Here is a 72,089-nt window from a genome sequence, read left to right on the forward strand (position 1 = left end):
GAGTTCGTGAATTTACGCTGAAAAATGAAGAACTCTCTATTTATAGGCAGGGCTTCCTCGACGAGACACGTGGATTCGTCGACGAGACGCTATAGAAACTTCGTCGACGAAATTCAGAGTTCCAAAAATACTGTCTCAAGATTCCCTGTCGACGAGGAACTGGTGTTTGTTGACGATCTTAGAAGGACACTCGTCGACGAAGACAGGACATTCGTCGACGAGGCCTGCTTTTCCTTCTTAAATCCTTCATTTCTTCCCCTTATTATCCATTAATCCATTTCATTTATTATATTTTCTATTTACTTTAATTTTCGGGTCATTACAGAGAAACTCACGGCCAGCCATCTCTTCTTTCTCTCTCTCTCTCTCTCTCTCTCTCTCTCTCTCTCTCTCTCTCTCTCACTTGATGGATAGTTTATTGTTATTTATTTAATTTTTTCATTTCAATACTTGTTTTAATATTTCAATTACTTGTTACATTGAATACTTTCAATTAGAGTTAATGTTAAGTTTAAATGCTTGTTTAAATTAGTTAGTTCATTAATTTATTTCATGGTTAAAGAATTTTTTTTAGTTGTCTCTCTCTTATCTTGAGTTAATTTAATCTTTGTTATAAGTGCTTTATTGTTAAGTTTACTTTTACTTTATTTGGAATTAATGTTGAATTAAATTTATGTTTGTTCAAGATATTAATGTTTAAGTTTATTTTAATTGTTGAATGCTCATAGTAGATTAATGAAATTTTCACTTGGGTTCGTTATTTGAATATTTGAAGCTTGGGTTATTTGTTGTCGTTTATTTGATGCATAATATGCTAGTTTAAAGCTCAATTTAATGCATTGTCTTGAATACTTCATTGTTGGGTTGATTTTCATGTGAGCTCATTTTTAATGGGGATTTGATTTGTTTGAGTTTTTGGTTAAGTTTAAGAATTTGGGTAGGTTAATTTATTTTAGTTTTGGATTTTGTTTAAGTTTAATTCATTCACTTGTTTTAATTTTGTCAAAAAATTTCACAAACCCCAGAAATTGAATCTGAATCATGGTTAGTAAAATTGTTTTCTTATTTTCTTTCCTTGTTTTGTGCTAATTTAAAACTAATCTATGTTCCCCAATGAGACGATCTAACCTATTTGGGCTAATTATGATACGACGTAACTCCTATACTTGGGATAGTCATAGTACTACTCATTTTAAGAAGTAAATCAAGTTTTTGGCGTCGTTACCAGGGAATGCCAAAATTAGTTTCAAACTAGTGTTTTTCCCATTATTTTAATTTTTCTCATGAAAAAAAAAAGAAAAAAAAAAGAAAAAAGAAAAAAAAAGAGTTTTCAAGAAAATATGGCTGCACCTGCACCACACATCCTTATGGATTTTTTGCAACCTACATGCACCATTGCACCATCTTACCCTATATTATCTAATAACGCACTTAATTTCATGACTCAGCGTGGGAGGATGTCATTGATACCTCAGTTCTATGGGATGGAATCCAAGTGTCCTTATCGACACCCGATGGAGTTTGAGTTAACTTGCAATATTTTTTTTCCTAGTGCTAAAACTGATGAATTTACTAAACTTCGTTTATTTACTTCCTCTTTGAAGGATAGAGCGAAGATGTGGTTTAGTTTTTTGATGCCTCATTCTGTCTCTAATTGGGCTGATATGAAATTTGAATTTCTATATAAATTTTCTCCCTCACAAAGAACTCATTTTTTACAGATACAAATCAATCAATTCAAGTTTGCACCCCCTTATCAATCGTCATATATGCACCCCCTTATAAATCGTCATATCATCAGGTTGTCTTTCAACATCAGTATCACCCACAACAGATCTCTCAGGGCTATGCATCTCAAGGATTTCAATCTAATGTAGCACCTGCTCCACTGGAGAAGTCTTTTGAGGATACACTTCAGCAATATATGCAGACCGTAAATAAATTGCGAGGCACTATTACTGAGATGAGCACGGAGTTGAATATCTTGAAAAAAAAAAAGGGAATTTTCAGTAAAACCTTAGCCTAATCCTTAAGAATACCAGCAGCAGCAATAACAAATACATAATGTTTCTCTTGAGACAGCAGAGGCCGTTACTACTTCGAGAAGTGGAAAAGAAGTTTCCCAACCTAAGATATTCATCGACAAACAAACAGTTGTCTTGACACCTGAAGTTACAACTGAGACTGATGAAGTTAAAGAAAAATCAAAGGAAGTGAGCCCAGAATTAAAGAAGTCAGTTAATGTGGAGGCCAAGACTAATAAGGAGTACCAACCTGCGATACCTTATTCTCAGAGATTGGCAGTCATGGAACCGTTTCTCCTTACCAGAGTAAATGTCAAGGAGTGCAACGCTGAAGCAAATCCCTGCAGTGGTAAGGTGATGGGTACACCCGATAATGAGGGTCAACATAATGGTGAATGTTTAGAGGAACCAGGTAAAAATTCTAATGTTGATGTTTCTGAAGAACTGAAGGTAACTGTTCTGACACTTTTTCCACAGAGACTGGTTCTTAAAGAATTGAATTTCTTGGAAAATATACTGAATAAAGATCATTTTTTGTTAAAACAAGGAAGACAATTTGCATATGTTTTGTCTGTGTTGGCCTTATAAGGTTTAACATCCTGTTTTAAGGCTAACAAACAAGTAGAACTTAACATGCTTTGTTTAAGTGATGTATTTTCAAGACTCAATGATGAATGTAAGGTTAAAGAATTCATGAAAGCTTATACTTCAAATAAGGATGATTATATTAAGCTTGAGGCATGGATTAGAACTTGAAGATTATAAGAGCATTGGCATTAAAGAAAAAGCTTCAAGAATAAAAACTCAAGTGATTAACATGGAAAGCTCAAAGTTTAATGAAGCTCAAAAGTTTGAATCAATAATGAAAGATCAAGAGAGATAAAGAATTGAAAGCTCACATCAAATTCAGGATCATTGAAGCTCGGCAATAAAGAGAACTTAAAGCAAAGAAGAATCAAATGAGTCTTTAGGACAAGCTTTGTAAGTACTTCAAGAATGGTTCAAATATGATTTTTCATTTTGAAGATCATTAGGAAAAGAGACTTAGAGACCTTAGTTTAAGTCTTGGAACATACTTTTTCAAAGCTAAACAAGTTAATATTCCAAGATAAATTAAGCAATGAAGAGAGAAATTAAAAATGTCTTAAAATGAGAAATAACAGGTTGACAGACGACTGTCAGTCTATGGACAGACGACTGACATATTAAAGGACTTAAACAAGTACGTAGAAATAGGACAGACGATTGTCAGGTACTTGACAGACGACTGCCAGTGACAACTAAGACGACTGGGTGTGTTTTGCCAACCGACTGCCACTCTTCTAAATGTTTAAAAAAAAAAATTGAGTTGTTCAGTAACAGACGATTGCTACCCTGAAGACAGGTGACTGCCACCTTTCTATTTGAAAATTGTATTTGAAATACATGGACAGACGACTGCCACAGAGCACACAATTGTCTGGCTCGCAGCAAAATTCAAAACACTCAACGAGCATATTTTTAAAATTTCAATTACTTGAAGCCCAAATTAATCTAAAACTTGGACCCTACTCCAAGTAAACTTGGGGAACAAGTTAGAAATCTTTTTACATCTATAAATACCCTCAAGTTACATTGATTTAGACACCAAGAATTAAATTCAGCAATTAAATTTCTCTCAAGCATTCTGAAATTCTAAAGGATCTCTATTGCTCACATTTTGCACAAAATATACTGAACTCTTACTGGTTTTCTCACTGAAATTGTACTTCAAATACTAAATTCTTTCATCTATTGAAAGAATCCTACGGTGAAAAATTTCTAGAGCTTCAATCTGAATTTCATATTGTGAATTTACTTTAAAGTATATTAGTTTCTAAATTGTTGTACTAATCAGCTCTTTGTGTGAGCAATTCTTTGTACACAAATATTTGATTTGTATTTTTTAGATTGATGATTCCAAAGATTATTTGGATTGTTGGCTAAGTAAGGGGATATTGCTTAGAGAGGTGGGCTCTAGCCTAATTCAAGGAGTGACCGAACGAGGGTACATTGTTTGGAAATGCGGGCTCTAGCCTACTGAAGGAGTGTGTAAAGGTCTGTTTTGCTATGTAAAGGAATAGGTTTAGTGAATCCTTTGGTGGTTTGCCAAAGGTGATGACGTAGGCTGGGTATAAGCCGAACCTCATAAAAATCTCAGTCTCACTTTTTCTTCCTTACTCTTTATTTTTCAGCAAAGTTTATAAATTGTGTGGATGCTTTATTAAATTCTGAATTCTAAGTGTTTGGTTGTTAAATAGATTAGAAGATAATTTGTTTTGGTTTGATCAACACTGATTGTGGAAATCGAAAGGGGCTATGTTGGTTGATCATCCTTAACTTATTAAATTGAAAGTTTATTTAAAAGCTGAACATTGGGAAGAAGTGTGTTTGTGAATGGTATGTTGAAAATCATATTGAAGAATCAAATCCTAGCAAGCATAAATTATCATTCACTACAGGGCTTGGTTCAAATTTATATTCACAGGACTTATATAAACAAATAACCATCTTAAGTTTTTACATTACATAAGTGCTGGATATTTTCATCTTGGTTTGGTTGTTTGCTTTCAAATTGTGGATGATTGGTTTGGTTACTTGGATGTTTACTTAGTTGTGTTGTTGATTGTATAAAAGAAACTAAGTTCTTGTGTGATTGACAAAGCTAAACAAATAAGTCAAGAATTGGTTAAAAGAAATAAAAGAAGTTTAAGAATTCTCAAAAGGAATTAAAAGAAAATTTTATAATCCAATTCACCCCCTTCTTAGGACTACACCTTAATTCTCAGTCTGGTACCTTAGAACGCATCGATTTATTTGAGGCTAACTTTTGTGTAGGTGACAAGACTGATTCATTGTGGCGACTCAAATTTGGGGACTCGTCAGTTCAATTTATAGACCTGCACCCACTAGATGAAATTCCTCTTGAGCCTCCTCCAAACATACTATAATATTTTTCATTCCTTTGTTTTTCATTTTGTTTTTTCTTACCTTGTTTTAGTTTATTAGCAGGTACATTTTCCTTTAGTTTCAGTTTTTCTTTTCCCTTACTGCTCTACCCAGGGACTCTTCTACTTCATTCATTATCATTCTTTTGCTTCTCTTTTCAAACATTAAGAACGATGCTATATTTTAGTTGAGGGGAGAGCATTTGTATGTGATATTGTGTGCTTCCATATGATAGAATTTCAATGTGAAAATTGCATGTGATGTTTGCATGTTGGTTAGGTCCACCTTTGGAGAAATACTGGTATTGAGCTCAGAGCATGCCGAATTTCTTATTTGTTAACGTTACATGCCATTTTTTTTTTCTTTCTCTTTTTAAGGATATGTAACATATAGGGTGTAGTGTAATCAAAATTTGAATCAAAAGAGAGCTTTATCCATTTCATTTAGTTGTAACCAAGAGAAGGATGTTTAAAGTCTTGATACACACACTACACAGGTTAGAAAACTTAGAACGACTACCTTAGATCATTTCTGATTGATATACACTTCAATTGTTTGAGACTCTAATGAACCATATCCTAATGACTTAAAAAAAAGAAAAGAAAAAAAAAAAGCTTGAAGCAAAGGAAAATAAGAAACAAGTCAGGGATCAGTTACAAAAAGAAGAAAAATAGAGAAAAAAAAAAAAGGAATAAAAAGAGGGAAACAATTTTGCATTGAAAATGACTACCTATTACCGAGGTCTTAACTAAACAAAAAATAGGCACCTTAGTATAGTAGCGTGACCTACTACCAGGGTCCTAACTAATCATGAAAGTGGGCGTCTTTTAAAGTGTAATAGTATGAAAGTCGCTAGTACAATTATTTTGAATTAGAGTAAGACCATGCGGTTGTCTCAGATTAATTGGTGTGTTTGAAATCGTTAATGCTTGCTGGTGGTCAATCTTGGAATTCTAATCCTCTCCTGTACACGTGAGCTTTGTTACACTTCATTATCTTGGTTATTTTACTAAATGGTATATAAATCTCTCAGTTGATACTTAACTTGGGTTAATCTGTGTTCTGTGTTCCTAAACTCATTAAGCATATTTCATGTCATGTAATTTTTATAAGTATTGGAGTTTTGGTTGCTTTTCCCCTGGTTTGATTGCATTCATGTTATTTGTTAGGAACTGACAAAACGTTAATTGAGGGGTGTGATTACGCGTCAAAGATGTGTAATTAGGCGTTTTAATTTATGCATTAAGAATTATATTTTTAACCCCATCAAACGATCAATAATATTATCACCCGTTGTCATTCTTGACTCCTTTACATTTTAGAAAATATTAGAAATGGTAAAGGAAATATGTTTTAAATGATGGAAAAATTTATACAATGTAATTTTATATGTCTATTATGCAAGGTAAGACTGCGTACTATAAACCCATCGTGGTCTGCCCCTTCCTCGAACCCGCATATACGGGAGTTTTGTGCATCAGACTATTTTTTTTTTAAATTTTATATATTCATTCTTATTTTGATGTGTTATAATTTGCAATTTTTCTTTTTTTTTTTCTTTTAAATGTAAAACTTTAGCTGCAAGCATTTTATATTTCATAAATTCCAAAAACGCCTAACACTCAAGATGTAAAATACAAATTAGAATTTTTGAAAATTTGTGAAATTGATAAAATTAAAAAACACATGAAATTCAACACAAATAATGAAAATATAGAATAATTCATGAATTTAACATTCAAATAAACATGAAATTAAATAAAACTCCAACATAAAAAATTTAAGGGTCAACGAATTTGATTTCAAATCAACAAATATGCTTCAAAATCACCAAGTTCAAAACACAACAAAACAAATTGCGGTTCCAACTAAAGCAATTTTAACAAAGATTTGTAAATATAATAAGAAAGTAGGGATGAAATTATGGTTTTGAATAAATGCAAAGTGGGGAAAAATATGCCTAACTTGCAATAATCACTTCTTCTATTGTTACTCAAATTACCCATTTTGTGCTGCATCTAAAGAGGAGAAAGAAGGAGGACGAGTTTAAGTCGGTCAAAGCTCACTAGTTTATTAAACGAGATTCTATTAAAACTTGTTACACCAAATGATAAGTTTTAGTCGCCACATCATCAAACACCATATATGCCTTCTACTGAGATTTTATTAAAAATTATTAAATCACACAAATGTTGGGCTTTTGTGGAGCCTAGTTGTGTTTTAATTTGAATGCTGACTCGACCCCTATTTAATTAGAGATTTCTATCCTAAGACTTAGTCCATGGAGCGAAGGCTTGGGCCGTAAGGTACAAGCCGTACTTGTGGGGGTCTGGGGGCAACGCCCTCGGGAAAATTTTGGAGCCTATTCGGAACGGAACTCTAGGCGCAACATATAAAAGGATTGCTTTCGGGTGATTAGGGTTGGTGTGGTTGTACTTGTAACAGAGCGAGAGGGAGAGCACTATATCGCCGTATTCTCTGTGTTTTCTTTCTGATAATATTGAAATCCCTGCAACTCCGTAAACGTAGGCAAAATTATCGAACCACGTAAATATTGTCTTGTACGTGTGATTGATTTTTCTTTGACATTATTTTTCTCTATTTTGTTTCTTACAGGTTTCAGGAATTTGTTCTTTATTCCCAACAACAAAGAGATTTGGTTAAAACTCATTCTATTTGGTATTATAAAATTTGGCAATCCATTTGGAAAAAAAAAGTTTAGTTCCAATGGTTTTTAAATAATTTATAATAAAATAATATTAATTTAGGGGAAAACTCCTTGGCCCCCGTTTCTTAAGAGTTATAGTCCGGTATCGGCGCAACACAAAAGGCCAGGGTGCAGGACGTTTCTGATGCCATGTGGCAAAATATAACTTGCTCATATCGTGACAGTATAATTTCCCGTTGCACGGGATTGACACCCACATATTTACTGAGTGGACAAATATTGAAATAACATCTCAGGAAATATTACTGTGTAGAACCGCTTACCACGTACGGTGCACCCCTCTGACAAAAGCATTCAACGTCAACACGAAAAGGAATCGAATCAGCTGACGCCCGAAATATCCACGCGGCCACTTTTTATTGGTGTACGAATCTCCGTTTATTCAAGTAGCTACTACACAGAATAGTGCCTCCCCCCAGTTTCATTTTTTTCTTCCGAAAATACCCGCACGAAAGCTGGAGAATCCCTTGACGATTCGCAGATTTATTTCCACCGTGCAAAACCCGTCTTCTCCACCAAATTGGTGACCTCACACTCAAAAAGCCCCCAAATCAACCTCTTCTCCCTCTCTCTCTCTCTCTCTCTGCAAAAATCTAGGGTTTCTCAGATCGAACTCAAAAACCCTAGTTTCCCCTGGAACTTGATCTAGGGTTCGGTTCGATTCTGCAAATTGTTAGGGTGGTTTGGAGGAGCTCTGGGCGGTTAGGATTTTGTTGTGAATTGTGTGAAAGGTGGGTTATTTTTTGGGTGTTTGTTTATTTTTTATTTTTTGGGAGGGGAGGTGATGGCGGAGGAGGAGTACGAGAGTGATCCAGAGGAGGCGAAGCTGTCACTGGCCATGCGGAGGAGGGAGGCCAGCGATGATGAGGAAGAGGGCGGTGAGGTTGATGCAGAGAGGTTTCCGCCTAGGAGGATTGATTCGAGGGTGGGAGTTGTGTCGGACGGAGAGTCGGATGGGCAGGGTGGAGTGGCGGAGTACGATGATGACGAGCAAGAGGAGGATGATGAGGAAGATATTGAAGACGAAATTTCTCAAGAGGAAGAGGAGGAGGAGGAGGATGGGGTAGAGGAGGAGGAGGAGGAGGAAGCGGAGGAGGAGGATGAGTTTGAGGAGAGAGGAGAAGGTGGTGGTGGTGATGGTGATGGTGATGGTCGTGGAGGCAGCTTTGGTGACGTGGAGGGTGTGGAGAAGGTGAAGGAATTGGATGGCGTGAGGGGAGTGGCTGGTGAGCCAGTGACAGAGAGTGGTGGGGCAGAGCAGGGTTTAGAGGAGGAGGAGGAGGAGAAGAAAGAGAATGAACCGTTTGCGGTGCCAACGGCAGGTGCATTTTACATGCATGATGATCGGTTCAGAGACAATGCTGGTGGCCGTCACAGGTATGGCCTTTAGTCTGAGCTTTTTCTTTTGGATTACATTAGTTAAAAAAAATTAATTCGACCTGCATTGCAAGCACGATGTTCATAGTGAAGTTGGATTGTCCTTTGTGTATGTGCATAGAAGCGGTTTATTTATATAATTCTTGAGGAATTACAAACCCACGCCTTTGATTACCTTTGGAATGATTGGGTACACTATAATCATATCAATTTTACTGGAATTTTGTGCACGAATAACTTAAAGTTTATTGAGTTGCATATCAACACAGTTATTGGGGTTCTTTCCAGCACATTTTGATTTTTGATATAATATTTGATTTTCTGAGGAAACTACATTTAAATAATTAATCAAATAATTTAAGCCCATTAACTTCATTATAATGTAAAATTTTGGCCATGGCTTTATTTTCAGTGAACAAGAGTTACTTACAACATGATTTACTACAGAAATTAGAGAGATTTATGTGTCAAACAAGAGGTTTAGTGTTAAGAAGAACATAGCATCAGCTTGTTTATTGAGAATCCCCAAATCATTATTTTGCTCACTTTTGGCTCTATTAATTCATACTTTTGAAAAGCAGAATCTGGAGCATGTAGATAGATTATGAATTTTCTGTATTGAAAATTTAATGTTAATGGAGTGAGGGTTGGAATTGTGGGATGTACAGTATTTTATTGTTTGCATTTATATTTCATAATAGTCATGAATCTTTTGCAACATTGTAGTAAATGCTCAACCTTCCATTGAAATTTCGAAGTGTTAAGGATTTGTGAGTAGCGGGTGCAAGACTAATTGAACAAAAAATTTATAATAAGTGTAAATATGATTATAGTTTGTGAATGGTAAATGGTCCAAGATATGTTTGTAATACTAATTTTTCTACTTATTATATTTTAAAATTGTGGAGATTTTCTAACCCTTTGAAATTGTTGATTCAACACATCGAATTATTTAAACAATAAAGTTTCTTGTACCCCAAAAAAGAATGGGGATGATTGAATAAATGACAAATTTGTCTACTTGAGAATAGGAAAACTACCTATATCTGTATGCAACACTGTAGTAAATGTTAAACCTTCCATTTAAATTTCAAAGTGTTAAGGATTTGTGAGTAGCAGGTGCAAGATTAATTGAACAAAAAATTTATATTAAGTCTAAATATGGTCGTAGATATGTTGTAATACCAAGACTTCTACTTATTTATTTATATATTTTAAAATTGTGGAGATTTTCTAACCCTTGGAAATTGTTGATTTAACACATCAAATTATTTAAACAATAAAGTTTCTTATACCCAAAAAAGAATGGGTATGATTGAATAAATGTCAAATTTGTGTGCTTGAGAATAGGAAAACTACCTTATAGAGTGTGTTTTTGTGTGTATACAATAAACAAGTGTAAGAAGATTCTTCAAATGATAAATTACATTGAACAAATGTTTTATAATTTTTTTTTCATCTACATGTAGATCTATTTCCAGCTCAATGTTGTAGGGAAACACAAAAGTATTGAAATATATATATTTTTTTGACAGAAGAAGAAGGCACTATTATTAAATTCAAAAGTTTGAGTACATGATTTAAGGGACAAGGGGTCCTCCTCAACTAGCTAGAAAAGCTGAAGTAAAAGCTATAAATAGCGAGGAAAATACCAAGATAGGAAAAAGTGAAACACACTATAAAAAAATTCATTACAAGACTACCGGCTTCCAATCTCTAGTGAGGTTGGACAGCAGAAAACCCCTAAAAAACTCAAGATGTGCACCCACAAGGAGGCTAGGAAAGTCACTATCCCACAGATGTCATGAACGAGTTGATTGGCTTCTGAAAATCCTATCATTCCTCTCTATCCACATGGTCCAAAGGATGGCAAAAACAGCCGCACACCATAGAAGGGCATTCGGCTCATTGCATTCACAACACATGAAGCATATATCAGGATATGAGCCTCATATGATCTTCTCCTCTATAACAGATTACAGTCCAGAATGATTTTTTGTTGACATGTTGTTTTGAAAATATATTGATTTTTCATTGCCATTAGTGGGAAAATATTGAAATCATACAGCATATTGTGAAGCTAGGGGGTGGCTGCCACCGTCACTCCACTGCATTTTATTTTACGAAATGTGAAGGAATTGGAAGTATTTGCTATGAAATGAATTGTAATTATGTTTTTAAAATCTTACAGAATACTAATCATATCAAATTGCATGGTGTTTGGAAGTACACATTTTGTATGGAAATTTTCCTTTGTATTGATCAATTTGATCTTAGTGTGGTCATTTTCCACCCTTGTTTACAAGTCAAAATTTTTTGTATAGAATAATGCTTTAACCTATCTCCACTGTATTTTATTTTATGAAATGTGAAGGAATTGGAAGTATTCGCTATGAAATGAATTGTAATTATGTTCTTAAAATCTTACAGAATGCTAATCATATCAAATTGCATGGTTTATGGAAGTACACATTTTGTACGGAAATTTTCCTTTGTATTGATCAATTTGATCTTAGTGTGGTCATTTTCCACCCTTGTTTACAAGTCAAAATTTTTTGTATAGAATAATGCTTTAACCTATTTTGAGTCTTGTTTAGGCGAACTCTTGGTGGAAGGAAGCTGTGGGAGTCCAAGGATGACAGAAAATGGGGGCATGACAAGTTTGAGGAGATGTCTTTGCAGGAAAGGCATTATGAAGAGGTAAATGGTTTAATGGTTGTCTTAACAGCATGAGCATTCTGGTCTATGAGACATTCCCCATGCCCTTCTTTTTTTTAAGCCTACAATTTCTTATGCTTGTTGTGTATATTTTTTAGGGTAAGAGAATTTCTAAAGGTAATTATCGAGCTCGTGGTAGAAATCGTGGTGTAGAACGGGGATATTCAAGAGGAAACAGGACTAAAGTGTACCCCAACAATAACAATCAGGGCCATGCACCTAAGGGTGTGAGAGGGCGGGGCCCCAGACGATATGAACCTCCTCCAAAAAACTACAGTGATGCTTCCCAAACACAAAACAGACAGTGAGTACACACTTTTGACTTTATGGAGCTTGTTGGGTTGTTTTTTTTGGCTTCTTAGGACATAAATATTTGTTATATAAAGATTGTGCTTTTTTTTTTCTAATAAAATTTTTTGGATGGATTTTTTTAGAACTGGAAGGTCTCTTGACAAATCTTCACAAACTAGCTCACAAAGAGGGTCAATGTCCACATCAAATGTAGAGCCTGATTCAATTCCAGCCAGAAAACAAATGTTTGCATCAAGTTTGAGTTCAGCTTCTCCCCCCTTTTATCCTTCTGGCTCTTCCAATAAGGAAATCATCCTAACACAGAAAAGGGATCTACAAGCTGGAGTTGCCAGCAGAAATCCTCGGACTCAGGTTATGGATGAGAGTTTCTCTGTGCCACAATCTAGTGCATTGTTGCGAGGGAAGAATATTGCTGATGCCATTAGCATGGACAAGCTACGTATTGATGATTCTGTTCCACCTCTTCCTGGAAAGCCTTCAACGAACATACAATTGCCACCATCAGGTTCCACATTAAGCAATGCTGCTCAATCTCTGCAATCTAGGGCTCAGGGAAGGGGTGTAGGGCATCCTGGGCAGATGAATTTTCAACTCACTCCTTCTCATAGCCAAGTCAGCAAAGCTCCTCCAACACAAGGCCATGCTGTTCAGCGAAGCCCTGTGCAAAGTCGTGTTCAACCCTCTTTGCAAGCTTCTGCTCAGCACTTGGGCCAACATTCCGGAGGGGGACTGCAGTCTTCCTCTCCACCCAAAGGATCTGTATCAATAAATTCATCTGAACCTGGAGAAATGGAATCTCCTCCTGAATCAAATAAATCCAAGACTGCATTGGTTGGAAAAGGAAAAGGTGGTGTTCAGGGAAGTGGAAGAGGATCTTTTCTCTACAGTGCACCCCAGGTTATGGGATCTTCAGGGAATATGGGTGGTGGTCATGGTGATCAAAACTTCCCTGCTTTTTTACCAGGTAACATTTTTATTAGATTGCATAAGAAATTATTGAAAGAAAGAAGAACAATGGGAAGGACTCTATGTAGTTCTATTCATTTGGGTTTGAAGCTCTCAGGTCAAGGTTTTTACTTAGTCAGAATTAATCCATTAATTATCTCTTAAAGGTGGTTTTTGTACTTCTTAAGCTGAGTAACAACTCGTTGGTTGTTTAATTTGGATCAATCGCAACATGTATCTTATGTACTGTCTGCAAAATAACAATTTATTCTGGTTCAATGGGCATAGTTTTTTACATACTGAATTGTTTTTTTGGGTCTATTTAACTCCGACTAGGTGAAGTACTGAGATTTATGCTGCTTATTTTTTGGTTTGTACTGTTAGTTTCTATTCGTGCTTATTTGTTGATTGGTTTGCATGCAGTTATGCAATTTAGGGGTCAACATCCTGGTGGCATTGGGGTTCCTGCTGTTGGCATGGCATTTCCTGGATATGTTGCTCAGCCGCAGCTTGGGTTGGGGAATTCTGAGATGACATGGTACGTAAATATTTTGACTTTTAAATTCAGTATGGTATAATTTTTTGTTTACTTCGTATAACTCCTATGTGCTTTAGGATAGTGATCATGTTGTACATTTAGAAAACAACCAAGTGGCTATCTTATAAAAGAGGAATCAACTCCTTTAATAAAGCAGAAATGATATTGTGAATCACATCTAACTTGGCCTTATATTAAACTTTTTAGAAAAGAGAAAAATTTATTAACAAAAAAGGAGGAGGTTACAAAGAAAGAAGGATGCAATGACATCCACAAAGCGACAGAATATACAAACAGTAATCAGACTATGCTTAGATGTCTATAACTGGTAGAATTGATTCATTGGCTGTAAGTTTTGGAATTGGAACTTTTTTTGTGTATCCTTTGAGCAAAACCAAGAAACTCACTTAAATGATGAACTAGTCAGGGGCATTCCTTCTTTGTCTTAGATTCAAAATTTAGTAAACCATTGAAAGACATAGTCTTCTGCAGGCATGCTGAGTGAACTTCTGCATTGCTATTTCTAGATATTGAATTTTTCAATGGGTAAACATGTTGAACGTGTATAACTGCATTAACTGGAGTCAACTCTGACTTTATAGTGCAACCAGTAGGACTTGGCTAATTATATGAATTTTTTTGGATCTTATTAATTTGACTAGAGATTTTATGTTTAATGGAATTTCAATTGTGCAACTTATTTCTTACACGCAGGATAACTAAAACTGACTAACTAAAAACACCCATTAACACTAACAACGAAATAAACGATTCTTCTATCCAGAAGTTAGTATTATTTCCTAAAATCAAATTAAATAATCTAATTTTTGAAGCTTTACAGAAAAAGTTATCATCATTGTAAAGCATATCATGTATCTATTAAAAAAATAGATAAATTGTGTCTCTTAACTACTAATAAGGTTTTGTGTCATCATGACATACTAGTTCTATTTCTAGAGTGGATAATCTGGTGGGTTTTTGTGCCCTTCCTGTCTTGTTCGAAGTGCTAGGCAGGGGTCAATGGTGGGTTCTTCTTAGTATGGCCCTTTTAGACCAATTCTTAGGAGTTCTTTCTAGGATGTGCTTTATTGTTTATTTAGTTTTTGTTCCCCTAGGTGGGTCTTTGGTGGGGATTCATGCTGTTAGGTTTCTAGGGGAGAAAAAGGGGGGAGGGAGGGTTACAGGAAGTATATAGCATTTAGACTTGCTTATTAGGGGTTGTGCTTTGAGAGATCCCCTCTTGGGCAATGCTAATTTTTCTTGGTTTGTTGGTGGAGCTAGAGTGGTTGCTAGTATGCTTGATAGGTTTTTGTTCTGTAGCGAATGATAGGATGAATCTCCCAATTTCTCTCAAACTGTTACTTCCCATACCTATGCATGATCACTTACCTATTTTTCTAGAATCTAGCAAGTTTTCTTGGTGTCCTACTCACTTTAGATTTGAAAGTATATGGTTGGATCATGTTACCCTACTGTCGTTGGTGAGGAATTCTTGGAGAGAGGAAGTGGAGAGGGGGTGGGAAGGGTTTAGGTTTGTGAGGAAGTTAAAAAATATTGGAAGGGAAGTTGTAAGAATTAGTGGGGAGGTTTTCGAAGATATTAGGATCAGAAAAATTAGCATTTTAGGTGAGCCGGACTTCTTAGATAGAAAGGAAGAACATGGTAGTCTCTTGGAGAATGAGGAGGTGAAAAAGGTCTTGTTGAAGAATGAGTTGGAGGATTTTATTTTCAAGTGAGAAGTTGGAGATAGAAGAACAAGTTTAAATAGGTTAAAGATGGTGACTGCAATTCTAGATTTTTCCATAGGCTAGCGAATGGGAAAATGAGGAAAATTTTGATTAGGGAACCAGATATGGGAAGGGGGGATTAACTATGATCCTAGTCAGATTGCCTTCGATACCACTGATTTCTATTCTAACTTGTGTTTTTAGTAGGATGCCTCTAGACCAATGATTTGAGGGTTTAGAGTGGGATATTATCTTTGGTGATCAGATGTCTTGGTTGGAGAGACCTTTTGAGGAGGGGAAAGTGATATGTGTGCTGTGAGGGACAATGTTCTGAGGCTGGATTGTTTTAATTTGACCTTTTGTCAAGATTGTTGGAAAGTGGTCAAGGGAGGCTCACAGAAGGTCTTTAATGAATTTTGTTGGAATGGGATTCTGACCAAGAGTATTTATTTATTCCACATTCATTAATTTGATATGGAAGAAGGGTAAATCTATCATGATCACAGATTATAGACCCATTTGTCTAGATTTTTGTGTGTATAAGATTATCACTAAAGTATTAGCTAATAGATTGAGTACAGTGCTTGATAAGACCATTTCTAAGGTTCAAGGTGTGTTTCGGGGGAGGTAGACAAATAGTGGATGCTATTTTGGTAGCTGATGAGGTGGTAGAGGATATTTAGAGGAGAATGAAGAAGGGTTTTGTATTTGACTTGGATTTTGAGAAAGCCTATGACAGAGTTAGTTGGAATTTTTTGGATAAAACTTTTGCAAGGAAGGGGTTTGGAGAGAGATGGCATTGTTGAATGGGTTGCATGTGTTAATGTGTTCTTTTTGTTTATAGTGAATGGTGAACCTAAATCTTGGTTTAGTACCTTGAAGGGGGATTAGACAAGGGGATACTCCCATTTTTTATTTGTTTTAGTGGTTGATGTTTTGAGTAGGATGGTTGAGAGGGCAGTGGACAGGGTTAGGAGTCTAGTGAAAGGTCTAGAAGTGGGAAGGGGGAGGATGTTGGTTTTGCTGACGGCACCATTTTCTTTTTAGATGACCCTCCTCCTTTTATGAGTATTTTGTATCTTTTCCATATTTTTGGGAGGGTTGCTAGGCTTAACATTAACATGGAGAAGAGTGGTCTAGCTGCTATTAATGTGTATGCTGAGTGAACTAGGGAGTTGTGTTCTGTTGTGGGGTGTGGTTTGTTGGATTGGCCCTTGTCATATCTAGGGGTTTTGGGGGGGGGGGGGGATCCTAAGTCTGGGAACTTTTGGAACCTGGTAGTGTAAAGGGTGGCCAAGTGTCTAAATGGTTGGAGGGTTTTTTTTTTTTTTTTTTTTGTCCTAGGAGATAGAATTACTCTAATCCATGCTTATCTGTCTTGTGGCCTGTTGCCTTATTTGTCTACTTTTTAAAATTCTTGTGGGGATTGCTAGTAAGATTGAGAAAATTACGAGAGACTTTCTGTAGGTCGGGGTCAAGGGTTAGAGGGATCATTTGGTGAGTGGGATGTTGTGTAAAGGTCAAAATTGGAGGATTTGGATCTTGGAAATTTAGCATCTAAAAACACTGCCTTGCTAGTTAAATGGTTTCGTCGTTTCCCTAGAGGATTCTTCTCTTTGGCATAGTCATTAAAATCATGTTTGGTTTAATGAGAATGGGTGGGATACCAGTTTGGGATGTGGATGTTCTTTGGAGATCTATCTCTCAGATTTACCCCCTATTCATCCCCCATATTAAACATTTGGTAGCAAGGCATTATTTTTTGTTGTTAATTTGGATGGTCCTTCACCTTCTCGGGATTTTTATTTTCTGAAATATCTTAATGATAGGGAGTTGGACAAGCCCTCCTCTTTGTTGATTTTGTTGAATAATTTTTGTATTTCTTTGGGAGTGGATACTCGTTCTTGGTTGTTGGATCCTCTGGGGCTGTATACTCTTTTTGTGAATTCTTGACCTGCTCTAGTTCTTTTTTTATTTGGTTGGTTGTGCTTAGTAGAATCAATACCAATAACTTGTTGAAGTCTAGGAGGCACTTTCTCCTGATGTTTGTGTGCTTTGTCATAGAAACAACATCCCATCTTTTTCTGTATTGCGACTTTGCCTGGAGGGAGTGGAATAAGTTATTTGATTTATTGGGAGTGGGTTGGGTTTGCCCAGATGCGGTGAAGTACTTTTTGGCCATTTCATTTGTGGATTTTGGAAGGAGAAAAGACAGGGCAGCACTTTGGAGATGCGTTCATTTTGCAGTTCTGTGGGGGTTATGGGTGGCTAATGCACACATCTTTTTAGGGAAAAGTTGAATTTTTTTTTTTTGCTGGTTTGGAAGATTTGGCTTTGGTGTGTTGGTTATGGGCAGGGTTGTTAGAATTGGGATGCTATGAAGGATTATTGAAGGGGTTTGCAGGATCAGATCATAGAATTGGATCGAGGATTGTAGGATTCTACTTACAATGTAAGTTAAGTATTAAAAATTTATGTGTGTTGAAATTTATGACGATTCTTAGGACTAAAAACTTGGTGTATATATGCGAAGTTACAAACACATTATAGGAATGTAAGCTATTAAAAAGCTTCTCTGCTTTTCTGCCAGTTTAATTTAGACTATTAATCACTCATCAGCCATCTCTCAAGAAGTACAAAAATTCAAAATTCTGAATCTCTAACCATGAGAAGAAGAAGGAGAAGAAGGAAATACAAGAAAAGAATCAATTAATCAGTTAACAGTTGGCGCTGCTGTTTGTTGAAATTAGGAGAGAATTCGAGGAAATTCAGATTCAAGAGCTAGCTCTTGGGTTATTGAAGGTCTGACTCCAGAGCTCTCTACATATGCAAGATTGCATTAAGGAACCCAAGAACTTTGCAAGCTTATCAAACTCGAGAGGAACATAACTGATCTAAGACAAGAAGGACTCAAGAACTGCAAACTGATTGAACAACAAAAAACTCTGCAAGAAGTTACCTAAGAAAACCAGAGCTGATTGAACAAGAACAGCTGTGCAAGCTTATCAAACAAGAGCTGAAAAAATTAAACTACTGCTACTGCCGAGAGTTCCCTGTGAGCTGGATCTTCTTCCATTTGAGCTGTTGAGAGATGAGTTCTCTGCAACCTGCTGCTACTGGGATGAATATAAAGTAAATAAATCCATGTGCTATTTTGCCTTAATTGGAAAGGTTGGGCCAAGCCAAATGGGCTAACAGAGCTACAACACAAAACTATCAGGGCAAGAAAAATGCATCTTGGGCCTCATTTTTAAAGCCCAGGAACAAGAAAAGGGCAGTCCAGTTCACTAAGTAGAATTTGGTACAATCCCAAGTAGGATCTCGGTTCTATGATTTTCAACTTGCCAGTCTACCTGATCCTGAGTCTGTACACAATCTGGATTGCGTGGGTTGTTGGCTTGATTTTGTGTGTTGTGGGTTTTTTGTTTGTTTCCTTTTCTTGTTTTTTTTTTTTTTGACTATCTGGTTTGTTTCAGATTTTTTTTAGGGGCTAAGGAGATGTCTTATTCTCTTTTTTGTGTTATACAAGGCATACTTGGGACTGAGAAAATATTTATAGGAGGAGATATAAATGGACACGTTGGAAGAGATAATAAAAAATATGAGAGGATACATAGAGGATATGGATATGGAGATAAAATGAGTCTGGAGAGATGATCTTAGATTTCACTATGTCATATGATTTTAGTATAATGAATACTTGCTGTAAGAAGAGAGAAGAACACTTAATAACCTTTAAAAGTGGACAAAATAGAAGTTAAATAAATTTTTTTTTTTTTTTTATCTAGGAGGGTAGATCGTTTATCATGCAAGAATTGTAAAGTTATTCCAGGTGAAAGCCTAATCATGCAACATAGAGTCTTTTAGTGTTAGATATATGTATTAAAAAATGGAAGAAAAATGATAAAATAAACCAGTGTAAGAGAATTAGATGGTGGAACCTAAAAGGAGAAAGTATAATAAAATTTAAAAATAAAATGATCAAAGATGGGGATTGGACCATAGAGGATGAGATAGATACAAATACTCTTTGGAATGGATTAGTTAACTCTATTAAAAGATAGCAAAAGATATTTTAGGTGAATCAAGGGGAAGATTCTCGAATAGCAAAGAGAGTTGGTGGTGAGATAAAGATGTACAAAAAATCATAAAGACAAAAAGATTAGGTACAAAATAAGGGGAAAGAGATATATTTAAACTTGCTAATGCTAGAGAACGGAAGAGTAAGGACTAAGGAAATGTAAAATGTATAAAAAGTGAGGATGATATTGTCTTGGTTAAGGATGAAGACATTAAAGAAAGATGGCGAAGTTACTTTAGTACATTGTTTAATGAAAACCAAATAGAAGGCTTAAACTTAGAATTTTCAAATGAGGAAAAGACTAAAAATATGAGATTTATTCGTAAGATTAGAGTTAACGAAGTTAACTTTGCACTAAAAAAGATGAAAAATGGGAAAGTTATGGGACCAGATAACATCCCAATTGAAGTTTGGAAATGCTTAGGTGATAACGGAATTATATGGTTAACTAATTTATTTAATACAATTGTAAAAATTAAGAAAATATCAGATGAATGGAGGAAAAACACTTTAATACCTCTATACAAAAATAATGGAGATATTCAAAATTGTAATAACTATCGTGGAATTAAACTTATGAGTCATATGATGAAACTATGGGAAAGGGTATTTGAACAAAGATTAAGGTTAGAAACGAAGGTCTCAGAAAATCAATTTGGTTTTATGCCTGGGAGATCTACCATAGAAGCTATTTATCTTTTAAGAAGATTAATGGAAAAGTTTAGGGAAAAGAAGAGGGACTTGCATATGATATTTATTGACCTTGAGAAAGCATATGATAGGATACCTAGAGAAGTTCTGTGGTGGGTTTTAGAAAAAAAGGGTTTATGTAGTAGGTATACCGATGTCATTAAGGATATGTACAATGAATTAATGACTAGCGTAAGGACTATAGATGGAGAAATTAGAGAATTTCCAATCACCATAGGTGTACATCAAGGATTTGATTTGAGTCCTTATCTTTTTTCTTTAGTGATGGACCAATTGATTAAGAGTATTCAAAAGGAGGTTCTATGGTGAATGTTGTTTGCAGATGATATTGTATTAATTGATGAAACTACGGACAAAGTAGAGGCTGAGTTAGAATTATGGAGAGAAGCTTTGGAATTTAGAGGCTTTAGGATAAGTAAAAATAAGATAGAATATATGAAATGTAATTTTAGTAATGATAGGAGGAATATTGGAGACAAATTTAAACTTGAAGATGAGGAAATAAATAACACTTGTAGATTTCGATACCTTGGACTTACTATGCAAGCTGAAGGAGAAATTGAAGATGATGCAATGCATAGAGTTAAAGTAGGTTGGGTAAAATGGAGAAGTGCTTCAAGTGTGCTCTGTGATTGTAGAATACCCTTAAAATTGAAAAGGAAGTTCTATAGAATAGCTATAAGACCAGCTATGCTATATGGATCGGAATGTTGGGTGATGAAGAAACATAATATCCAAAAAGTAAAAGTTGCCGAGATGAGAATGCTTAGATGGACGAGTGGTATAACATTAAAAGATAAATTAAAGAATGAACATATTCGTGGTAAGTTAGGTATAACTCCTATAGAAGATAAGATAAGGGAGAGACGACTCAGATGGTATGGACACTTGCAATGTAGGCCACATAGTGCATCTGTGAGGAAGAGGGAATTAGTTATTGTGGGGGGCAGTAGAAGGGGTAGGGGTAGACCTAAAATAAATTGGGAGGAGATAGTAAGGATTTAATATCCTTGAATCTATCAAAAGAAATGGTCCATGATCACATAAATTGGCGGAAAAGGATTCATATAGCCAACCCTACTTAGTGGGACTAAGGCTTGGTTTTGTTGTTGTGTTGTAATGAATTTTCTTCTTTTGATGTTGAAAGAAAAAACATGATATGCATCCACCTTTGAAAATAAAAGCATTGAACCTTTAGACGTGTTAAGGTGAATGACTCAATTGAAAGTTCTCTGGGAACTTTTCCATCCCATATTATTGTCTTTGCAGTAGTTGAAGGCACTTGTTTTTTCTCTAGAATAAAGCTCTTTTGAAAAAATGGAGTCACCATGTGAGAAGAAAAAATTATAACAGGACACATTATAATATCCTAAAAACAATTTAACAGTCAACAAAGAGACACACTTTCTATGTGATTAATCCAGCGAGGCAATTCAATTTTATACCCAAAAGCAATCTGTGTGGGTTTCCATCCATTGCATAGATTCTTAACATAAATTCTGAAATTGGCAAAGAAAATATGCTTGTAAATGTATTCCAACTATGCAATAAGAAGGTAGCCCACATATGCTATGTTGATGAATGAGATCTTTAGTGGCAAAAACAAATTTGCTTTCAAGAAGGTTCATGCGAAAATAATCCTCTCTATGCATTACTTTCAAATGGACATTGCTTCCATACTATTAGAATCTGACTTTGCCACAATTTTACACACAAGCCTTACCTATGAAGCCTTTATACCGCACAAGCCCCACCTGTTAATGACTTAGGCTGGCATAAGCTTGAGAACTTTCAGCATTCTTATAAACCCAACATCAAGTTATACAATAAACTAAATTATCTGGGTGTTTGATCTTCTCAATACTCATCAATTTGAACACTTCAACTGCTCGGCTCATCATTATTTGAAAGCTGAAACTGTTTCTTAGCGAATAAGAAGTAAAGGAAGAAGGCAATGTACAATCAATTCTCAAGTATACCCATCGCACAAATAGCACATTAATTCTCAAAATTTCTCAAAAGCTACATGTTCCTATGAAACTTAAAGATCTGAGCATAGACCATGGTTGTATCATTGTCACAAAAATCTAATTCCACAAACAAAAACCATTAAAAATGGAGTAGAAGTAGAGTGTGCAATCGGTTGTTTCAGCCACAAAATTAACATAACTGAATTTTTTTGTGCAACTCAAATATGAACCAAGCTGCCACTTTTCATATACAACTGAAACTGAAAACAACTGAAATTGGTTCAAGAATTTAAAGAACTGAACAGACTTAATTTTTGTGTTGTCACCTGTGTCTTAAAGTAGATGCCACTCCCCTTTCAGTTTCTTTTAACTAGTTTCTCTTACCCATCTGGTGGTGGATGTGGATGTGGATGGAGGCTTGGTGATGGGAGCATGGTATTAAATAATTACGTAATGGAAAATCAGTTCGACGATACCATGACAGGTCGCATTAGCATTGAGCATAAAATTCACATGGGTAATGGCCATTATGGAACTGTAACGGCCCGTAATGGCCGTTACACTAACGTTACGGCACGTAACGGTCGTTACAACACGTTATGGCTGACAGCTCCTTTCACTACTGTGTGCGTATTGTGTGTTTCTCCATCGTCTAGCTTAGATCTCCTCATTTGAAGCCTCCAAAGAACTGAAAAGCTGCTTTGAAGCCTTCGATTTGTTGTGCTCTGGCCTCCGCACGCTGAGTTCCTTCCCTCTTTCACTTGAATCACTTTTCGTTTCCTTTGTACAGCTTTGATCTATTGATCTGAAGCTTCGAAATCCCCAAAATCAGCTTCAATTTTTGCCTAGAAGCCTTCTGATTTTTCCCTCTTCGTCATTCGTCCAGCGTAAGAACCCAAAAATCAGCTTCGAATCTTCAAATCCTTCGATTCCTCCATTCGAAGTCGCCATTTGAAGCCTTCGATTCCTCTAGAATTTGGAGGCTTGCAGATTTGCACCTGCAGCAGCTCTCTTGCAGCTTCCGTCAGGACTCGGGAATCGGGAGTGGGTAACTGGGTATGTTTGTTTCTTCACTCTTCAGTCTTCACTTCAGTTCTACTTGCAATTGTAAATTACTAATTTATTATAAATTAATAATTTAGTTTGTTTTATAATTTCAATTTATACTTTATATTTATTATTTAATTAGTATGTAAATTTGTTATGATTGTATAAGAAGAATTTATTAATTAAAATAAAAAAATAGTATAAAATTATTAAAATATAAAATTTATAGAGTTACTTAGACTCTTAGAGAGTTAGAACTTAGAACTTAGAAACTTAGTACAGATTTAGTAAAAAATTATTAACTAATATTCTTCATATTTATTTATTTTTTAATATCTTGACATTTAGTAATTTAATATTAGATCTACAATTTATAATAAATTCTAATTTCTACACAATTAGTCAAGTCTCAACTCTTTCATGACTCAAGTTCAAGTACACTACCATTTAAATAATTAAATTGTAAGATTTATAATTCCATATTTATTTTGTTAAATTGTAAATTGTAATATAAATTATTGTATTATATATGTATAAATCAACTAAAATTTTTAATAGTTAGTAACTTAGAGTTTAAATTTAATCCATAATTTATGTAATATTAGTATGTAATTAACTAATTAATTAATTATGTACCATTTTATTTTTAACTTATTGTATAAAGATGATAAATTTTTTTTTTAACTTGTGTAGAAGTCATCTAATCAAGCACCAAGAATCCAAGATGCCAATCATTTTTCAAATTCATGTATGTGTATATTGAGTATTGATTCTATTGACTCATTTTTAGTAATTTATGTCTTTAATTAATTGATTCTTCATTTTAATTACATTTCTACATCTTTTTACCCATTAAAGTAATCCAAACTATAAAAAAATATGCCTTTTTTTTGTAGACAGCGCACTAAAATTAATATAAAAATCATAATGCCTATTAAAAAGCATTTGTAGGTTGAATGAAAGCCTTCAAAATTCATTAAAAATCATGTATATTCATGCTTATTTTTCGATTTTGGCATGGTTGTGCATGCATGAAAAAAATTCACGACCATTATGCCCACTTCCCGTTATGTGACACCTGTGTCTCTCGTGTCCTGCGACACCTGCAACTGTTACGCGACGTTACCCGAGACCGCGATTTCGAATCATGGATGGGAGGAGCATCCACATCAATTGATCTCACAAATCTCACCTTCCCTTGCCTCTGCTGTAGATAGATGATGCGCCAATTATTCAATTGATATCGATTCTCATCCTCTGTTACCTGAAACTATCTCCCACCCTTTAAATTCTTCATTGATATTGCTCTCTACATATTTTAAGAAATTTTCCTTTATGATCTGAGAAGAGAAATTTAAACATTTTCATCCCTCGCCTCTGTTCAAGGTCTGCTCGTGGTGATGGATCAGAGCAGCTTGCATCTCCCACAAGGACGTTCTTTTTTTAATTTTAAGTCACCCATATCGGAACATATATAGTGGTGGTGATGGACCTGGTTGTTAGAAGTGGGTATGGAGGCTGAGTGCAAACTTTCAATGGTGCTGGGCTTAAAGAACTAATTGGAGAAGAAAATTGAGAGTTGAGATTTAGCTGAAGAGGAAGCTAGGTTCGGTTTCTTCAATTGATTCAGTTCTAAGCTAATGAATTTAAAACTGAACCAAATAAATTTTTGGTCATAATTTTAGCATCAAACCGAACTGTTTTTGCTTACTTAACTGAACTGTTTAGACTGAATTAATTTGGTTTGGTCGGTTATTTGGTTTAAACCAATTTATGCACAGCCCTAAGTAGAACAATACATACTAAATCCATGCTAAAAAAATATTCAAAGAATGGGAGCCTATTGAAGTCTGAAAATAAACTAGATCTTTTATTATTCTAAAAGCTCCAGCTTTGGAATTGTGGTGTATAAAAGTAAAACTACGGAAATCACAATAAAAAATGCAATAAGCAAGAAAAATCCAAACCATGGTTTTTAAGGATGTTACGATATGTTTAGGTGCTTGAATATCAGGCCGTGGATTTGGATTTGTGTGTTTAGATACATGAAGTAATAAATTATATTAAGTTCTGTACATTATTTCTCTATCAGTGTATTTCTTCTTTTTAGATAGAATAAATAGGGCAAAAAACATCACCTCCTCTGACGTTTGGTGAAAACATCCTCCAATAACGTTTGGAAAATTCCGTAGACCACACCTGAGGTTTGGAGAAAAGATGTGGACCTCCCTTGAATTTTCAAAAATTCTATGGACCTCTCTTGAGGTTTAGAAAAAAGACATGGACCTCTTTTAATATTTGGTCAAAAGACAAGCAGGAAAGGGGTATAAGTGTCCCAAAATCAAATGTCAAGGGAGAATTGTGGAATTTTTGGAAACCTTAGGACAGGTTAGTGTCTTTTTCCCAAGAGACAAACCTCTAAGAAATTGAAAGCTGAGGTGTGAAATTCACTCCTAAACATGATGCTAATGTTGTTTGTGTTAGATGACATTCTGATGTGATCAAACATTCATGTGTACAAAAATGTGAACCATTTTCTTCGATTAATTCATATAAGTCCACTAAGGGACATCCTGACGATTAGAGCTTGGAATTCATGTTTGAGGTCACGGTTTAAACCTTGGAAGGGAGTAAGAAGTGGTGTTGTTGGGTGGGAGGCTGGGCTACATCTTGTTACATAGCACAATACCAGTGGGCCTCTGATGAGCCAAAAAAGAAAATTTTAAAAAATCTAAGCACAACCACATAAACCCACACACACACACACACAAGGCCATGAGAGAGAGAGAGAGAGAGAGAGAGAGAGAGAGAGAGAGTATGAACTTCCAATGTTGAAATAAAATCGAAGCTCAATGTTGAACTTTCCAAATTTTGTGTAAATGAACAGCGTATGAACATAATCCTATGTTAGAACATCAATGCTTATTCATGCCTAAATTTTAAAAAGTTGAACAAAATCTAATAGTAGTGGCCATTTGGTATCATTATCAAAAATTATGAAAATGAAAACTAGAAATAGAATGAAATAGGAACTAAAAACTACAAACGAACAACCTCTTTAATATTTCCAAAACTAAAACAAATTAAAACCTAACTCATGTTTATTTTTGACCTTGAATTAAATAACAATTAGTAATATGATTAAGATAATGAAAATACGTATAAAATATTATAATAAAAATAAAAATTAATTAGAATTGTTTTCTTTAATTGTTATATTTTTGAACTCATGTTTTAGAGTTCAAAGAAACATCTTATTGTACATAACAATTGAAAAATTGTAAATGATTTTTTGAATGATTTTTATTATTTTTTAAAATTTTAGAAATTTCATTGATACTTTGATTATGTTCTAAATTTACAGTCATTTTATTTTAATTTTAGTTCAAATTTTTTTATAAAATGGAGGACATGGAAGTTAATTTTAGATATTGAAGTATTCTATAAAGCTGTCTCAATAATTGAAAATTATAAAATTTGATTTTCAATTTTTGCAAAAATTGTCCAGAGAGACAGAAAACAACAACATAAACAAGCATGTTGTTATAACCCTTTTTTTTCCTACATCAACAAAAACAGGCGGAAGCAATAAGGAGGCCATTAATTTTTCAACATCATATCAGTGTTATAGAATGTAATAAGTTAATAGAAGAGCTAGAAAGGCATCTTTTTCTTCTTGTATGTTATCTCTGCTACTTTCTCATGCCAATATATGTGGCTTGAAAGTTATTTTGATATTATAGAACTGTACTTAGATATGGCTAGATAAATAAATAAATGAGTAAATTATTAAGTGGAATTAATTTGGTATTACGTTATATGATTTAGAAGCATTATCAATGTTTAGATTTGAAATGAATGATAATACATGAATTTTTCTTAATAATCAATGGTTAAAAAAACCAAAGAGTGAGGGATTCCCCACCAAAACCTAGAAGATTCCACATACCAATCCTGTTAAAAAAATTGTTGAAAACTATATGGTGGATAACTTGATATGCTCCAATGCTGCATTAGCATGCTATGCATGTAGCATGGATGTTGCTGTAAAAGAGCTGTTTCCATTGATATTTGTTGTGTAGTATTCAACAGGGGAGCCATTCAATTCTTGAAAAAGCTAGTAGCTGACAACCATATCTGTTCTGGTGGTGGATAAATTAATTATTATTCTCATATTTGAAAATAATTGATATGTAGGCATTGTCATAAGTATGGAGCTAACATTCAACTTGACTCAAATAAAATAAAACTATAGATTTTGCATAAAAGATACTGCTGGGGAGATAGAGGATTGGTCTGTGCACACACACATGCATGTCGAGAGAGATTACATGCCCTGGGAGTTGTATACGCAAGAAGCCCACTATACTTACATAAATCTCTTTTTTGTGCTTCATTTTTGTTTCTTCGCTAAATTTGAGCAAAAAGTGAATGTCATTTTGCATTGTGGATTGTATATATTCCATTATGCAGATGTGTTTGTCTGGTTATATACTTTTCATAGGATCAATCTAGTTGTCTTTAATGGGGAATATATTCATTGTCTTTGGTCATACACTCATGAAGTATCACATAACTTAATTTGCACACATTTTGACTATTTTTCATCAATTGGTTCATTTATTGCTGAAATTTTAATGTGCCTGGTTTTATTATGTTGTTCAGTTTATTGCAACTTTGTTAAAAATTTAGCGATGAATCTGTGTATCCAAACTTATTTTTAAGGGGAAAGGATATAAAAATAAGTGGTATATGATACTCTTCATGTCTGGGATCTTTTTGTGCATAGGGATTATCCAAAGTTAAGAATGGATTTTGGTGAAGCTATGAGCATACAAATTTGAAGCTTTTGAGATCTAGTAATTTCCATGCTTTTCAAAACAATATGCACGTGCAAATTAGAACATATAAATATACCAGACCGTATCTTCAAAACCTTCAAACTTTAATTAATCATTGTTTTGATGTTGATAACTTGTGTATCAAGTGGTTGAACTTTTTTAAGAAAATATAATTTTTGTTTGATACATGCGTGCATGTGGAAAACAGTCTACAAAAAGCACCCAAAAAACAGGGGCAGCAAAGCGGAAGAGGATTTATAATAGAAACAGAAAAAATAGAGGAACATAATTGAGTAACAATAGAAGTGCCTAAATCCACAGGAAGATCATCTGTAACAGAATTGATTTGGGTAGCAAAATTTTCAAGCTGCTTTTATCACAGGTTCAACCTTCAAATGAGACTTGCACCATGATCATCAATCTCAACACATGCAAACCACCACTATGTCCCACAACCACAGCCACAACCACAGAATCAATGCATTGTAATCCATCATCAATAAATCCTCCACAACATCAATCAACTGTACCAAAAATTAATATCAAAATGCCAAAAATTAACAGCGAGAGTTTATTAACAAAAAATGCAAAGAGATTGAGGGAAGAAGAAGAATTAAAGAGAGAAAACTGAGCATACCTCAATGGCCCTACCACACTCGGCTAATCTTCATAAAAATTCCAATCCACGGATTCAATCTCCACCTCTGTTGCCATTGTCACTTGCAAGGGGGAGAGAGAGTGAACAAGGGACATTGGGAAACTTATGGAATGAAAGAAAACAATTGAGAATTGAACACCCTAAAAAACCCATCTCAATTAATTATTTATCCTAGTATAAGGAAGGCAGAGTGGTAGTTAAAAGATACACATAACTTGGGATTTAATTGGGACTTCATGCATTTTTATATTAATATGACTCACCAAAAACAAAAGTTGCATGCTAATTTTAAGAAATGCGAATTTTTTTTGGGAGAAAAAACATTTTTGCCTTCCATGAAATAGCTTCCTAGTGAGTTTGAGATTTCAAATATTTCTTTTCAGCTCACCTTTTCTGTGAACAGCAGTAATTTAGAAATTGTTATTGAATATGATTGTACGGGCAACAGGCTTCCTGTTTTGGCGGGTGCGGGTGCTTTAGGTGCGGGTGCTTTAGGCGCGGGTGCTTTAGGCGCAGGTGCTCTAGGTGCGGGTGCTCTAGGTGCAGGTGCTCTAGGTGCAACGTATTGTTCACCCTATATTGCTGTTGATGGTGCTTATCATGCTCGATCATCAGGGCAGACATCTTCTGCGGGTGCCACCAGGTTAGTAGCATGTTTGCCAGTAGTTTGGTAATTTGGTTTTACTACTATGATATTGTTATTATTGTGACTTTTTTTCCCCCTATTTTTCGTGGGGTCTGTGGTGCCCTGATAATAATTTACTCCTCTGCTTGCATGACTTTTAAGTTTTGTGTTAATTCAATGGTCAATTCTTTGGTCACATGCTTCAACATGTTTTCTCAAATCACTTCAGTTATAGTCACCCGTTCTTTCCATCTGATTGGGGCTCATTTTGAGTATTCAAACTCTTAAAAACATGTCTGATTCAAGTTGATGTCTGATTAGGGAAGGTTTGTTTTCTTTTTCATTTTTATGTTGTTTGAATGGTAAAAATTTTGTATTCTTTTGCAGCAAGGAAAATACAAGCAGCAAACCCAACAATGAATGGAAGTCTTCACAGCGACCTGGTAAGACGTGAGCTAAATTTTTAATTTTTAATTTTAATTTATTTTTTATTTTTTATTTTTTTAATTATATTCTTTATTATATTTTTTTTGCTTTTGCACTTCGCTTTAGTTCCTCACCATCAGTACAATAAAAACTAACTCATATTTTCCTCAGAGCTTATGAGTGATGAATTTGGGCAACGGCAGAATAAGCCTCGCAGGCAAGTATAAAATTTGTCTTAGGAACTGAAAGTAAAGCATGTCACAGATTATTCATAACTCCCTCCTTCTTTGGCATATTTTTCTCAATGACTTAATTTTTCATTTCCATGCAGATATTCTGAGATGAATTTTGGGCAGTGATGTAGTAAAATTGAGCCTATTCAAATAAGCAAATGGAGGTCAATTCTGTCCCGTTTGAACTTGTGTTATAATGAAATTTCAGATTTCTGAGTTTTTGTTTTTTTTTTTGCTACAGGCCTTCTTCCAGGCCCTTTGTGATCTCCAGTTTTTGTTCTGGAGCACTTTGGGCTGCATCTTTTTCCCAGATTCTTTGGTAACCACTCTTGCTTTTAGCTTTGGTTAATATTTTTCTTGTATGTTTCACATTTTTAATATCTTAATGATGAAGTTGTCAGAATCATGTTAATTGAACCATGAAATATTTGAAATTGTTTTTGACCTAAAGCCTTGATATATGAATTAAGGAAGTGTACATCAAAGTTCTGCTTTGAATCTAGTTTCCATTTTTATACACTGGTAGCTGTTGCAAAAATTCCCCCTGGTTCCTCTTATGTTTTAATTTCTTTTGTAAGTTATGTGTTTTTGGCTAGAACTTGTTGTCCATGTATTTTGCCCTACACAATTTTAGTTGTCATGGAGAAGCATGCTTTTGGAACATGTGCATCGTTGATTATGTGTGCCTATATGTAATATATTCAAGCATCCATCAGAAATTTATGTGCTATATTTGCATGTACATGTGCTAGAGAGAGGTTAATTCTTGAGATGTATTAGCCACTTTATTTTGGGTGTGTTTTTGAAGAATTTATGAAATTCAGGAGCATCTTCAAAAATGACTTGCTGTTAGAGTGTTTTCAGAATTTTGGGAATAGTTTGGGGTGCTTTTGTCGTGCTTCTGAGCTTTGTGAGTTAAAAAATTTATTTGCATATATATATGATAAGGTTATGTTATTATACTAGTGCACATATGGCTGTAACTTAACAATTTAGTAAAGAACGAATACAAAAAAGGACCAAGTTTAGCAATGTTATGACTTAGCTCTTGACCATCTTCATTGCATTACTTTTTCCAGGTATTTGAAAACCACCAAGTCATTAGGTTTTTTGGTTTATATTTTTCAGGGGGTAGGGCCATAGGGGTGTGTGTGGGTGTGGGTGTAGAGGTAAACACTGTTTAGCTGAACTAGTGGGAAGTAAACCAAATGCTAGGGCTATGAGCCAGTGAATTTTATTAAAATAATGGTTGTGTTGGATAAAAATATTGATGCTATATGGAATTTAAAATACTTGTCCACAGTTTATAATTAGGATTTTACATGATCTTTTAGAATTTTGAGATTTTTATTTGAACTCTTATATTTTTGTATGTAGAAATTTGTGCAAGTGTTTCAATAAACATTTTGGTCCTGTTTTGAGCAATGTTTTGTAAGGCAAAAGTGCAAGGCAAGGTGTTTTAACCCTCAAAAGGCAAGGCAAAGCCTTAAAGCTTTCGGGCAAATGCCTTTTGAAAATTTTATTTCTAGATAAAAATATGTAAATAAATTACATATATTTTAAAAATAAAAAACCTTAGAAATCACTGATATAACGTTAAAAAAAAAAAATTAAATATACTTGGAAAACTGCTTGTTGGCCATTCAAAAATTACTAACCCGAGTTCATGACATAAATCATGATGAGATCACTATAATATTACAAAGTTCAAATTATTTCCATGATCTAATAAACGACTCTTTTTATTTGGAAAGATTGAGGTCCAAGAGTTTTAGAAATCAACTCATATTATGACATTCCTTTCACATAAGCATGTGGTTCAAATTTTCTAACCAAACACTCAAAATGCATAAGCCTCAACTTAAAAGGCATAAAAGGCACGCCTTTTGAACAAATGTGTAAGACTCAGGCGTGTAATGTGTTAGCCTTTTTGGAATTTGGTAGTTTAGTTTGAGCCTCAAGGCGTTTAAGGCATGCCTTGCCTTGAGGCAAGCCTCGATTGAGTCTTTAAAAACATTGGTTTTGGATGCTAGGATTTTTTAGCTGAAAGGTAAGCATCTTATTAAAGCCAAAGGAATATTGTACATAAAAACCTGATTACAGCTTTTTCTAATTTACATTTTGGGTGCTAGTTTATATCAATGAGTCCTAATATGTCTATACTAAGGCTCAAAGTATTTGTATGAGTGATAAAGTTGATAATGAATAAAAATGATGGAAGTATGTTTTTGTTGTAAATGAAATAAAGAGAGAATTATAGAAAAATTAAAGGAAAGAAATTTGAAGTTATAGAAATTCAACAGTCTAGTTCTTCAGGAACTAGATGTTGCTAATCATCTTTTTAGTCTCTATTTTGGTTGTAAAACATGTCCTTATATAGGCAAAGATTATATTGGCATCCCAAAGGTCAATTCCATAATGAACCATTATGTGGGCATACCAAAAGTTATAACCTATTCTCATGATAGTCATCCACATGTATAAAATACACGTTTTACAACACTTCCCCTTGGATGACTATGAATATGCCTCGTTAAAACCTTCACTAAGGAAAACCCTTTGGGACAAAACCTTAACGAAGGAAAAAGAGTACAGTATTTATACTTCCCCTAAAAAATACAATCAATTAAGAAATGTCCTTAAGTTGTCGCATTCCAATGTTATGTACATGCTTTTTGAAAATTGAAGTTGGTAATGCTTTTGTGAATAGATCTGTTGAGTTGTCACTTGAACGAATTTTGCAAATGTCAACATCTCATTTCTTTAGAAGTTCATGAGTGTAAAAGAATTTTGGTGAAATATGTTTAGTTCTATCACCTTTTATGTACCCACATTTGATTTGTGCGATACATGTTGTATTGTCCTCGTACAATATTGTTGGCTTGTCATTCTCCAGTGATAATCCACTTGTCCCTTTAATGTGTTGGATTATAGTTCTTAACCATACACATTCACGACTTGTTTCGTGAACTGCCAATATTTCTGAATGGTTTGAAGAGGTAGCAGTGATCGTTTGCTTTATAGATCGCCATGAGATAGCAGTATCACCACATGTAAAAATATAGTCTGTTTGTGATCAAGTTTTATGAGGATCAGAAAGATATCCAGCATCTATATATCCTTTTAACACAGACTTTACTCCCTTTGGATAAAACAAACCCATATCAGATGTGCCGTGGAGATAATGAAGAACATTTTTTACTCCATTCCAATGTCTCTGAGTTGGTGTAGAACTAAACCTTGCCAGCAAATTTACCGCAAAAGCTATATTTGGTCAAGTGCAATTTGGAAGATACAAGAGTGCTCCAATTGCACTAAGATAGGGTACTTCAGGACCAAGGATTTCTTCATCTTCTCGAGGACGAAAAAGATCCTTTTTCACATCAAGCGAACGAACAACCATCGGGTAACTTAATGGATAAAATTTATCCATATAAAATTGTTTCAAGATTTTTTCTACTTAAGATGATTGATGAATAAGAATTCCACTTGTTAAATGTTCAACTTGAAAACCAAGACAAAATTTTGTCTTCCCAAGATCCTTCATTTCAAATTCTTTCATTAAGTATTCAGCAGTTGTTGAGATCTCTTCTGGAGTTTCTACTATGTTTATGTCATCAACATAAACTGCAACTATAGCAAATCCAAAATTTATCTTCTTGATAAAAACACAAGGAAAGATAAGATTATTTTCATATCCAATTTTCAATAAATATTCACTTAGGCGATTGTACCACATTTGTCCAGATTGCTTCAGTCCATACAAGGATTTTGTAATTTAACAAAATACATTTGTCGTTGTTTTGGATTATATGCTTCAGGCATTTTAAATCCTTCAAGGATTTTCATATATATGTCATTATCCAATGAGCCATACAAGTTAGCTGTCACTACGTCCATGAGGCGAATGTCAAGTCCTTCAGAAATCGTTAAACTAATCAAAAATATGAAAGTATCTGCATCCATAACAGGGGAATAGGTCTTATTATAATCTATACCAGGCCTTTGTGAGAAACCTTGTGCTACAAGACGCGCCTTGTATCTCACAATTTCATTCATTTTATTTCTTTTACGTACAAAAACTCATTTATAGGTTTGACATTCTCAGGCATAGTAGTTAAAAAGCGTGCCTAGGCACAAGGCGCAGTGAGGCAAAGAGGCTTGCGCCTCTAGCTAGGTGGGGTGAGGCGACCTACAAGAGGCGACGCTAGGTGAGACGAGGAGCAGTGAGTCGCGCCTTGTGAAGTTTTAGTCATTTAAAGGAGAAAAATAGCCACAGCCAGACCTGTAGCCCTCATTTTACTCGAACGAACATAGCCCTAGCCCCTTTCGGCCCTTCGAAGCCCTTCGTGAATTCGTCTTGCACATTCGAACCAGCAGGAGCCTTTGTGATCCTTCGAACCAGTAGCGTGAGCTCGTCTGTGAGCCTTCGAACCAGCCGTAAGCTTTTGCGACTTCGTCTTCGAGCTTCGAACCAGGATCGTGAGTTCGTATTTTGAAGAAGCACAACCCTTTGCGACTTCGTTTCGAACCAGCCATAAGCTTTTGCGACTCCTTCTTTGAGCTTCGAACCAGGATCGTGAGTTCGTATTTTGAAGAAACACGACCCTTCGCGACTTCGTTTCGAACCAGCTGGAGCCCTCGCGAGTTCGTCTACCTACCTTCGAACCTTCGTAAGTCTTCTTCTTCTTCCTGCTGCCTGCTTGCTGCGTGCTGCGTGCTGCTGCCTCTTGTTACTGTTTTTTAATTTGTAATATTTAGTTTAATTAATGTAAGTTTATAAATTATAACTAATACATAATATTTATTCTTTTTTATAGAAATTTAGCTACTCTTTTTCTTCTTCTTCTTCTTCTTCTTCTTCTTCTTCTTCGTCTTCTTCTTTATATGTAATTACTAATTAAATATTTAGTTTAATTAATGTAAGTTTATAATTATAACTAATACATAATGTATTCTTTTTATTGAAATTTAGCTACTATTTTTTAATTTTTAATATATAGTTTAATTAATGTAAGTTTATAAATTATAACTAATACATAATATTTATTCTTTTTATTGAAATTTAGCTACTATTTTTTGATTTGTACACTTGTCTTTTGATGTTGAACTATGTTGAATTGTTGATGCTTTTGGGCTTCGTACTGGCAATTTTATTAAATTTTCAATTTTGTTATTGAATGTTTTGGCATTTTAAATTCTAATATTACTAGATATTCATATGTTCATATATCAATTACCCCAAATAGGCATTTTACACCATTTTAATAATTGTGCGCCTCACTTTCATGAGGCGTGAGGCGAATCATATATCAATTACCCCAAACAGACATTTTACACCATTTTAATAATTGTGCGCCTCACCTTCATGAGGCGTGCGCCCTCGCCTCGCGCCTCGGCTTCAAAGACCCTTCGTGCCTCGGCTCGCCTTGCGCCTCTGACTACTATGTTCTCAAGTGTTTGGACTACTGGTCCAAATATCTTACGTTTGGCTAATGAGTCTAGCTCAGCCTATATTGCTTCTTTCCATTTTGGCCAATCATTTTGATATTGACATTCTTCTACAGTTTGGGGTTTATGCTCATTATCAATAATAATTTTCGAAGCAATCGCATATGCAAACACATTGTCAACAACATCTTCATTTCTTTTTCGCATATTTCCAAATTTTAATGAGATCTCATAATTTTCTGGTATCGGAAACACTTTTGGTGTTGCTTCTGTGGAAATATGGGATTGTTGATCTATATTTTTTTTAACCTCTTCTTGAGTGTTAATGACCTCTTTTGGAGTGTCACTTTTATTCATTTCCTTTTTTCTTTCGAGGAACAGTATCCTTTGCACCAATTGGTCTACCACGCTTCTAGCGCATTTAGATTCATTAGATGCTATTCCCATTGGGTGTTCTTCAAGAACAATCAATCTAGCAGGAATATTTGCGGTCGGAACATGTGATTGAGTGATCCTTTTGGTGTTTGTAAAAACATCTGGCAATTGATTTGCAGCATTCTGCAAATGAATTATTCTTTCAACTTAAAGTTCACATTGATTTGTGAGTGTATCAAGATAAGACAAAGTTGGTGTGTTCCAACAAATTTCTTGTGTTTTTAATCCTTTACCTTTTCCTTCTCCTAATGATGGGAAAATTGATTCATCAAATTGACAATTTAGAAATCTTGCTCTAAAAAGATCACCTGTTAGTGGTTCAAGATATCAAATGATAGAAGGAGAATGAAAACCAACATAAATACCAAGCCGACGCTGTGGTTCCATCTTACTTAGTTGCGCAGGTGCAATAAGAACATATACTGTGCAACCAAAAATTCTAAGATGAGATATATTAGGTTGGTGGTTAAACACAAGTTGTGAAGGTGAAAACTTGTGATATGCAGTTGGTCTAATTCTAATCAAAGACGCAGCATGCACTATAGCATGACCCTAAGTAGATGTAGGAAGCTTTGTTCGCATAAGCATAGGTCTAGCAATAAATTGTAAACGCTTAATGAAGGATTCCGCTAAACCATTTTGTGTATGAACATGTACAATAGAATGTTCAACACTTATTCCTATTGACATGCAATAGTCATAAAATGCTTTTGAAGAAAATTCACCTGCATTATCTAAATGGACAGTCTAAATGGGATGATCAGGAAAACTTGATCTTAACTTTATTATTTGAGCAAGAAATTTAGCAAAAGCAACATTACGAGTTGAAAGTAGACAAACATGTGACCATCGAGTGGAAGCATCAATTAAAACCATGAAATATCGAAATGGTCCGCAAGATGGATGGATTGGGCCACAAATATCTCCTTGTATTCTTTGCAGAAAAGATGGAGACTCTAAAGGTAATTTAGATGGAGAATGTCTAACAAGTAGTTTTCCTTGAGCACAAGAAATACAAAAATAATCACCAGGTAAAAGAACTTTCCGATCCTTTAATAGATGTTCATGTGTATTTTCAATGATTCGTCGCATCATAGTTGAACCAGGATGACCAAGACGATCATGACAAAGTATAAAACTTCTAGCTCGGAGCACTTCCGGTGTATAAAATTTGATTCAACCATCATATATTTTTGTGAAATATAGGCCAGATGAAGAACTTGAAATTTTTTCCAATATGATCTTTTGGTTTGAAATTGTAGATGTAATTAAAAGATATTCCATATCTCCTTCATTTTTGGTTTCAACATGATATCCATTGCGACGTATATCTTTAAAATTTAGTAGATTTCTTCGGGATCTACTACAATACAACGCATCATCAATATACAATTTTGTCCCATTTGGAAACATAATATGAACTCTTCCAAAGCCCTCTATTACTTTTGCAGGCCCAGATATTGTATTAACATTAATTTTAGCTAATGTTAATTGCAAGAAATATTTTTTAACACGAATAATTGTGTGAGTTGTGCCACTGTCCACCAAATACATGTCATCCTCCATTTTATCAAGTTTATTTTGTATGATTTAGTAAATGAAAAATAAAATTTAAGAATTAAGAAAGATAACAAAATATTACCAAGCATATTATATGTAAAACTTTTAAAAATTATATAAATTATTTTTTTCAAAATAATATAAACACGAAGAATATTTAATAGTAGACATTTCTATCCCTAATCAAATGATCAATTTTGCCACTAGGATCCTCAAAAAAATCAGAAACATAAAAAACAACATTCAAAGGAGACTCATACATAGGATCAATGGGTCCAGACATTCACTTCAGCATTTTCTCCTTTTCCTTTTAACGATGCCTTGTAAAGATCAATTAGGTGTTTAGGAGTGCGACATATTCGAGACCAATGACATTTTGTTCCAAACCTATAGCAAATATTGTCATTGTTCTACACTTTGTTATTTTGTTCAGAACTTTCTTTATTCTTTGCCCATTTCCTTTTAAGTCTTTTTAGCACCTTTGCTTTCAAGCTTTGAAGGATGATCATCACGGGTTCAATAATTTTTCCTATCACGACCCCTTTTACCATCATGATCTCGTCCACGACCTTGAGAAAAAGCCACATTCACTTCAGGGAATGGTGTTGAGCCAGTTGGACGAGATTGATGATTTTTCAACAAAAGCTCATTATTTTGTTCAGCCACCAGTAAACAAAAAATTAGTTCAGAATATTTTGTAAATCTACACTCTCAATATTGCTGTTATAGGAACACATTCGAGGCATGAAAAGTCGAATATGTTTTTTCTAACATATCATCATCCGTAATTTTTTCTCCACATAACCTCAATTAAGAGCTAATTTTAAACAAGGCTGAATTATATTCACCTACAGTTTTAAAATTTTGCAGTTGCAAGTGTATCCAATCATATCGAGCTTTTGGAAGAATTATTGTTTTTTTGGTGTTCATATCTCTCCTTCAAGTTGTTCCAAAGGACTAATGGGTCATTAATAGTAAGGTACTCAATTTTCAATTCTTCGTGTAAATGGTGTCAAAGGAAAATCATTGCCTCTACGCGATCCTACAAGGATGTTTGATTTCTTTCTTCAATTGTACTATCAAGATTCATTGCATTAAGGTAAATCTCAACATCAAGTACCCATGGTAGATAATTTTTTCCAGAAATATCAAGGGCAACGAATTCAAGTTTTGTGAAGTTTGACATCATAAAGTCACTTTGAAAAACAAATAAAAATTCAAAGTTAGGTAAATATTAAAATGAAAATGTTATTTTCACATATATTTCAACATAAAAACATTTAAGGACACGTATTCAAGATAAGAGATATAGTTAACATATAAATATAGTTTGACAAAAAAAAAAAAAAAGTTATATAGATAACAAATGTTAAAAAAAAAAAAACAAGATTCTTACCTTAGAATAATACCAATGAAACTTAAAAGATTCTGCTATACCATTAGAGATTTGATTGTGCTGATAACGTATTGTAAATGAAATAAAGAGAAAATTATAGAAAAATTAAAGTAAAGAAATTTGGAGTGATGGAAATTCAGCAGTTTAGTTCTTCAGGAACTAGATGTTGCTAATCATCTTTTCTATCTCCATTTTGGTTGTAAAACATGTCCTTGTATAGACACAGATTATATTGGCATCCCAAAGGTCAATTTCATAATGAACCATTATATGGGCATACCAAAAGTTATAACCTATTCTCAAGATAGTCATCTACATGTATAATACATATGTTTTACAACAACTTCACTGATTTTCAACGTAATTGGAAATTTTTCCTTCGCTTTGGATAGGAAGGCGCCACAAAAGCTTTTGGATTTGATGAGCACTCCAAAAACTTCTGTTTTTTGAATGGATAATTGTATAGATTTATGAATTTTTAAATAAAAAAATTAATTTTTTAAAATGTCAATTTTTTTGTATTAAAAAATGTACTATATCTTAGAAGGGCGCAAGCCACGTATTTTTTCCGTGAGTTATTTTTTTAAAAATTTTAAAGATTATTCATTTGGGAAAAAGAACAAGTTGCAATTTCACACAAGCTAATTGTTCTCTTTGAAAAATAATATTCCCACTTTTAGACAGATGGAATAGTAGTAGCAACTCAAAAAAGAGATGCCTCCTAAGTTCTAATATCTTTATGCACTAAAAATATTTTTGATCCCAAAATGGTTTAAATTAAAAAGTTAAGATTAATATGTATTGTGAGTGTTTTCAAATCTCAAGAAAGTCGTACTTGTAAAGTATGCAAATCTGGCAGATAATTGTTTTGCTAGATTATCTAAATTTTCTTCTGACTATTTTAGAGCATCATTTAGTGATGTTACCTTTTAAATTAAGTTATATTGTTCATATTAAGGAACGGCCTTCAAATTCTTTTCAATACCTTTTAAGCAAAGGTGCAATTTCCCATTAATCAATTAATGAATTTGCAAAACTGCACTTTTTTGTCTAATATTTTATATTAGACAAACTTATTTGTTAAAATTTATTTATCATTGAATGTGTTCATGAAAGAGGGAGTACATGTTAAGAAACTGAGCCGGATGATGTGAGATGGGAACTGGGATATTGGATGGATAATTTTGACCCAATTTGGAGGTTGATTTAAAATAATATGGTCACAGGATTGTTAGTCCTAAATCTAAATGTGTTTAATTAATTGGCAGTCAGCCTTATGTATATGCGTGATTTATTTTTTGATTTCCTGTATCTTTAGAGCTTTATTTTTAATTTTCTTGTAATTTATGCTTTGTTATAAATAGGATGTGAAAGCGAAATTTTTGTAAATTTGAATTTGGAAGTTAATGTCTGTGAGACTTCCTCTTCTATAGCCCCCTCATCCTCTTCTCTCTTCCTCTTCTTCTTCCTTTCCTTCTATTTTTCCCTTGCAGTAAAACCTCACTGTTGCTCTGCTGCATCACCTCACAATCATGTCGAAATTATTTACGAGATCTGCTTTGAAGAAGGTCAATGATGAAGATAGTGATCTCGAGGTTGATGTGTGAAAGCAGTTGCCATGGACTGGGTCAAGAATGGCTTGCATAGACTAAAGTTGTTGAAAATGGCGGTCTGTAGAGCAATCTGATCTAGGAATAGAGAAGAATAAGAAGTAAGAAAGATAATATGGCTTTAGTAGGCCCTGGCACAGCCCGTAGCATTTGCAATTTGCCAATATTGTTGCAGTGATGACAATGTGGAGTCCTGCACTCATCTACAAAAATTTCATTTTTTTTGTTTAGATGCCTGTTATGCCATCTAATCATTTGTTGCCTTGTGTTAGTCTCTTCTTCTTCTTCTTCTTCTTCTTCTTCACGGATGGCAAAACTGTTCATGAAGTAAGTCATTTATGAAATATCAATGATGGGAAGCCAGTAGAGTGTTCTTCAAATGTCAATTGAATTTTTTGTCTTTTAGGAAAAATTCAGATGATTGTATTTTGACAAAAAAATTATTGAGAGCTGTAAGGTTAGATTCTTGCTTAATGTCATCTTTAAATGCAATATTGTCGAGGGAAAATGAATTTTTCCTTGAAAAGTTATTTGGAATTCTAAAGCTTCCCACAAAAGGTTGCGTTGTTTTCATGTTGGGAGAGGCTATTTGGGATAGCATTTTTACCATAGATAATTTGTTAAGAAAAAGGGGTTAAGTGTTGGTGAAGAGACGCTTCTTACATGAGAAATAAGAGTTGTTCAAGGTCATGTCCTCTGGGCATTGGGCGTGTTTTGGGCATGTTTAGTCCTAAGTTTGCGAGGTGCGGGACTGTGAGCTTGGCAAGTCTTGTTTGGAAGGAAAGCAAAAGAAAAGGCTTGGAGCTTCATTGTTCATGCAGTCATTTGGCTTTTATTGAGAGATGAGCAGGGACGGTCTTTATGAAGAATCACTGTTCCAAATCTTTAAAGGGGTCCCATTGCTTCATTTTTGGGAAAAGAGGCTCTTTTAGATCAATTTATTTGTTATTGTATAATATTGTGAAAGCTTGTATTTATGGTTCCTTTTGGTCTTTTCTTTTATTATTTTGGGAATGGAGGATTGCTTTGTTTTTTTTTTTAAAGCTATCTTGTGCCTTCTAATTCTTCGTTTGGCATCCTTCTCTAGCTACACTTTATACATATTTCTAATTTAAAAATATTGTTGTCGTATTTTGCTTTTTTTTTCCAGCTACTTGCCTATTTCTTTTCTTCCACATTTCTTCTATGAAATGCTAGTTTGGGTGTCTGTCCTAGGTTATGTTGGTTCACAGAATGTCTATTCCTAGGAATAGTGTAATAAGATGGGGATTTAATAAAAATTGTGTAGGAATATAAAAATTTAGAAAAAAAAAAAAATAGATTCTTCTGCAAAAGTTTGTTTTATTATTATTAAAAAAAAAAAATTCCATACCACATGGAATAGCTGAGGAATAGATATTCCGCTGGTAAAATCTGGGGATGCTTATTCCTTGTCTATTTTGTGTTATGGATTCATTAAAAAAAATTGCATCGTCCTTTATTTTATGGTGACGACACATCTCCTTTTGTAAGTTATTAAATCCTTCAACTGTTCTATACCTGGGAAATTGGGAATAGACATTCCATGAACCAAATATAACCTTAGTTTTTTCTTCTCTTCCACCCAATACTGTTCCTCCTTATTTTTCCTTCTATTTTCTAATTTCTTTCTTGAAAGTCATTGTAAGCTTGTAATCTTCTGAGGTCATGTCTGCCATTCTTTCCATATACTTTAGTAGGAAGTATCATTACATGCTGCAGGAGGAGGCATGGGAAGCAGGGTATGTATAACAGTCACATGGTAAAAGTTCGTAGGAAGAGTTTATGTAAAATACACAGCTAGCAAGAACATACTTGAAAACATAAAATACCAACTATTATGTAATGTTTTTAGGAAAAATCTCACAACTCCAATATATAAACAAATAAGCTAGTTTTTTCACATAACAATTCCTAGGGAGTTGTTCAGTTATTTTGTAATTTTATCTCTAGTTCTATACTTAGTCCAAAATAATTCCCTCTTAGGCAGATGATCTACCAATAGTACTTTGAAGTTTATATGAGGGGATTAAGGTTCTATCATAACAAGTGGGATTTTGTCATGATTAGAGTGGGATTATGTTGCGTTTGTGTAACTAGGCAACTAGCAAGAACATATATGAGAACATAAAATGCAAACTAACAGATAACATTTTAATAGTAACTCAAATGTGTAAACTAACATATTTTTGTATGGTAGCTTTTTCAGATAAAAATTCCCAGGAAGCTGTTAAATTACTCTATTACTTTATCTCTACTTAGTCCAACACAATACCGTAATTGACATGTGGCCTACCACTAGTATTTTGAGGTTCATAATGAGGGGATTGAGGTTCTACCATGACAAGTGGGCTTTTTCATGATTAGAGTGGGATTATGTTGTTATTAGCAAGAGATTCTTTTATGGTTTGGTGGAAGTGATATGGCTGCTAGATTGTTAATATATATAATGGGATCTGATGATATGGACTGCATTTCCTGTTGGGGAGAGCACTTGGAAAAACATGGATGGGTCCTTTGCTAGAGAAAACGGCCCCCCAGTAACACTATTGGAGTGTCTTGATTGCTTTGAGGAAAAGGCTATAACCTCTTTGAAGAAATATGAAAAAAAAAGAAGAGTAGGAGCTTATTATCCAAAAACCACATGGCAGCTGTAAAAAGAAGGATACTGTCAGAAAAATGGCTGGAATTTTCAGCAAACCATGACAAAGTTGAGTTTCTGACACAGGAGGCTGGTAGCAGCCAGGGGATTATGTGGATGAATTTGATTGCTTAGATTGTTGGAGGCTTGAATGACAGTTCAAAAGGGGCAATAGTTAAATATTTTATCTAAGAAATTAGAGGTGACATAATATGCTTATGGGAAACCAAAATTGACTCTATGGATAGGCTTATGATCAGCAGCCTATGGGTGCATACACACTGCAGAAAGGTCTATCTAGGAGCTGCTAGAAATGTGAGAGATCTTGTTTTGTGGAAGGGGAATGTTGTGGAAATGTTGGAACACAATTATTACCTTCTCCATGTCTTGCCTTATCAGGAAGTTGGAGGACAACTTCATGCGGATTTTCACCAGGGTTTATGGTCCAGTCAAAGGACACTATAGGCAGCTGCTGTGGAAGGTGCTTTGAGACCAAAGACAAATGGGGTGCCCCTTGTGTTATTGAGGACACTTCAACATGATCATATATCCACATGAAAGAAGTAGTGTAACTTCAGAAAGCATAAAACATGAAGGATTTGCTATATATTTTAAAAATATTTGCTGTCATTGACCTTTGTCTCCTTGGTGGCTCTTTCATTTGGTCTAATTCTCAAGATGTCCCCCCCTTTTTGAGGATTGCTGTGTTTTTAATCTAATAGGATGGAAAGAGCATTTGCTAAGGTGTCTGAGAAGCTTCTCCCAAGGCCTATCTCAGACCACCTCCCCATCTTTTTGGGTAGAGGGGAAATTAAGAGGGGTCCAACTCCCTTTCAACTTGAAAACACGTGGCTAAAGCGTAAGGGTTTTTTGGCAACCTAACTGCGGTGATCTTTGCTACATTTTGAAGGGCAAGGAAGTTGTTTGGCTGCTTCAGAACTGAAGAAAATTGAAACACATTCAGGAATATTCATTTGAAAAAGAACTACTTGCTTGAGGCAAAAAATATGCCTGCGGTAATTATTATGGTAGGAACAACTTGGCAACAGAAATCTAGGGCCTCGCTCAAGAGGAGGGGTTTGGAAGACCAGATTTTCCACCAAACTGCAAATGCCTGTAGAAAGTTCAACACATTGAGCATAGTTGATATTAAGGGGGAGACTGGACATGGAAGAGGACAATTAGAAGGGTATTAGTCATTTCTATAGAAACCCCTATTCAGAAAATGAGAATTGGAGACCAAGATTTTGATGACATCAGTTTAGCACTTTTTTAAGGCCCTGTTCACTTGTCAAAAACAGTTTTATTTTTCACTTCCAATTCTCTATCTAAATAATAACAAAAATGCCACTTTTTTGTTCTACTTCTCCAAATTTGTGTAGAGAAGTTGGAAAACATCTTTTTAATGTTTTCTACATTTTCTACATAACTCTTAGAGAACTAGGAAATGGAAACTGTTTTCTGCCCTTATTGTTTTCCAGTTTTTTATCTGTATCTTGGAAATCTGGAAACAAAGCAGCATTGTAATTCTTTGAAAAGCTGAAAATTGAAAATTAGAACTGTTCTTCACAACTGAACAGGCCGTAAAATATTCCTCTCCAATGCAGTTTGCCTGCCACTACTTCTGAGGGGGCGTGCCACTAGGCTGCATAGGTTTTCTCATTGAGCTAGGGGCAACTAATTTATAGCAGTGTTTCTTGTGGATTATGGGAACTAGTTTCTGTTAAAATGGAACTGCTTATTTATATTAAATTATTGATTTTGTTGTTTTTTGCATTTTAATTGTCAACTGTCAAATTTTAAGTTATCGGTCTTGTACTGATCTCTCTCTCTCTCTCTCTCTCTCTCTGTGTTCTTGCAGCTATATATGATGAACACCTGCTCATGCTGTGGTAAATTTAAGAACACCGTTGCAGCTTGACGGGTGGTAGTTCTTTGTTTAATTGTGAGGTATGAATCTTGCATCATAAGTTCACAAATCCTGTCTTAGCAATTGATGAGTTTGACAGAGTTGTGACCTTTTGTTATATTGACATCAGGTTTTCATGTGGCTTGGTTTTCAGTGAAGCTTGTGAGAAGTGTGACGGGCTTCTAGAATTACATGTGAAAATTATGGACAGGAACGAAGCTATATTGTGCAGCAGCTGTTTGCTTAGCGGAGTAAAAAAACTTCTATTTCCCCAGTAGGCATCTCTCTTGGTGTTTTTTCATTCATTTTTGGCTGCCCTAGTGGCTTTTCAGGGTCCTTTATGAATGGGGTTTTATTTGCTTTAGATTTTCCCTCATTGCTAAAGATGTCGCAGGGTAGTGGTGCTGTAGTCATCGTGTTAATTGGTATTTGGTATATACCGAGTGGGCTTTAGTGGTTGTTCTAGTGACCTTGTGTTTAGGCTTGCTGCTATTTTTCTTTTCCTGCTTTGTGTTGGCTGTGGCTGGCAGAGGACTGCTTGATTTGTGTTATTTGAAATTATATCATGTATAAATGTTGTGTCAGCTTCTCATGTTTCAGAATCAAACTTATCAGTATTTCTACAATTATGACAATAAATAAAGCTACTTTGATTTACCTGATGTATAGCTAGGGACTGTGATGTGGTTTGTTCTCCAACACCCCACCCCCCCACAAAAGGAAATTGTGCCTATTTTTTGGACACTCATTTGATATTAGAGGTTTTTTTAGTAATTGGGTGAGCTGTTCGGACTTGACCCCATTTTTGGGTGAAAAGGTCCTTGATATACCAAATTATAGTTTTCATTTTTTGGTTTGTGCAATATCTTTTGTGACAGCGAAAAAAATAAAGAACAATTAGACATTGAAGTAGGAAGCATCAATGTGGGATGCTGATGATAGGAAATGGAGAAGTTCAGAAATGGGGGAAGCTCTGCATAGTAGGCATCCATCACATTACTGTCTTGGTTATTGTTCATTCAATTTGAAAAATATTTGGTGTTCATTAATTTTTGCTCTTGGCTATAATGACATAAAAGTGTAAGTTGAAAAAAACAGTTTCAACTATATTGAAAAAATTAAAATGTGCCTCATAATTATAATAATGATAAACTGTCTTTGAATGTACTCCCCCTTTCCTCGACTTCTTTGTGCTTGTCCACATTTATCTTATCTTAGCTAGTGATTTACTTGATGAGGAATTTATTAACCAAGAAAAATATAGTTCAAAGGTTGCTTATGGTTGATTTTCATGAGTTGTACTTCATTTTCTATGTTACCTAAAAATCATAGATGCCATTTTTGCAGTTTAAGTGCATTGATAATGGGGGAGCAATTCTCTACATGTATTTTTTAGATGCATGAATAAATTTATGTTAAAAGACAGTACAATAAGTAGGAAGAAAAATCGGAGGATAAAAGACCTAAAAAGGAACGGTGACCTCAAAAAACAAATAATTACTAAACAACAACTAAGCAACCTAGTCTTGTGATTTTGCATAGGTGAATGTCGAGAACCTATTTGTTGAAACCCAAAGCCATGCAAAGATCATCATTATGTTCCAAAGCAAGTTAATGCAAGTGTCCATACTCTTGAAAGCATTTTTGTGCATTTATATGCACCAAAAGATTGTCATAATCAAACATGGCCATATTGCCTTTCTCGCGTTCCTTTTCCCAAATCCCCTTTATACTACCTTAGTACAAAACGCCTTCAAATAGGACATACACACCCAATTTTCTCCAAACATACCAACAACTTACTCTAGAGGGTCCAAAAGAATTGACAATGTCTAATTCAAGTGTGAACAAGTCTCCTAACACTTAAAAACAGGGGACACATTCATTGGGCAACAAAAATTTGTTAGGTTTTCTTTTTTGAAGTGTCATTGGTATCAATCTTATGGCTATACACATATAAAACACTTCTAATATTATTAGCATATTAAAAATATCCATCTCATTTGGAGAAATGTAATGGTGGCTATTGTAAATTGTGAAATGTGATCAAGTAAGTTCTTAAGGCTCACCTTTATCCCTTCCACGAAGCTTCTACCAATCCTTCTATCAATTATTCTACTCAAAGCATCCACACAATTGTGAAAGGAAAGGAGACAAAGGATTTCATTGTCTTTAACTCTTAGAAACTCTAAATGAGTATAGCCTCCCCATTCACCAAAAATAAGGAAAAAAAAAAAAAACCCATTGATCAAACTACTACATGACTCCAATTTTCTCCAAATTCTTTCTTGCCCATCACTTATCCAATAAGGCCAAACTAACACAATCATAGGCTATCTCAATGTCCAATTTCAAAACCAATACCCTCTTATCTCTTCTAATGGCATCTTCAACAACCTCATTGGCTACTAATTTGCGTCCAAAATTTGTCAATCAACAAGAAAACGCATTGACTATGGGATTGGACTAATTGGCTTAAGTCCATAACTCTATCAACACAATATTTTTTAAGCACTAGGAGTAATACATGTCAATTTTATGCTTCTATCCACAATCCCACTAGAGAAAAATTAATGAGAAATTTTAAGATTTTCCTTAAAAAAAAATCTCAACCTCCTTAAAAAAAATCCATATTTTCACTAAGGAGTCCTCTCTCTATTGATTTTGAACACAATAGCATCAAAGTTGTTACGTGTTCGTTGTGTGTTAAGTAATATTACAATAGACTTTAATTCGACTAGACCACTAATGTTATTTGACAAGATTTGTGATTTCAACTTAAGTCACTCTAGTTGTTAGTGGTTGACAGAGTTGTTTGAAAGTTCATAGTTAAATTCATAAAATTTGCAGTCTTAACTTAAACTCATAAGGTTTGTAATTTTAACTTAAATTAAATTTCATTAGATAGTTGGTCCATTAACTTGTTTTACTATTTGAGATACAAAGGAAATAAATTTTTTTCTTTGACTAAGACATAATCTAACATGAATATATAAAAAGAAGAACAAAAAAAATTTCTAAAAAAATCTTAAAATATGGTATATGATGCAATTCAAATCAATTTCATACACCTATTATACATTAGTCAACCATTCTCTCTCTCTCTCTCTCTCTCTCTCTCTCTCTCTCTCTCTCTCTCTCTATCTCTCTCTCTCTCTCTCTCTCTCTCTCTCATATCGGAGCAAGGTTTCCTTCCTACTCGCTAGTCAGCATATCAGGTGACCCCCACATGAGTGGACCCCACCGTTAGGAGCCCTCCTTTCGATCCACCTTCTTCCTCCCCTTCTCTCTCTTCCCCCATAAGCATATTATTATAAAATATACTAATAAAGCATATTAATTATCATCTTATAATTATATATATTAAAATTTTAAAATAGTATTCTTGAATATTAAAATTATTTACCTAATTTATGAGAAGAGATACTATATTATAATAAAATGAAATATTTAATTATAAAATTGTCTAGATTGATATTGCTATTTAACTATTATAATTAATAATATATGAATACAAATAATTAAATTATTTTTAGTATAATTTAATGACTATAAGCTACAAAAGCATCAAATAAATATATGTAGTTTTTACTAGCACAGAAATTTATTTGATTGTTAAAACATGATCCAACAAATGTAAGTACCCTTAATCACATCTACACACTACAAAAAATAAGGTTATTAGTGAATGATCAAAACTATCACTAATACTTATAAATTCGTCACTAATAGTATTAGTGACGAATTTATAAGTATTAGTGACGGTTTTAAATTAGCTGCTATATCTGCCGTTACTACTAATTATTAGTGATGAATTTTAAAATTGTCACTAATGATGTCGTATTAGTGACGGATTATAACCGTCACTAAAACTCCAATACTGTCACTATAAATTCTATATTGGCTCGGTACAAATTCGTCACTAATACTCGTCACTAATAGTAAGGTATTAGTGGCGAATTTCAAAACCGTTACTAATACTGTATTATTAGTGAAGGATCAAAATCCTCACTAATAATCAACTATTAGTGACAAATCCTGAAATCGTCACTAATAGTAGAGTATTAGTGAAGGATTAAAACTGTCATTAATACTTATTAACCTTTAGTGAAGGATCATAATTCGTCACTAATAGAATAGTATTAGTGACGGTTTTAAATTCGTCACGAATAGTTGAGTATTAGTAAAGGATCAAAACTGTCACTAATACTTGGTCTTTAGTGAATGATCAATATTCGTCATTAATAGTATAGTATTAGTGATGGTTTTAATCCTTCACTAATATCTATAGAAACCGTCACTAATTAATTGAAAATTAATATTTTTTAAAATTATTAATTCCTATGAAAATCTGTAATTACATTTTTGTATAAATAACATTAAACCATAATTATTTTAAAGATTCACAAATTATAAAAAATTCTAATTCAAAATCAAATTCAAATACATTATACAAATTCCAAATGTTTTATACATGAATCTCATATAATCAGAAAAAAAATACAAAAAAAAATCAAAAGTTGCACCCTTCTGTAGTGCATAAGATGATGTTGATGGTGTGACAGCCGCAAATCCTACAAATTAAGAATTTAAAAAAAAAAAATTAATATACGATTTTTGACCATATATGAACTATAAGTATCAATGATTTGATAGAAAATAAACCAACATTCGGACAAAGTTTAAAAAAAAAAATGATACTATTTTAAATTGCTAAATTTTATCAATTTTGAGAAATTTTGATAGCATTTCCCTTGTAAAAAGAACATTTTTCATAGAGATATATTTGAAACCTGAGTGTTTACACAAACAGTTCACAATAATCCAACAAGTAATTAATGAATTTTATTAGTGCACAAGATCTTTATATAATCAACATTAAATAATGTAATGTGTTTATGCATCCCACAAACAATCTATATCAGGCTATAGTTCTATGAAAAAATAAAATGTGATATTGAGGTTTACATGACTTCTTTAAAACTCAAAAACAACTATAATAATAAAATAATGCAAATGAGTCCATTATTGATAGAATTTTCACTTAGCATATGTAAAAGTAAATTTAGAAATGAAGTTCACAATTTATTTGAACTTCACTTATCCTTTCAAAAATGTTTTAATATTCAACACACTATAATCATTCTCATAAATATGGTATATGACTTTGATTATTTTGGGAGAAATTTAACAAATTTTCGGTAGCATCTCATCTATAAATAAAACATTTCCCAAACGTGCAAGTCATTAAAACATGCAATTCAGAAGATTTTTGCATCATATAGATGCTCCATGTGCTCAAGACAACCTTATGACTCAAAAATAAAGACAATGGCATGTATGAAAGTCCATAAGATTGTGTTTTCTAAAACTATAGAAGTTTTGAAAAATTTTGGCAGTATTTTCCCTGTAAATAGGACATTTTCTATAGAGATATGTTACAAACCTAGGTGTTTACACTAAACAGTTCAGAATAATCCAACTAGTAATGATTGCATACATACATACATACATACATAAAGATCTTTACGTTGACTAGATTTTATGCATGTTTTTTATCTTCGTTTCCCTAATTGGGTATTAAGTTGGGAGTTTAATGTTATTAGATCTTTAGTTAAGGAGTTGGAAAGGAGGCTCCTGTATTACTTGTAGGCTATAGTGTTGGGAAGATTTATTTAGGAGGAGGTTAAGAAAGCATTGGAATTTAACAAATTTTCAGCAGCATGCCGTCTGTAAATAGAACATTTCCCAAACCTGTAAGTCACAAAATTTCTTCCTAGGTTTAGCTAAGCCAGCAGCAGTAGTACACAACCTAGGGTCTGTCTACGCATATATGAAATTGCAGAAAATATAATTCAAGTCCCAACAGCACAAGGCATACAGTTCTAGTATCTTTCAACAATTCATAATTTTTGCATATGAATAGAATTAAACAAGCACACACATGCACATTTTTATAATGTATATTACTTGATGGCAAGAAAGAGAGATGCTTCATTAAAAGATACTGATTTTAATTTATTTGCTTTTAGTTTTATATCAAATTAGTTATTTCAGGCAGGTGTGTATCCTCATTTTTAGGGAATTACTTACCTACTATATGTATCATAAACCCATAGAATTTAAGTTTATTATTTTCGAATAAGGGTTACTCACCCTGAGTGTGTGCATGTGCTGCATCAATACATGTGTACATGTTTTAGTGCATGTATGTATCTACAGGTAGATCTGTTAAAAATGACCAAATGTGAATTGTGAGGCAATCTGCTTATTTAAAAAATGTAGGTGTCTGACTTCTCCACGCCTGCCTGGCTGGGCATAATTATAAGTTTATCATATATAAACTTTACTAGCTGACAATATTTAAGCATATTTCTTACATGGTCAGTTTTCCTAAGCATACCCATTCATGAATCTCTTTATCAAGCTCACGTGTATTAGACTTAAAAGTATGAGGTATAGATGCTGAATTTTCTATGCACAAGAATAGAACAATTAATATATTAGGATTTGATAGCTTACCTAAAAAAAAATCATTGTCATGATGTAAATGATTCTAAAATTGTAACCTGCCATCCTCTTAACCACTTGGCAGTGAACCATTAACTACCAGGCCACTAACCCCAACAATGATACTGCGGAGGTAACTCAATCCCTCATTTTTTTATTCTAAAGTTCACATGTAGTCTATTTTGGTCAAGGGTTCTATCCTCAACTAAAGTTGAAATGTCATTTCACTAGTTTTAAAAACTCTACAGTAAGGTTCAGAGATGCATCAAAAAAGAAATTACTTGTAGAGACCCAGAGAAATTATAATATTTAAATAATAAAGAAGAGGAAAAGGGAAAAAGAAAACAAAGCCTTGTCGATGAATTCAGGAGGTTTGTTGACGAGAAAGCATGAGGGGTTCGTCAGCGAGGGAGCATTCAGCCGACAAGAAAATACCAAGAGGATGTTTTGGGCATATCTTAATTTCATCGACGAGTGAAGGGTTCGTTGACGAATTGCCTATTGACCTCGTTGATGAGGTGACGTGGCTTGTTGACGAAGGCTAGTGTATAAATAGGCCAAACTTCATTTTTAAGCTAAAATTTGACGCCCAAACTCTCTCTCTCTCTCTCTCTCTCCTCCCTTTGTCCCTCCACCCTTCTCTTTTAATTTCTGGGCCCATTTGTCGCCGGATCGACGATCCGAAGCCACCATGACACTCCTGGAGAAGTTCTCTACATATCTGATGGAGTGGATTGTCAGTGGGACAAATTTGAAATTCATCCCAAACTCAGGGTAAGACTTTTACTCGATATTTGGCTTTCCCTATAGTTGTAGAAAGCGTAGTACGCGTAGAAGTACAAAAGTTTAATTATGGGAAATATCATTTTCAGGGTGCTAAACGGGGAACCTTACAAGTGCGAGATTGCTTATTTTAGGGGCTTTTCAGGAATCAGGTAAGGGGATAAACTAAGTTAGTTATTTTATGAAAATGTATGTATGTTATTACAACATCTGATTTTAGGAAAATAAATATATTTATATATGCTCTATGTTTGGGAAATACTGCTGTAAAAGATGATATGTTTATATATATATATATATATGAAACATATTTCGTGTGGCATGAGTAGAATTCATAGTGAAATACTGTTTTCTAGGAATATGATAAAGATATGAATTTTTATAATGAAAAATCGGCGTACGGGCCGAGATTTTTATATGATTTTCTAGTGTGTGGGCTAAGCTATGGATATGTTTGCCGGTGTACGGGCCGAGCTATGGATATGATTTGTCGGTGTACGGGCCAAGCTATGGATATGTTTGCTGGCGTACGGGCCGAGCTATGGATATGTTTGCTGGCGTACGGGCCGAGCTATGGATATGTTTGCCGGCATACGGGCCGAGCTATGGATATGATTTTTCGGTGTACGGACCGAGCTATGGGTATGTTTTCCGGCGTATGAGCCGAGCTATGGATATGATTTGTTGGCGTACGGGCTGAGCTATGGTAAAATATGAAATACCAGCGTACAGGCCGATGATTTTCATGATATACGTATATATGCAAAATGATATGATTGATTTGATAATTAATGGTATGAAATTTCCATGTATCAGAGTTTGGTTATATGCTATATATTATAAGAACCTGGTTAGCTTGGTCTAGGCTAACACTTACACGGTACCGATGCTATGTGTTCATGATTTATCATGATATTTGTGTTAACGCTATTGTACGAAGTAGCGTGAGGTTAGATGGTCGATGTGGTTTTAAGAAGTGTGAGCGCCCCTAGTGTACGGACCAGGTTTGGCAGACCCATCGGACTTACAGACTGTACTTTTGACTTGGCAGTGGTCGGCTAACCATTGTCAGGTCCCGCCTTCGGGTCACACAACCCAGTCATGTGGGGGTAATACATGACAACAACCAACTAACCTACTAGAGTGGTTTTTGTATTATTATTTATATGAGATGAATTATGCTTATGAAAATCATGTATGTTTTGCCATGATATGAGAATATATGTTTCCTAGATATGATACAGAAAGTTATACTGTATGTTTACGCATGATTTTATATAGAACACGGAAATACTCATGTTGTCAAACACTAGTATTAGTTTATTTCCCTTACTGAGAGGTGTCTCACCCCAAAATTTCATAAACATTCAGGAGCCCCAGATAGGAGAGCGGATAAAGCTCCGCTGAGATAGCTATTGTCGATCTGCCCTTCCTAAAGGGTAAGTACTTAGATAGGGTCGGATGGACTTTTGAGAAGTGACCCTAGGGCATCTTTTGGGTTGTGTATTGTGTATATACTTAAATACAATGGTTGTAGTAACTCTGGTATTGTGATGAGTGATGTTGGGTTTATGATTTATTTATGATTTTATGTTTCCTGTTGCTTAGGCTTCCGTGCTATTTTCTAATGTATCCCTGGTACCCACGAGTTCAAGTGGATTATGATCTGTTAGATTTATTATATAGGTTTTATTATAATAGAAAAATATATATATATGAAAATTTAAGAAGGTCGTTATAGTAGTGATTCATGAAAGTGAATTTAAGAAAAAAGAAAATAAATATTTTAACTAAAAACAGAAGTGAGAAACAGATAAAAATTATAGATATCAATAAAAAGCATTTGTGTGTGCATACACCTATATATGTATTATATGTTGTGCAACACCTAGCGCAAGGCATCATGTGTGCTATCTTACCTCCACACTTGGAGAGATTTCCAAACTTTTGAACCTTAGGATTTGGATGTTACACACTTACCATAGAATCAATGCTCACCCTAATCAATTATATGTAGTTAAGTAGGTCCTATATGTGTGCATTTTACATAGTGAGCTCAACCATCCTATTTCTGTACCATGACAAATTACCAATACTCCCAACAAGTGTAAGCTTGTGGCCAATGAGTAGCTTAATTCATTTTTTCAATTCTCTAGCACACAGTACACACTTCAATATGGACATATCTTCATATGCAATAAGATGACAGCTCTTGCTACACAGCATATAAAGTCAAATCATTCAGAGTTATGGGCTGACTTGAATGACTTCATAATTTCGAACTCTCATATAAAAGAAGCCTTGACCCAATTCTTTAAAAAAACCTATACATCTTGATACATGGGACTAGATTTCACCAAAATTTCCAAAAATATACACAAAATTTCATACTTTGAACGAGGTTCAAAGGAAAACAAAACTAATGTTGCTTTTCTTTCAAAATTTTGGTTGAAATTTTGGACACATCACCTTGAGTTTTGGGAAATTTCTCCAGTTTATAATGATTTCAAAAATTATGAAACTTCGGTTATAATTCTTAGTTCTTACTTTTCTTTTAAATGAGATTGGGATGTCATGTTTGTTTATATATGTGGTTGGGGGTTTACAGTTATTTAAACTGCATTATAAGTAATAATAATGTTTAAAATTTAAAGTATGCCAATAATGAAGTTATTTAAATAAATTATAGTGATAGAAAATAGATACAATATAATGACACAATAACTAACATTTAATAATTTATAATGATCATATTATACTCATGTACACCCTTACTCAATATTTTGTAAACTATAGTCAGTGAAGTATATAAACACTAAACAATATAAGATTTCATCCCAATATCTAAGTTACTGGGATAAGAACAATGATTTTGAACAATCAAGAAGATACAATTGGATTGACATTTTATAATGATGATTTTGGACAATCAAATGAATGTGAGATGGTCATTGTAATGATTTGGATGTTCTTTACTTCTTCACGTGCTGGACACATGCAATTTATATTATATACTAGTCATGAATACATTTTTTTCAGTTTATCTTTTAACCAAATTATGCATAATCATACCCATTAACATCTCCCAAAGTTCCTTCGAGGTTGCCATCATTTCTTTTTAAATGAAATTGAAGCCCATATTGAAATTGAGATTTCTATGAATCAAGACTCCAAAAATTTCTATTTGAATTGAAATTTAATTAATTGTCTTGATGTTTCTTGAACATTTACAACATTATCATAAAAGCATCAATAAAAATTCAAACCTGTAAAATTTGCAGTTTGATCAGAACATAGAATTGATTGAGGGAACCATGGAATGGAAACAATACCAATTTCAACCCTTATTTCATCAGCATGAAAACATACAGTAATAGCTAAGCACAGAACGATGACTCGTAACATTAATTATGAAATAAATATTCTACATTGAAAAATACAAGTTGCAGTGTACTTATTGACATTATTAAGCTTGAAGAAAACCATAGGTAATTCCATGAAAGTACAACATACTACAATATTACCATATCACTGGATCCATAATAAGACAGATCCCTCTTCAGAGAAAGGTTCAGACTCAAGTCTTAGAACAGTAAAGGTAAATTTTTCAAAGAGTAAGGCATGGGCGACAATAGCACACACATACACATGTGCCCACACAAAAAAAAAATATATTGTTTGTAGTGCATACCTAAATGAACAACATAAGCTACCACTATTAAATAGAAAATAGGTATCAACTGTCACACCCCGAACTCACAGATGGGTCCCAGGTGTGATTTTTGTAACCTAACCCGTCTCTGTATCAATTAAAATATATATGATACTACATTGAATGAGGGTTCGACCCTGTGGGGTACACGTACACCCTATACACATTCACATACATATCCATACTCATCAAATAAGCAGCGGAAATGTTCTTTCTACACATACATCACACCATACCAGAGTCTATACATAACTAGAAATATACATACCAAAATACAATACATACTTCAGGTGTCTACAAAACCCAGCACTAACAACCCAGTTACAAAACTCGTACCTAGCCAGGTACTAAACGTAGCTAAACGACACCCCCGCTTCTAGATGCTAGGATGTTAGTTTCGGCTACCTGATGGACCTGAAAAATATTTGTATATTCGGGGCGAGACACCTTTCAGTAAGGAAGAAAGTAGGTTATATTAGTGTGTGGCATACAATTGTTATTTCGGCCTAAAGCATAACATAATACAATACAGTACAATACAGTTCAATACAATTCCAGTTTTTTTCACAAATCCGTTCTAGTACATACGATACCAAACATACGGTCAGTGTCGTCACACTCAAGCACCCGATATCCTACAATAACCAAAACCTCACAGCGATATCATTGCCAGTACGGTGTAGCTCACACCCATCAGTGACCAGCAGGAAAGAACAAACGATATTTCACACCCTCAGATATAAAGCCGGACACTCTTAGCCACGGTAATTAGCCGAGACATGGCGCCAGTATACGGTAATTAGCCACCCCTAGCTGATTCAGCGTAGGGTAATTAGCCGCCCCTAACTGATTTACAAAAGTTGGAACAATTTTGGAACTCATGTCCCTATACTCATCAGCGTACGGTAATTAGTTGCCCCTAGCCGTTTTTACAAAAACCTGGAACATTTACATAGGACATTTCATTCCACACTTATTTGAGTATACAACAAATCATATCATTTTTCAGTTCAAGAATACAGTTTAATACAAATATGGGTATGGTCATGTTAATAGTACAGTTTTAATACAACATACGGTTCCTCCAACAAAATAGAGATGATACCCGAAACCCCCAAATTTTTCCAAAAACTGTAACACGAAAATTTCACATTTTCACTTGATAGATTTTCCCAAATAAGTAATCAAAACATACATACGATCGTAAACTACAGGTTTATCGATCCCGATTTCAAAAATAAACTGATCTAAATAGAATCCCCTTATCTTTTCCCGAATACCAAAATACGAACTCTACGGCTCCAAAACTACGAACCGAGACACCAAAACCTAAACATCCAAGAATTATAATTCACTACAATTCGTACTACTACATATATTCCAAAACAAAACTGAAATCGGACCCTTACCTCGATTTTTGGGTCAAAACCCGAAAATCCCCGAAACGACTTTCTGATCCGCTAAAAAAGTAGAGCTTCTCCTTTTAATCTATGTGATAACGTCAGATCGACAAATCAGAAGACGAATAGCTTAGAATATAAGAGAGAGAAAGAGAGATCCCGCTAGTTCTAGAGAGAGAGAGAGAAAGAGTTTGAGGTTTCTTAGCACCTCAACAATGAAATAGGATATTTATAACCCTTTTGACCCGACCAACCTCGTTGATGAGATGGTGCCTTTGTCGACGAATCATCCATACATTTCGTCGACGAACCGGTTCCTTCGGCGACAAACCCTATTTTGATATTTTACAACACGTTTGGTATTTCTTTGTTGACAAGACTCTGAATTTGGGCGACGAAGAGTACGAGGGCCTTCATCGATAAGAAAAATGGCTTCGTCGACAAAGCCTACAAAATTTACCTTTTTACCCTTTTCTATTTAGTCAATCCACATATTTTGGGTCGGGTTCTTACATCAACAATGTAGTGAGTTGTACATGCATTCATTTTCATTGTTCACTATGCCTGCATCACTGCACATGTTGGTATGACACTATTACTCATGGAAAGAATACCAGTCACATAACACATAGACACCCTTCAACATTTAATCCAATTCAAACTTAAGCGTTGGAATTTAACAAAATTTCTACAACATGTCGTTTTTAGATAGAACATTTCCCAAACTTGCAAGTCACAAAAGTTCCTCCTAGGTTTAGCTAAGTAAGAAGTAGTAGTACACAACCTAGGGTCTGTCTATGCATATATGAAATTGCAGAAAAGATAAATCAAGTCCCAACAGTACAAGCAATACAGTTCTAGTATCTCCCAATAATTCACAATTCAACATATGAATAAAATTTAAAAAGTAGCAGAACTATAATATCATGCAGTTCAAACTACGTTTTACATACCTTCTAATGAGAGGAGCGACCTGCATCATATAGTCGAGATCGGTGCATCATTTCTTTAAACTGCGCTTGCCTATTCAAAATTGTGCTGAGCGTGGCTTCAACGGTGGGGACCTTGTCTTTCAAACTCTGGTTCTCCGTTAAGACATTAGACACCATGTCTTTCAAACTCTGGTTCACTACGACATTGGAAACCATGTCTTTCAATTGCTGGTTCTCCATTTCCATCGTATGCATCCGCTGAACCATCTCGTCCGCCCGAGACTTGGCGTCTCGACGCACTCGTTCCGTCTTAGCACGAGCCGCCGCACCCATAGAAGATGATGTTGTAAGGGCGATGTATCCACTTCCAAGACCTTTTATCTAGCCCCCCGCTCTTTCCCCAAGCACCTGAGTGGTCATTTGGTAATTTGTCATTTGCTGGCTCCCCTCTACAACAAGTGCATCCTTCAGTTCGACCATCCTCGCCAATTTTTAGTCATGAAAATGATAAAAAGGAAGAAATAAGAATACAACTTCGATGTTTTGAATCAAATTATAAACGAAATATTTTCTTTAACTTCCATGTTTGCCCTACGCACCGTCGCACCACTCCCCCGATCGCCTTTAGTGTGTTCTTTGATAAAGATTTGAAAACGGCTCCTTTATTCCAGTCTCGGGATCATGCTACATTATAATATAAAACATCATTAATATTAATTCAGATAAAGGTTAGATATTATAATATATAACAATTACCCTTTGATGATTTACGAATAACTTCGACCCACCACAATGCGTCGTAGGGAGTTTGCTGCAGTTCACATCATTTTTTTCACATATAGCCTACAAAAAAGATGTAATGACTTCTTATTAGCCACATCAAAGCTTAAAGTAGTTATTATAATACAAACACATCACCTGTAGTGTGGATCGTGGAAATGGGGACACATCACCTCCCAATTCTCTTGGGATATCTTATTGTATGGGCAGGTTTTTGCTTGATCTCCCATCGCCCGAAAATGTTTATGCATTTTCGAACGATAGGTCTTAAATTTATTGCACAATTGGACATCCACCGCCTTCTTCACATGGTCTACATGGAGAATGTCCATATCGAACTCCTCCTGCATAGGTAATATAGTTAGAATTGACTAATATATAAAGTAAAAAAAAAAAGATTTGGGATTACTTACCAAGATGCGCATGTAAAGAACCATGCACTACGCCTCAGTCACCTGCGACTAGCTGAAGGTGGTGACTAGAGCATACTGTCAGCATATAATGCCGAGCTCCCGTGTCCATGCTAGGCACCAATCGTCATATGGGACTATGAAGCTTGAAGGAATGTCAATTTGAATGCGCTGCCCCGTCCTCTCTAGATGCTTCTTAAGCACCGTGTTCTTCGCTACACCACGTCCTGACTTGACCATGAATGTTGATGTTGAAAGAAGAGTTAAATTAAGAACAATATTTTAATCATACACGTGAATACCCATCAATAGTTTACATCGAAATAAATTAATCGTAACCTTACTAACAATGCTCATCATGGTGGGTAACTCACCCTACGTGTCATCCCCAGTTGAGGTATCTATGTTTGACCGAGGTACCAATGGCTCAGACAATGATGGTGCCGCATCAGGACTGACGGGCTTCGCCGATCTTGAGGACATCAGATCATCCTTATGCGATGTAGTCGAAAGCCTGGATGGAAGTCAGCCACGACAACCTCCCGGTGCTAGGTCTGCAAAATATTAGACAAGTAAATATAAGAAGTACGAATATTATATGGATGCATAAGAAATATATTTTTAGTTATTTACACATGCCACATACATTGTGACAAACATAACTTGCTTACCCCCTATACATCCTCAATATCGGTATCATCCTCACTTTCTAAAGTGTCTTCCTCTTCACTACAGTACTCAACCCCTGTTTCATCTTCCCCATCAGTTTCCTCATCTTCGATGAACATAACCTTTATTCAAAGATTATTTAGACCAAACAAGCATTCCTTTACATGGAGGGGGTGTTTGATAAAATTTAGCAATTAGCATTAAATGTTGAATGCAATTCTAAATTTGTGAACTAAGTTTTAAATATAATTTGGATCTCTAAAACTAAATATTAAATTATTTTATTTGTTTGGTAATTAACCTTTATATATATATATATATATATATATATATTCAGTTTTAATTCTTTAAAGTATCAAGGGAAAACTTGTTTGTTAAAATTGATAAAAAAAAATTGAGCTCAATTTTATATATATATATAAAATAATGTGTCTCAAATATAAAACATAAAAATATTAATTGAAAATATTTTCTAATGTAAATACTTTAAAACGCTAAATATTATTTATTGTGAAACATAATAAGAAATTATTTTTTTCTAATTAACACTTCAACTAAATAGTTGCTTTTTCTCCATTTTTTTTCACTTTTTATTACATATTGGCAGGGAGGGATAGAATCAAATTTACTTGATTTGGTCACTCACTATTTAAATTTTCATTCTGTTCCTTTACTGCATTCCATTTTGCAAACCAAAAATCTCCTAACATGGTGTTTTAGTAAAAATTGTAAATAATAAAAAATAAAAGTAACATTGGAGCAAAACTACAACAGCATATATGTAACGACCCAAAAATTATTCCATTTTTTTATATATATATCTATATATTATTCTGATATCCTTGTTATAGTCTCTCAGACCTTAGATAGGCACTGGAGTATTTCTGTACGTAATGAGCACACCTATGCAGCGGAAAAACATAAATCACATAAATACATACAATACCAGAATTCAATATTTTCTTATGTCATAATTACATATACCAATACCATCTCCCCAAAAACTCAATTTCCCTATACAAACTTACCGTATATACAGGGCAATCAAAGGGGTCTCTCTATTTGCGAGCCTGATCTGCTCGCTTAACTGGTTCACCTGAAAAATGTTAGCACAATGGGATGAGTTGATGCTTAGTAAGTGGAAATATGCTATTACTAGTGTGTGGCGACCAAGTTGCATAACTATAATAATAACATTTGAAACTGTATAAGTTGGCAAATCAGGAAAAATATATATCTTACATTTATCGTAACTTAAAATATAACTGTATCATCTGAACCTTCTATCTTTCATACTGCTAATATCATATTATATTTATCAAATGCTATAAAACTGTATACATATACATAACTGTGCTTTTCCCTGAAAATTTGTATGTCATGATTTGACCCCTCGTGACAGGGTTGTGCAGCCCATAGGTGGGGCTTAACTCTGGTTAGCCTTCTAGGTAAGTCACTATACTCTACACTACCTCAGCCCGACCAAACTGCATCCTCTCCTAGGCACGTAACTGGACTGCTACCTTGTCAAATCGACCCCCTCAACCTAGAAATTGGGGAGCTGCATCCACTACGAGCACGATTGATGGTACCCACACACTATCTGAGATATGTGGTTGCACTCTATTCTGTAAATAGCAACGGTACCGTGCTCTGTAAACTGTATCTGTCTGTAATATTTTCACAGGGATTTGATACTGTATATATATACTACTACTACTACTACTACTATAAATATCTTACTGTTTTCATCATGTTTCCAAAATAACCATAAACTATAATTCTTTATTGAAAATACTATATATCTGAATATCATATCTATAGCATCTGGATGCTATAAGTATATATCTGACTATGTAATCTGTCTGTATAAACTGTCTGTATAATCTGGGTGTTATGGTATTAGGAAATATAGCATTCTGTAAATACTGTAATATACTAATATGAATAAAATCTGTTTATATCTGTCTGTATAAATATCTGTATATATCTGTTTATATCTGTACATACTGTAAATCATGATATGTTGGAAAAAGCTGTATAAATTTTATATCAAGTAAATATTTACTTAGGCCACACAAACATTAAAACTCTTATTATGTAAAAACTGGTTAATAAACTGGTATACATGTGTTTACATAAAATCTCTGATAACATGGTTAAAAACTCCTAGCATAGCATATTTTCCTTACTTGATTTCTGCAAAAGCCCATAAATGTGCCTGGTCCTACTCCCGCAGGGTTCCCCACTCAACACCTTGAAAATAACTTCTCCCAAAGTAAAATATCATTATTTTTCTACGTACAACATTTTATATAACTATGGGAAAGGCAAATTCTGAATAAAATGTCTTACCCTGAAATTGGGATGGAATTTGAACCACTCCCACCAGCGATCCATTCCGGTAGATTTGTAGAGAACTTTCCCAGGCTCATCATGGTTGCCTCAGATCATCGATCTGGCGAGAAACGGAGCTGGGATCGAAAAGAGAAGGAAAGAGAGACGTATAGAGAGAGAGAGGGGGGGAAGATTATTGCACCAACTTTTGCTAACAAATTTGGGTTTTAGCTATTTATAGTCCTTCATTGACGAGACATGTCATTTTGTCGACGAGTCCCTGATGAAGTTCGTTGACGAACCTTCACCCCTCGTCGACGAGTCCCTCATGTATTGTCGTCAACAAATCCCCTGTGTTCATTAACAAGATCTTGATTAATTTCTTGGGTTATTACATTCTCCCTTACTTATAAAATTTCGTCCTCGAAATTTACTTTCTGTGTTGAACACTATCCATACAACCTATCATCCCATAAAGGCAAACAGTCTACTTATTTTATTACTTACCCTCACTTATGGTAGAGGAATACCGTGGTTACATTCTAAACTCTAGGAGATTACACATATAAAACTAAAAGACTATCTACTAACTAAATTAATACATGTAACTGCAAAAGAAACATTACCTAACTACTTACATTTTACCTGATTACCACTAATCCTCTTTGAACAAATGCGGGTATTTCTGTTTTATTTCATTTTCAAGTTCCCTTAAAGCTTCTTCTATAGCATGGTTCCTCCACAAAACTTTCACTAGCTGAATTTCTTTAGTGCGCAATTCTTGTGTCTTCCGGTCTAAGATCTGTAATATGCTTCCTCATAGGCTAGTGAATCTTTAAGCTCTATCTCTACATAACTGATTATATGGGATGAGTCTGGGACATATTTCCTTAACATAGTAACATGAAACACATCATGTATTCTAGACAGAGCTGGCGATAAAGCTAGCCTATAGGCAACTGACCCTACTCTTTCTAGTATCTCGAAAGGGCCAATATACCTAGGGCTCAACTTGCCCTTCTTCCCAAACCTTATAACTCCTTTTAGGGGAGCTATCTTCAAGAATACTCGATCCCCCACATCAAATTCTAATTCTTGACGGCGAGTGTCTGTGTAACTTTTTTGCTGACTCTGCGCAGTATTGATTCTTTCTTTAATTAGTCAGACCTTATCATAAGTCTGTTGTACTATCTCTGGAGCCAAAACTCGCCTTTTGCTTACTTCGTCCCAGAAAAGAGGAGAACGACATCTCCTACCATACAGTGCCTCATAAGGTGTCTGATGCTAGCCTGATAATTGTTATTGTAAGCAAACTCGACTAACGACATAAACTGGGTCCGACTACCCCCAAAATCAAGCACGCAAGCATGAAGCATATCTTCTAATGTCTGGATCGTCCTCTCAATATGTCCATCTGTCCAGGGGTGGAAAGTAGTGTTGAATGCTAAATGTGTACCCATAGCCTCCTGAAAACTTTTCAAAAATCGTGAGGTAAACCGAGGATCTCAATTTGAAACTATGGATACTGGTACACCATGGACACGAACTATGTCCTAAACATATATTTCCGCCAATCTGTCCATGGAATAACCGACTTTAATAGGGATGAAATGGGCGGTCTTCGTCAGACGATCAACAATCACCCAAATTGCATTCAATCCCTGTCACACTGGCGATAACCCAATAATGAAATCCATATAGACGTGATCCCATTTCCATTTTGGAATGAACAACGACTGCAACTGCCTTACTAGTCTCTAGTGCTTAGCCTTAACTTGCTAGCACATCAAGCACTGCTGTACAAATTTGGCAACTTCCTTCTTCATTCCACTCCACTAGAATTACTCTCGCAGATCCCTGTACATTTTAGTACTGTTAGGATGAATTGTGTATAGTGATTTGTGAGCTTCCTCTAAAATTGTTCTTCTAATATCATCATCTGTAGGCACACATAATCTGGTGTGAAATCTCATAGCTCCATCATCAGGGATATTTAACTCCTCACCCTAACCTTCCCGCACTCTAGCCATAACCTCTGCTAACTTTGCGTCATCACCTTAAGCAGTCTTAATCTTTTCATATAGTATAGGTTGTACCTCTAGGTTGACAACAAATGCCTGAGGAATATCCTCTACTAACTCTATGCTAAGTCTCCCCAAATCCATCAGGATTGAGTGCTAAATCCCCATGGTTGTCAGTGCTAGTCCCATTGACTTCCTGCTCAGAGCATCTGCTACTACATTCGCTTTCCCTGTATGGTAACTAATAGTGTAGTCATAGTCCTTAATGAGTTATAGCCACCTTCTTTGCCTCATATTCAGTTCTTTTTGGGTAAAGAAATATTTCAGGCTCTTGTGATCTGTGAAGATTTCCACCATACAGATAATGCCACCAAATCTTAAGAGCGTACACCACTGCAACTAACTCCAAATTATGCACGAGATAGTTCTTCTCATATTCTTTAAACTATCTAGACGCATAGGCAATGAATCTTCCATGCTGCATTAACACACATCCAAGACCCTTCAAAGAGGCATCACTGTATATCACAAATTCATCCCCTCCTAATGGAATAACCAGAACCGGTGCCAAAACCAACCGCCGCTTTAATTCTTGAAAACTATGCTCACACTCACTGGTCCAATCAAACTTTACATTTTTCCTCGTAATTTGTGTTAATAGACCAGATAATTTGGAGAAGCCATCTATGAAGCTCCGGTAATAGCTTGCTAATCCTAGAAAATTCCTAACCTCCTGAACACTTTCCAGCCTTTCCCAACTCACCACTGCCTCTATTTTACTCGGATCAATTGATATACCCACCTCAGAGATCACATGGTTGAGAAAGGTAACCTGCCTTAACCAGAACTCACATTTCTTGAATTTTACATACAATTTTCTTTCTCTCAATATCTATAACACTAGCCTTAAATGATGCTCGTGCTCCTCAAAACTTCTCAAGTAGACCAATATATCATCAATGAATACAACCACAAATTGGTCCAAGTACTGGTGGAACACCCGATTCATTAAATCCATGAATATTGCTGGTGCGTTAGTCAACCTAAATGGCATCACTAAGAACTCGTAATGCCCATATCTGGTTCAAAATGCAGTCTTTGAAATGTCTTCTGCTCTAACTTTCACCTGATGATAACCCGACCGTAGGTCAATTTTAGAATAAACCTAGGTCCCCTGGAGCTGATCAAACAATTCATCGATCCTAAGGAGAGGATATTTATTCTTGACTGTCAGTTTATTTATCTCCCTATAATCGATACATAACCTCATGGTCCCGTCTTTCTTTTTCAAAAATAGAACTGGTGCACCCTAGGGTGACACACTTGGCCTGATAAACCCCTTGTCCAGTAATTCCTGTAGCTGATCTTTCAATTCTTTCAAATCGACTAGAGCCATATGGTATGGTGCTTTAGATATCGGTGCTGACCTCGGCAACAGATCAACGGTAAACTCAATCTTTTGGTTCGGTGGTAAGCCAGGAAATTCTTCCGGAAAGACATTTGGAAATTCTCTCACCACTAGTATATCAGCTTGTTTTAATTCTTCTTTGGAAATTATTTTATGTATGCAACATAACCCTGGCAACCACCCTGTAGCAGTCTCCTCACCTGAATAGCCGACACCAACTGTGGCAAGGCACGCACGCTTGAACCCACAAATATGTACTCTTGCTCACCTGGGGGTCTGAAAATCACTTCTTTCTTATAACAACCTATACTAGTGTGATGAGTAGCTAACCAATCCATACCCAGTATTACATCAAACCCTTGCATATCTAGGACCACGAGATTAGCTGGTAGTACTCTCTCCTGAATGCTTACTAGAAAATTCCGAAGCACCTTCCTGCATCTTACTACAAATCCGTCGGCGTACCCACAGATAGCTCTACATCTAATAGCTATGTCTCTACCCCAGTTATTCTTACATATCCTGCCGATATAAAGGAATGGGTGGCACCTGTATCAAACAAAACAATAACTTTATATGGTAAAGCAATAAGGATACCTGTGACTACATCTTCAGCCGTCTCGGCGTCACCCGACGTCAGCGCATAGACTCTCACCTGTGCAGTATTCCTCTGTTGACCTCCGTCGGGCGCCTGGTATCCACCTCGAAATGGTCTAGGAGCTGGTGCATAATTCGATGTCATCTGTGTTAGTTCTGGTGCAATCCCAAGAGGGGGGTGAATTGGTATTTAAAAATTTTATCCCCTAGGTTAATTCACTAACATCAATATTACACAAGCATAGGGTCAATCTATGCAGTCAATAAATGAACATATATGTGCAGTAATAGTAAAGTGCGGAAAGGTAAATAGTACACACAATGTGTTAACGAGGTTAAGCCAAATTGCCTACGTCCTCACCTTGGCTAACAAGCACAAAGATTACCACTATAGGCCCACTTAACGGGTGAAGCGACATCTAAACAACCAGGTCAATTAGCACAAGGCTGACCTCAACCTTTACAACCAGTTCAATTAACACAGGGCTGACCTCAACCTACACAATCCTTTCTGGGTTGGATTATCGCCCCCTCAGGCCACGCCTAGAAATACAATAACATTCACTTAATCAAATGGTACAATGATTGTACTTTCATGTAAAACAGATATGTACCCAATATGTGCAAGTAATAATCAATTCACACCAAACATGTAGGAACTGTAAGCTCAGTGGTGTATGTGTGCAATCTATACTCAATATAATGAGTATTCAAGCAAGCTAATCTTTGAAAACAAAGTATATGAAATCTCAATATCAGCTTAGTTTTTCAAAGATGCTAGCAATATTTATTCAAACGAACTCAAAAATATTTTCTCAACTTGTATTTAGCGCAAAAGTTGTTTGAAATCTAACTTTGTAAAATATTTTGCACACACAAAGCAAATAAAGCTTTAAGGAATCTTGCAATGACAATGCTAAGATCCTCAAGCTAATAAGTTTTTCCCAACACAAGATTTATCAAGTAAAATCTATGGGATAACTCTTTGCTTATCTCCCCAAAATCAATATCAAATAAATAAACAAGCAAATGGGAGTATGAGCAAACTATACAATCAACAACGCGATATAACACTCTCACAAAGATAGGATGTATCAAAGGAATGAATGTTTGAGAGTATATGAAGTGGAATAGGCAAAAATAGGTTTTTGAGATTGAGAGGATTTTTGCTAATTATTTTGGTTAATCTCTTACTAAATATTCCAAATGAGGGGATATATATACACATCCCCAAAAATATGACCGTTAAGGACACAAATGGAATAATTATAAAAGTTTTAATATTATTTGAATAAATTAACCCCATTTAAAAATATTAACCATGCTAAAAAATTTGGGGCAACCCGAGAGCACTGGTTGACCGAGGCAAGTTCGGTTGACTGAAGTTATTGAAGTTCGGTCAATCGAGCCTGAAATGAACTATGAGTTCGGCCGACCAGACTTGTATGTCCGAAGGCGATTTTCCATTTTTTGCCAGGTTCGGTCGATCGAGAAGATTTTGAAGTGAGCCAGTCAATCGACCAAACCGTTGTGGGAACTCAGTCGACTAGATTGGTGATGTGTATTTTATTCTCGGTCGTCCAGGAAGTCAATAAAGTTGACTCTTGGGGAGTTCGGTCGACTAGGGTCAAATGAACTGTAAGAGTTCGGTCAATCAGGCTACGACTAACCAGTTGACTCGGTCCAAGTTCGGTTGACCGGGGACATTTTGTACATGGTAGTATGGTCGACCGAACATGCATATATTATGCATTTCGATCCTATTTGATCATGCAAGCAGTCTATTCAAATGACCATTCATATATTGTTGACCTTATAGGTCATGCTCGGTTTTGATAATGACAAATACTCATTTTATCTAATGGGTGTTTGAGGTTATATGCAGGAACTTAAATTGACAGATCATAATGCACATAGAGAGGGTGAAGATTGAAGACCCAAGTTTGTATATGTTGTAATGTATTTCATTTATACAAAGGGTCTGTAATAGTAATTAGGGTTTTTGGTTTGTAATAATCACACACACATCACATGCATGATCTAATACGTAAGCTCAAACCGAAACTAAAACATGACTTAGAAAAGACCCTAGGACATTAACTCACTCACTTGTATGTGTTATACTTTTGAATAGGGCGTTTGTTGGATAAAATACGACCAAAATGCACAAAATGTGCACTCTTGATCGACCGAACATTTATGTTCATTTGGCCCCCAGTTGACTGAACCTGGACTGAGTCAACTGGTTGACCACAACCCGGTCAACTGAACTCCAGCAGTTCATTTGGTCCCAGTCGACCGAACACCCCTAAGGTCAACTTTATTGACCTCCTGGTCGACCGAGTGATTTTTGAATACCACCAACCTAGTCGACCGAGTTCCCACGTGTGGGAACTCAATGGTTTGTTCGACCAACACGCCTAGTTCAAAATCAACCTGATCGACCGAACCTCGCAAGAATTAGAAAATCAACTTAGGACTTACATGTCCGGTCAACCGAACGAGTAGTTCATTTTTGGCCCGGTCGACCAAACTTGTCCTTATCGACTGGTGCTCTCGGGTTAGACCTATTTTTTTACTATGGTTAACTCGGTTAAACAGGGTTAAAGTAATTAAAAATCATTAAATCTTTTCTAATTACTCCAACCATATCCCTAACGATTATAATTCAGGGGAAGTTTATATATACCCCTTCATTTGGAATGATTAGTAACTTAATGAGCCAACTTGATTAAAAATTCTCTCTTAATCTCAAAATTCCTAATACTCATTTTTAGACTCCATTCACTCACTTTTACCTTCTCTCATTGCCAAAACTCTTCGTAAGTTTAATTTTAGTGATTGTTTGAAAGGTTTGCTCTTATTGATTTGTTTGTTTGATATGATTTTCTTGAGAGCCAAACCTGAGTATTCTTAGAGGACTTTGTTGATAAGTCTCTCCTAAAAAGACTTGTATTAAACTTCTGAGTATTGCATATTCATTGCAATATCTTGGGAAGTTTGTATTTGTTTTTGGATTGAAAAATCTTTTCAAAACATTTTCAAATATCTTATGTGCTTTATCTTGACATACTTTTGGAAAGATATTTATTTACGTGATAAGAATCTTTGTTGCAATATATATTAATTCATATATCATTTGCTGAATACAAAGATTAAGATTCTTTTGCAAACCAAGCATATACGTTATTTGATATTTACATGATTGAGATATCCTGTTGATTGGAATATTTGAGACTTGATTGATATCTTTGTTTGAGCATGTTGATTGAATATCTTGTGATACAAAGATCATACTGGTTTGCACTCTCACACACTGATTACACTGATAGCAAATATATTTGAGAGTTGATATATTAAACCACATTGAGCTTACATATTAAATCATTTGGTAGTGTATGTGATTAAGCTTAACTGGGTACATATCTGCTTTACATGAAAGCATAATCACTGTACCAATATTCTTTGATTGTACAATCTAAGTGTTTCCAAGCGTGGCCTGAGGGGGCAGTAATCTAGCCCGGTAAGGATTGGTTGTAAAGGTTGAGGTCAACCCTGTACTAATTGACATGGTTTATTTAGGTGACCTCAACCTTTACAACCAATCCTTACCGGGCTAGATTACTCTAAGGGAAATAATGTCCCTATGAAACCTGAGGGTGCAGCTAGGGTTCCTAAGACTGGAGATGAATATGATGATGATGATGATATGAAAGCTGTTAGTCTAAATGCCACTGTTATGAATATTTTGTACTGTAGTCTTGATGTAAATGAATTTAATAGAATTATGACATGTTCTACTGCAAAAGAAATATGGGATAAGTTAGAGGTCGCATATGAGGGTACTAGAGATGTGAAAGACAGTAGGATATGTTGGCTTTATGGGAAGTCAGCAGTCAACCTTATTGCGAGGGATCGTAGTAGTGGGCCCCAGCTCGACAGTGCTTGGCGTGCCAGCCCGTCGGCACCCCTACTTAGAATTGGTGCAACCCATCATGTCCACCCGACACTTAGTGTGGGGCTCTGCGCTGCTGTTTAAAGGAAAAGGTTGCACCCCTTCTACCACCAATTGGTTTTAGAAGAACCGGTAGCGCTTGATCCTGACAGAATAGATATGCTGACCAGTGAGTATGAAGCCTTTAGGATGAATGTAGGTGAGTTCATTCAGAGCATGTACACTAGATTCACACACATCATAAACTCACTGCATGCATTAGGAAAGACCTATCCTACATATGAGATGATTAGGAAGATACTTAGAGGCTTACCTCCTGTTTGGGAAGCCAAGGCTACGACCATTGTTGAGGGTAGAGACCTTAAGGCCATGATTCTAGATGAATTGATAGGTTCTCTAATCACTTATGAATTAACCATAAATGAGAGACTTAATGAGCATAATAGGGCTAAGAAAGTGACTGCATTGAAAGCCTCCACTAACACATCTAGTGAATGCAGTGAATTTGACACTGATGATGAAATGGCCATACTAACTAGAAAATTTAGCAAATTCTTCAGGAAGAACAGAAAGCCACATAAAAGATATAGGGAGTCTACAATTGAGAAGGGAGAGTCTAGTAAAAAAAAAAAATCAAATGCTCCGACGTATTATAAATGCAATAAGGTCGGGCACATCAAACCAGATTGCCCACTGCTGAAAAAGGAGGCTAAGAAAAAGAAGAAAGCCATGAAGGCTGGGACATCATGGGACAAACTTAGCAGCAGCGACTCAGAATCAGACCACAACGGCTCAGAAGTTGCTAATCTGTGCTTGACGGCACACGAGGATGAAGTATCATCTTCTAGTTCATTATCTTCATATTATTCATCTGATGATTGTGATTTTGATTGCATGCCTACATTTAGAGAGTTACAATTTGAATATATTCATGTATCTAAATTTTTAGGTAAAATGACCAAATAAAATGATGATTTGAAAAAGAAATGCGAAAATTGGTCAAAATTGTTTGATATTGCAAAAACTTCTCATGCTTTCATTTTAAAAGAAAAAGATGCTACTATTATTGAGTTTAAGAGGAAATTGGAGGATAGCTCTAAAATTATTTTTAAATTCATCGAGGAAAAACACAATTTCGAAAAATTATTTGGTGCCCAAAGAAACTCCTTAAGTAAAGAGGGTATTGGCTTTAATGGTATTGAAAATATAAGACGACCTAATCTTTACTTAGGACATTTTACACGCGAGTCAAAGTCTCATATTCCTCCTCAAGATCCTAAGTGTAGAATAAAATGTTTTAAATGTAAACAAATTGGTCATATTCAATTTGATTGTCCACTTAGGAATAAGCGTGCTAGATTTAGGAAAGTATGGGTAGTTAAGGGAGATCCGACCACTAACCCCCGTGGAACCAACAAAATTTGGGGACCAACATCAGTTACTTAGTTTATTTTATAGGTATGCCTAAAATCGTCCTCCTCCAAGGATCGGTGGTATTTGGATAGTGGATGCTCACGGCACATGACCGACGACAAGGGAAAATTCACTTTAATCATTCCAAAGGATGGAGGCTATGTGACATTTGGTGACAATGCAAAAGGGCGCATCATCGGGGTAGGTAAGGTTG

At 35.0% G+C, this 72,089-nt stretch overlaps 1 protein-coding gene across 4 annotated transcripts; it reads left to right on the plus strand.

Moving 5' to 3' along the window:
* Positions 1-8,151: 8,151 nt before the first annotated feature.
* On the plus strand, positions 8,152-45,605 carry LOC131157589 (protein MLN51 homolog). Of its 4 annotated transcripts, none has more exons than XR_009137294.1 (12): positions 8,152-9,096; positions 11,694-11,796; positions 11,913-12,118; positions 12,249-13,090; positions 13,495-13,609; positions 29,093-29,287; positions 29,657-29,712; positions 29,867-29,912; positions 30,027-30,092; positions 30,170-30,247; positions 44,901-44,989; positions 45,079-45,605. XR_009137294.1 is itself a non-coding variant. In XM_058111862.1 (10 exons), exons 1-9 carry the CDS (start codon positions 8,504-8,506, stop codon positions 30,052-30,054), a joined length of 2,184 nt encoding a protein of 727 aa, XP_057967845.1. In that variant the 5' UTR covers positions 8,152-8,503; the 3' UTR covers positions 30,055-30,092; positions 30,170-30,430. The 4 variants fall into 4 exon arrangements, 1 of the variants encoding a protein (XP_057967845.1); XR_009137295.1 differs by having other exon boundaries at positions 45,103-45,605; XR_009137296.1 differs by lacking the exons at positions 44,901-44,989; positions 45,079-45,605 and adding an exon at positions 38,245-38,353.
* Positions 45,606-72,089: the final 26,484 nt, after the last annotated feature.

Source organism: Malania oleifera, chromosome 6, assembly GCF_029873635.1.
Source record: "Malania oleifera isolate guangnan ecotype guangnan chromosome 6, ASM2987363v1, whole genome shotgun sequence".
Classification (NCBI taxonomy): domain Eukaryota; kingdom Viridiplantae; phylum Streptophyta; class Magnoliopsida; order Santalales; family Ximeniaceae; genus Malania; species Malania oleifera.

What these genes read in the sequence shown, in the direction of transcription:
- LOC131157589 (XM_058111862.1), top strand. Translation starts at nt 8,504, where the DNA reads ATGGCGGAGGAGGAGTACGAGAGTGATCCAGAGGAGGCGAAGCTGTCA. An exon ending in AGGAAAGGCATTATGAAGAG is followed by an intron (nt 11,797 to 11,912) that starts GTAAATGGTTTA and finishes TATATTTTTTAG; the next exon opens with GGTAAGAGAATTTCTAAAGG. An exon ending in GAAGTCTTCACAGCGACCTG is followed by an intron (nt 29,713 to 29,866) that starts GTAAGACGTGAG and finishes TATTTTCCTCAG; the next exon opens with AGCTTATGAGTGATGAATTT.